The 54,583-nt window shown below is 37.6% G+C and overlaps 3 protein-coding genes across 7 annotated transcripts; 1 reads left to right on the top strand and 2 right to left on the bottom strand.

Moving 5' to 3' along the window:
- Positions 1 to 735: 735 nt before the first annotated feature.
- Positions 736 to 10,857, bottom strand: crispld1b (cysteine-rich secretory protein LCCL domain containing 1b). Its single transcript, XM_056267586.1, has 15 exons — positions 10,661 to 10,857; positions 9,845 to 10,154; positions 7,078 to 7,196; positions 6,830 to 6,962; positions 5,763 to 5,878; positions 5,569 to 5,669; positions 4,020 to 4,181; positions 3,728 to 3,788; positions 3,576 to 3,642; positions 3,281 to 3,411; positions 3,149 to 3,192; positions 2,988 to 3,060; positions 2,797 to 2,866; positions 1,783 to 1,916; positions 736 to 1,432 (listed from the first exon to the last, which is right to left on the bottom strand). Exons 2-15 carry the CDS (start codon positions 10,100 to 10,102, stop codon positions 1,381 to 1,383), a joined length of 1,521 nt encoding a protein of 506 aa, XP_056123561.1. The 5' UTR covers positions 10,103 to 10,154; positions 10,661 to 10,857; the 3' UTR covers positions 736 to 1,380.
- A 2,296-nt stretch (positions 10,858 to 13,153) lies between these two features.
- On the bottom strand, positions 13,154 to 16,650 carry pi15b (peptidase inhibitor 15b). Of its 3 annotated transcripts, none has more exons than XM_056267524.1 (6): positions 16,496 to 16,650; positions 16,035 to 16,330; positions 14,273 to 14,391; positions 13,901 to 14,033; positions 13,706 to 13,821; positions 13,154 to 13,540 (listed from the first exon to the last, which is right to left on the bottom strand). In XM_056267524.1, exons 2-6 carry the CDS (start codon positions 16,299 to 16,301, stop codon positions 13,405 to 13,407), a joined length of 771 nt encoding a protein of 256 aa, XP_056123499.1. In that variant the 5' UTR covers positions 16,302 to 16,330; positions 16,496 to 16,650; the 3' UTR covers positions 13,154 to 13,404. The 3 variants fall into 3 exon arrangements, with proteins under 3 accessions (XP_056123499.1, XP_056123500.1, XP_056123501.1); XM_056267525.1 differs by having other exon boundaries at positions 14,260 to 14,391; positions 16,129 to 16,330; XM_056267526.1 differs by having other exon boundaries at positions 16,035 to 16,255.
- Positions 16,651 to 32,206: 15,556 nt separating this feature from the next.
- jph1b (junctophilin 1b) lies at positions 32,207 to 54,243 on the top strand. Of its 3 annotated transcripts, none has more exons than XM_056267523.1 (6): positions 32,207 to 32,871; positions 35,995 to 36,757; positions 44,863 to 44,981; positions 50,121 to 50,782; positions 51,543 to 51,640; positions 53,398 to 54,243. In XM_056267523.1, exons 1-5 carry the CDS (start codon positions 32,493 to 32,495, stop codon positions 51,621 to 51,623), a joined length of 2,004 nt encoding a protein of 667 aa, XP_056123498.1. In that variant the 5' UTR covers positions 32,207 to 32,492; the 3' UTR covers positions 51,624 to 51,640; positions 53,398 to 54,243. The 3 variants fall into 3 exon arrangements, with proteins under 3 accessions (XP_056123498.1, XP_056123496.1, XP_056123497.1); XM_056267521.1 differs by having other exon boundaries at positions 51,813 to 54,243; XM_056267522.1 differs by having other exon boundaries at positions 51,755 to 54,243.
- Positions 54,244 to 54,583: the final 340 nt, after the last annotated feature.

The raw sequence follows: 54,583 nt of genomic DNA, 5'->3' as shown, positions 1-54,583 counted from the left end.
TGCTGATTTAACAATGCAGTTTAAATTGCTGGGTAAAAGCATTCATTTCCTAAAAGAAAATATTTTTGTGAAATTTTTCCCAAACTTTTCCCAAACTTTACTCATTTCTTCTCGAGTAAAACTTTTTAATAAGGAGAAATTTAATGAGCGCACCTCTATACGAACAAGGCAGGAACATACTTGTGATTTTGTGATAAACTAGGGTTCTAACCCTGGAGGCAATGATCTCGAGAGAGCCTGAGAGGGCAGACAGGAAATGAGAGAGGTCAAGGTGAGTGACAGAGAGCCTGCTACTACCACTCAACCACATCTGTGCCTGACATGGAGGAAATGCACTCCAGGAAGTGAGATTAAAACCATCACACACACCAGCATACACACAATGTCCTTCTTTGTCTGTGGTGCCGGTGCACTGCCAGCAGAAGTTGAGTATTTTCACATGAGGCACGTTGGGTTTTCATTCTTCAAGGTGCAGAGGCTCCGTCTGTGCTTTTCAGAGTCTTGAATTTGAAGTAACCTCACAGCTGTGTTTAGCCAAAAATCACAGAAATTTAAATACATAATACATCAAAACCAAAGATTGTGATGGGACCATTGTGAAATATTTCAATGTACTTTCACTGCAAAAAGATGTACTTTAAAATGTTCACAGTCAAAGTCATAATAGGATATTATAGTTATAGTGGATAACTATAATATTGTGGATTATAGTGGATAATATTTGCAACAGAAGAATTATGAGTCTAAATATCTTTATTTTAGATTGCATGATAATAAATAACACAAAAAGTCTCTCTTCTTTTCCATATTGCTCCTTTTGTGGTACATTTTTTCAAATTCTTCTAAAGCAATAATGATTAATGATTTCCTGGCCTGCCAGGTTGTTACAGTATCAAATTCTGAACATACGCAGCATAATATACTGTATTGAACACCGATTAAAAAAAATGTTTACAAAAATATAAACTGTAATATTATATGGCATTTTCTACACATTTCAGAGATTAACACTGTAGTGTTCGCATGCACAATTGCCTATTTTGTTACTTTAAAGAATGCTTTATATCTTTATGTGCTTAAAATAACAACATATACCTATATAAAAACATACAAGAATGAATGCAATGAATAAAAACTGTATTTACAACTCGTATATACATGACATTTACATGCAGACCAAAATCATGGAGACTCCGTTTTCTCAGGACCAGATGGTGTCAAAGTCAATGTCTTTTTTTTTCTTCCTGTTGAGGATATTTTTCGTGACAGCACTGGCCTTAAATCCAGCCCAGCAAGACCAGCAAACCAAATGCACGGTAATTACCGGCTGTTACATTACCAAGAGCTCTATTTCTTTGCATCCGTCCTTGGAGGATGGTTTCAAATGACCGCAAACACTCTGAATGCTTTGCCTCCTGGGGGATTCTGTAGGCTAAATGGAAGAATAATGCCCAATATAAATCCAGATCCAGCAGGATAGAAAGATATATGGTTTATATGCTAGTATGATTCATGAATCACCCTTCAGATACTTATGATACCCTCAACATGCTGTGTAATGAAGCAAAATAAAACCAGGCTGTGTTGGTGGTCTGGTTTTATTTAGCAGAAATGCAGTTTATAAGAATACCGTTCAGCCACCCACTAAATAAAATGATTACGTTATCCAACCAAGCTCATATAGAGGGATATTAGATAATTAGTCTGAAGACCAGAAGCCAAAAAGGAAAGATCATCTAAACAGCAGTAGTAGCTCAAAAGCGGACTCAACACACTCAGTACCTCTCTGAGGTGATGCCATTCTGGTAGGAGCCCTTGTACTGCCTCCTTTTGTCCACAGGCATTACGTCCAGATAACCTCCGGAATCACTTCGAATCACCCCTGCGTGGATAGCTGCCCTGCATATACTGGAATTCTGCTCAGTGGGACAGAAAAAGGAAATATGGCTCATTTTCTACTGCAGTTGTAACAAAACAGTGACTTAATAGCTGCTATATTGCGACCCAGAGGAACATTTCATTGCTCAGACATTGTTCTTTTATAGCTCAGGAGACTTATGCGAGTAATCAATTATGTTTAAGTATCAACTTTCAAAATTCCTTAATGGAAGTAAAAGTGGACACAAATGAGACTTTTTTTTAACATATAATACTGCTATACAGCTATAACAAATAATGTGGATAGTTTTAGTTAAATTAAGTTTTGGTGTCAGAGCAAATCGGAGCAGTTTGAAATCGTTTTTGATAGTTTACAACTTGTGAGATTACTATGGTTTGTTTCTCAGAAGGAGAATCTGAGAAGCAGAAAATGTTGGTAAAAGTCTGTATTTGTTCTCCATTTCAACATTGCAGGCTAGGAGAAACAACTGAGATATTAAAAAAGATGTATCATATGTTTTTTCAATTATATAATGGTGTTCTAATGTAATTAGAAGATAGCAGTGACTTCTTAATATTTATAACAGGGAAGATAGTTGTAGAAAACACAGAATCAAACATTTTCACATAACAGAATGTTTGTGCTTAAAAACACAATGCCCTATAGCTGTAGGGCAGAGAAATGAAAAAAATAAAAAAATAAAAAAAAATAACACAATGTCCCTAGATGCTTCTTTTAATTTAAGTGTCACAGTTTTTTTTTCATGCGTCATGTGCGAGACACTTCGAAAGATACAAGATATGAGAGCAATAATCAAAGATGTCAATCTAGTGCATGTTTACATAGAAAAACAATGGAAAAGCAGTGCGATGGAATGAAAAAACATGTTCTGTGTGAAAATGGGCATGAAGACTTACATCTGAATAATAGCGAGTTCCGATTACTCGGGCATAGCTGCCATACAAGCAATTACGAGGACAATACAACCTGGAAAAAACGACAAACGTTATTAACGACAAAATGCTTTTTTGACAAAACTTTCCAAATTTACTTCATGGTATCTTGTGTAATCGGGCAATAATATTTGTTATTATAAAGTAAAGTTCACCTGGGACAGTGCTGGACTGGTTTCTTGAAAGGGCAGAATTGTGCCACCGTAGTTTCACAATTAACTGCTTTCACTGGAAGTCACAAAACATTTGTTTTTAAATTTCTTTTCTGAAACTCTAGCAACTTTATCTCATTATGAATGATCATCCGTGCACTGACCTGGGACATTTGTTACGGTGAAGGCATTGGCACTCTGATTTTTCCTGACGAATAACATGGAAATAAAATGTGAGAACAATGTTGAACCTACATTCAGCAGCATGAAACGGGCATGTAGGTTCTATGACTTACGCCAGAGTCTGAACTCCATTTTTGAAGGACTTTGAGAATCGTTGCCTTCTGCCCACCCTTGTGACATCCAGCCAGCCTCCATCATCATCTATTATTCCAGCATGCAAGCCGCTGCCACAGATACTGGATTGCTGGAAAAACAGCAACATTAATAAGAGAGACCCTGAGCTGACCACAATCCATCCGAAATTAGATACAGTATATAAATGTGTAACTGGAAAAATCAACTTGGAAATCTTGACAGTTGATGCCACATTGAGGTAAAAAGTAATACAAAGCAAATGTATTCACCTACCATGTCATAATGACCTGATCCAAATACTTTTCCATAGTTGTACAAACAGCCTGGCGGGCACTCGTACCTGATTAAAGATTGACCAGTCATGAAAATAATTCATAGTAGCATGACCCAACCACACTCTTTAGTAACTGATGTGTGAATTATACCTGTTACAAGTAGTTCCTTTGCACTGATCACGTAATCTAGTATCACATGCTACTTGCTGAGCTGCAGAAAAAATATATACAAACAAAGATGTGTTATGTATTTTATGGTTAACCTTTTAGTAATGTGTTCTCATGTGCTAAATTAGGGGAATACGATTCTCTTTCTTCAATATTAAACTGCTTGTAAACATACCCCAAGAAAACGTACATAGAAACATACATACCTTCTGATGTCACCCAGCAAAGACATTTTGAATATCTTAAGTCAACCAATGAACTTAAATTAGCTTACACATCTGGGAAGTACTGATGACTTCATTCCTTTCAATGTTCTCATTGGGAGACGGAGTCGTGGTCTCATCCCTGTAGTGAGTGTCATGGCTTCGGACTGGCTCTGGTTCGATATAGTTATTTTCCTCTGCCTCAGGGGTGTAATGATAATGACTGCCATCATCTGAAGAGAGCACAATTTAATAACTTTTAAAAAAATTATTTAAGACTTACAGCCTTCACAAATGTTAGCTAAATATTGTTTTCATAACTAGTTTAGGGATGCAAATAGTTTAAAATGTTTTAATCAAATTAACTGATGATGTCTGGCCTAGGAAAATTGACCTATTATTATTGAAGTATTATTAAAAAAATGTGTTAAAGATTTTGTAAGCATATTGCTTAGTTGTGCTTTGTGTCAATTGTTTTATTTGTGATAACACAATGAATCATGGCAAATTGTGCAAACATAATTTTTGGCCAGGTTGTCATACACAGAAATTAGGCACACAGGCAAAAACAAGAGAGAACGGTCAAAATAATGGGCCCTATCTTGCACTCGGCGCAAATGACTTTGTACACTGACGCATGTATCATTCCTATTTTGCACCCGCGCAAAGCGGACTTTTCCCTCCACAGATGCATGTCGGTTAACTTAGAAATACACTTGCGCTCCCCGGGGCGGTTCAGTGCAAAGAGGAGGCGTGTTCCGGCGCAAACTTTCCCTCATGCTATTTTGCTGTTCTATAAAACAATTGCGCCACTGACCAGAAAAAACCTAGTCTAAAGTCAGTGGCGCGTTGCGCGTTGTTCATTATGCTATTTTAAGGGCGCATGCTTGGCCATAATCAATGTAGCGTGTGCACAACGCGCAAACACGTTGATTCTCTCATCTAAGCAGCAGTTTTCATTTTTGCAAATCATACATTATTACGATAGATAGAAGCTACTTCAGACCAACCCCTTTTAGATTTGCACCAGGCGCAAGAGGCATTTATCCCGCCGGGAAAATAGCAACAGCGCCGGGATCCGCCCACAAAGTTACTTGCGCTTTGCGCTTTGACCCTTGCGTTTCAGATCGTTAAAATAGGGCCCAATAGCTGATTATGTTGTAATAAAATGTATGTTTTTTTTTCCTGTGAGCTTTTTGTTTTTCTATGCCTTTTGTTTTGCATAGTAAAATAAAAACTGTAGCTGTAGTTTGACTTTTTTGCCAAATAATTTTATCAGATAAATACCGTAACCAAGTTTAGTGTTTTGTTCTTCCCTCATATTTAAAATATAATTTAAAAAAAAAAAAAATCCTAATTTTTCATTTTAACCCCTCCAGACATCTCTTTTAGCCATTACTGTACGTCATGATAATGAATCAAATTGATTGCAATTAATCACATCAATTTGCTGCCAATATAATTCAAGATAATTAATTGACATTGAATTGAAATTTATTTATCTTTCTTTCTTTTCATTGTTCATGCTAAATTAACACATTACAGTAAGTTACTATATTTAAATACGTGACAAAAAAAGGAACATTAAACATTAATTGAATAATATAGTCAGTTTAGTACCTTTATAGCAGAGGTTGTTTCTGCAACCGCCGCCATAGCTGGGTGGGCAAGCAGAGCAAGGGGTCCCGTGCTTGTATGGTGCATGTCCCCACCAGTTTCCTCTGAGAAAAGGATGGCACAAGGCAAAAGCTAATAATAGTGCCTTATTAGAACTATATCATATTGCAAATGAAAGAAAAGATGAAAATTCATACGGGGGAGAGTAATTGCAGACCAGATACACGGCTTTGGTCCAGATCATCCCCCATACATTCATGTTGTAGCACACATTGATGGCACAGCCAATTTTGCAGCTTGTGGCCCAAACCAGCTGTGAACAAATCATAATATAACATTTACTACAATGCATTGCATATCTCACCTACTTGATTGCTTGTATTGTCACAAAATGTCAACTATATTATCACCCAGCTCTAATCTGCTAAATGCGACTATAAGGCATGAAGATATTAAGATATTATAACATTAACTCTTTCCCCGCCATTGAGGGAATTTTCCGTCATTTATGACACAACGCTTCCCTGCTATTGACTGAAATTTCCGGCAATCCATGTTTTAACTGTTATACGGTACTATCAAAACACAGCGAAAAAGAATCAGAAACAAGCAATAGAAGCATTGCTTACACAGGCCATCAAACATTAAATAGCATATAAACCAAAACTGCCTATGCCTAATGTTACTGAATGAAATGTCGACACAGGACGAGTTATAGACTGTGCAAGCTTTGAGGGTTTGATGGACTCGATGTACTCTATGTTTTAATCATTGTTCTGAATCTGATCTAGATGAAGACAAAAACGTGAATTTCTCAGCTTTCAATTTCTTTTTTTTTTTAAGTTATGTTTTTGGCCTTTTTGTGCCTTTATTGGATAGGACAGTAGAGATTTTGACAGGAAAGCGAGGGGAACGGGATCGGCAAAGGACCCCGAGCTGGGAATCGAATTTGGGACGCGGGAGGCGCAGTTGCACTATATGTCGACGATAACCACAAGGCTATCGGCGCCAATGTTGCTTTTTTTATGAAACCTACCCACATTCAACTGTTGATTAGAAAAAGAATGCATGAAGCTAGGATAAAATGGTAACAATGCTGGCAGAGAAAGAGTTAACATCATGAGTTTCTGTAAAGGTGCTTTGAAACAATGTATATTGTGAAAATACATTTCAAAAGAAAATTGACAAAATGTAAACTGGTAACTATTTTTCCTGCCAGGGTTTTGTGGATATTGTTGATTTGGTAACGTGAATGTGTTTTTACCTGTGTGTAATGCGTGCAGACCGGTCCAGAGCATCTGTAGGGGCAGTGAGGGTTACACTCTTGTGGATAGGGGTAACTGAAATCTCTCACCTCATCATACCAAGCTTGGACATGAAATGTCGGGGGTCTGTCTCTGAAGACAATCATATTTAAAGATAACAGTTAATGCACTGTATAAGATCCGCATGAGATGCAATTGTTATTTGATGTGACCTCAATATTGTTTGTATCAATTTTTAATACATCACCTGCCCCAGTGAGCTCCCAGGTTCTGGCCAATCCGGGTCAGTAAGTGAGACGGTCCATGTTCCCAAAGACAAGTATGTGCCCAGTGCTCAGCACTTCTCTCTAGTTCATTGTCCCACACCTGTAACAGCGTAGAAACACAAGTCATGTTCACAAAGCAACATCAAATAATTATCAGTCCTGTATTTGAGTGCTCAAAACAGTTTGGTTATTTACACGAGGGACGAGCTGTGAAGGTATTTTCGAGTGAATATAACTGTACTGGACAACTGTACAACATACACGCACATCTCATTTGTGTTGTGTGTTTTTTTATGTGTGGTTTTGGTATTTTGCAGAGACCTAATGAGCTACGTGTCACTGTTTTCCACCAGAGCTACTGCCAATCAGTTTTGTGATAACTTAATACATAGGTTATTAGTAGCGACTTTAATACTGTACTGTATGTACTGTACTGGTTGAGTCACACCTGTTGTGAAATGCGGTTGCCAATCCCAAACACTGACTGTGTGAATATAGGTAACACAGCAGCTGAATCTGTCATAATTTTAAGGGCCAAAAAAAGGGCCAAATATTAAAGGGATAGACATGAGGGTGAGTAAAGATAACAGAATTTTTATTTCTGGGTTAACTACCCATTTAAAACACAACAGCACATGTTTTAAAGAGCAAAAGCACCTCAGAAAGATGTTCTGATAACATTTTTGGCATATGGTTGAACCTGCTTCTGCCTATGTACGTCAATGCATGGTTGTTTCTGACCAGTAGATTGATACAAATCTACAAGTGGGGCAGTTGAAGTTAAAAACCATAAAGCATTTCTGTTTCACTAACTTGGGACAAAAGACATTAAACCTACCATTAGGTTTCTTACAGGTTTAAACTGTTTTGTATGAAAGAATAATCACAGTGTACTGTTCTGCACAGGGCTCTGATTATTTCAATACACAGCAGTTTCATTTAGAATTACATATACGTCGTTTGCTGCCCTGCCAGTGCGCTAATCTGTTCCATGTGTGCAGAGCTGGTGCATTCCATTCCAGCAGTCCTCAACAAATACTATTGCTGAACCACCTTGATCATTCTTTTATATTGCACAATAAATAAATAAAATATTTGTCATTTTAATCTAACTTAGATGCTACTTAGATTGCATTCCTGCTGTTTATGATGTTAATGCGAGCTGTATAAAATATGTCTTGTTGTCAACATGCACTTGAAACGTTTACCATAAATGTAAATGTAATATCGGTCTTTAAGGCGCATAAAAGCCTAGCAAGCTTTCAAATATGAGCAGAACCAGCATAGAGATACAAAGCCCGCTGGCATTTTATGTGGCCTTTGAGACCCATCTTGACATTGTTTATTTGTTGTGATGCCTAATTTGCTGTTACAGCGACCATCTGGGTGCATTCCAAGGGAGATATGCATCCTCTGTGACTCCCTCCACTTCCCTTTCAGAGTAATTACCCAGAGGACTGCACAGAATGGAGGTAGCTAATGTCTCCTCCCCTACCTGCGCCCCACACAAAGACGCATTCTGTTCAACTTTGCTGTGGGATACAGGCTGGAGGCATTTGACAGATTTAACTCTGAATTGTTCAGAGTCCCAGAGCGCCACAGATGTTATCAACTCAAAAATAATTGACTAAGAATGTTTTGAAACGGTTCTCTTACAGCTGATCGGAAGTGTCAGTCATATGGAATGATCCATGTGCAGTGCATGGAAATTAATGATATTTTGAACATTAAGTGTTCTATTCTATTCTGTTCTTTGAAGTGCGAGTCAATATTTGCCTCCATTGCTGCCAACTGCAATGCAGTGGGAAGAAGCAGCAGCAGCAAACCATAGAGAGTTCTAAGAAGTATCAGGTCATATTTGGCCAGAAAGCAATTGAGAGGTCTGGCTGAATGCCATATACAGTAGGTGAGCCACAGAACGTGGGAAGGAGAAGCTGCATTTTGGCCTCCCTGATGGACCTGATGAACTGTTTGTTGTAGACCACAAACTTGACTGTAGTTCAGTGTGTTTGAATGCATTTGTTCAAAGTGCGGTTATGGTGGGTTACCCAATACTGGTTGGCAGAGCCATCTGATAAATTTATGAGCCCTTTCATGACCCCACCAATGTATAAATAGCCTTTTAACTCCCAATTCAATGGAAAAGTTTTTTGTCTTTTCAAAGTCTCAAGACAACTTATAGAAGGTTTTCACATTTGCAGTAGCCTAGTTTTGGAAATAGCCTACATTTGATCTTTTATTCCTGTAGTTTGACTTAATGAAGGGATGAACAATATATTAGTACCATATTAGTTATCAGCCGATATGAGAGATTTTCAATTGATATTTGATATTTATCAGCAGATAATGCATATTTAAATGTTAATTTCCCATATTTTTACATTTAGATTACTTTTGCCATCATCTAATGCTCAGTTAAAGTTAATCTGTAAAAACAGTAATAGCTTAATAACACTACAATCTTAAAATATAAATTTTCAACACTATAATGGTATGTCTAAATTCACTTGTACCATTGAAAATAATTTATTTAAACAAGTTTTTAGTGTTTTGTTTTTCGTTTATTTAGACAAAATGATAATGGTAGTAGACAATTTATTTTTATTGACTATTTGGCAGGTACAAAGTCTGACCCTAAATTTCTGGATGTCCTTCTGCAGTAAATATATATTGGATCATGATATATCTGTGTAGGTTAGGAACATGATTCAGCAGGATTGTGACTGAGGGAGACTCATGCGATCTTACCATGTACTCCATGTTTGAGGCAGGGGGGTACACTTGACCCCTAAGCTTATTATGTAGGTCAAGAATGAGTTGCATATCACTTTGTGAAATTGCTCTCCTGCCCCTTGGCTTAGATTGCCACCACGTCTCATCCTTATCCATGTATTTTTCCAGGATGGCTTCTAAGTGGGTGGCATTGGGAATGACCATGGAAACCACTGTTTGGACAATCACAAGCAGCACAAACCCACTAAATAAATCTTCATGTCCACACTTCATGTTTCCTTCACATCTGTCAGCTACAAAATCCAAAGTGGTATCTGTCCTCTGCCTGTGAAATCAAAATGATTGTAATCAGATCTACATTTTAACGCAGATAAATGTATATTTTTGTATACATTTTTGTATTAAATTTATACATAATGTGGTATAACAGAATGACATAATAATTAGATTTGATTATGTGCATTGGTTCGCATGGATGCTCAGCAATAGATCAGTTCATACAAGCCCGACTGAAAAGTGCAGTTTCAGCATTTTCACAACTGAGGTGATTGTTTCTAACTTGTCAAAGACTTGTGTACGCCTTTTGCCACACACATGCAATATTTCATACAGTCGTGTCCTGTATTAAAACCAACCACACAAGTCTTTGAAGTCTGTAGGCCTATTGCATCTTCAGCTATTATGAGTAACTCTAATGCCATCTCTTAAAATAGTAATATTATTATCTTTACTAGAGTTACCCTTACAAAGTTTGTAGTAGCATCAATTCCTTTGACATATTGCAGAAGAAATGTTAAGTGTTCTTTATACTGAAAGTAAGCAGCATTTTACCTTATGCGGTTCCGCGCGTGGACGTTTAGATCCGGTGTTGACCTACTGAAATAATGTTTCTCTGCAGTTTTTGCATTTCAAATACACGAGCCCATCTGTTTTGATCTGCTTGCAAGTTTCTTTATGAATGAGTCATCATGGGTCATTGTGCGGATAAATAATGAACGTTCAAATGTTTAAATTTGTGATGCTGCGTTTTTCATTTATAGTGTAGGTACATTTAAGCCACGCCCACAACCACACCGCCACACCCACAGCACAGAAGCGTTTAGGTATATATACCGGTGCATTTGCCTGTATTTCTAGTAATTTAGTCAGAGTGAACAAATCATTATTTTTATTTGTGTTTTTATGTGTCTTTTAGTGTGTGTTTTTTTTATTACCATAAATGCTTTCAAAAAAATTCAACACTTCCCTTTATCTATCTATCTATCTATCTATCTATCTATCTATCTATCTATCTATCTATCTATCTATCTATCTATCTATCTATCTATCTATCTATCTATCTATCTATCTATCTATCTATCTATCTATCTATCTATCTATCTATCTATCTATCTATCTATCTATCTATCTATCTATCTATCTTTTTGCTGTACAGTGTTGTGTAATAGGCCAAACAAACACTAGATGGCAGCATTGAGTGATTTTTAAAGCCTTCGCTATATGGATAAAATTAACTGTGTGTGAATATTCTCCATGAACATGACATTTGGGCTGGATGATTATATTGATTACATTTAGCCTATACAAAACTGATTTCCACAACTTGAATTTTAATTTGAGAAGCTTTCTAAATTGTCTCATGATAATCTATTTCCCTGTAATCTTAGTACTTTAAAGGGTATTCTTTAAATTTGTGCACATCTAAGAGGTCATGCAATTGGTAAATGATTATTTTTCTTTAGTGTGAAAATAAATAAAATAATGATTATTTCAATTTATATGTTGGGTGAGAGGGTCTTTAGCAGGCAATGTATGCAGTGATTTTGACCTAAATTTTGCTGAGAGAGCTGGATTGTTATGTTATTTGGTGGTAGAAAGGGGGAAGTCTTTCTTTTTTTTTTTTTTTTTTTTTTTTTGTGTGCTCACATCCACAGCCAATATCGATGGTCTGCAAAATTACAAAAACAGGGGTATATTGTTTTTTTCCTAAGCAAACATACTATTGGTTCACCATTTCTCGTATTTCAGCTTTATCAACATACAGAAATGCTGAGAATGTTTTCACCAGATCAGTCTTGCACAGTGATCAGGAATATTTTCAGGTGTCTCAAAACTATTATAATCGAGTCCTGCAGATTTGGAGACAGCTCTGAATTTTTCAACAGAAACAGAACAGAAAGGTATATATTCAGTTACACAAGAGGTTAACAAAAGAAGAAATAATGAAAAACTAAATCTGAAAAGTGGATGAGGAGAATCGCTGAAGAACTGTCCAGGAAAACTGGAACCATTTAGCTTCATAGACACATGTTTACACAATCAATAGTGCAGCAGTCTCTGAAAGACACTGAAACAATGTGAAGTAACGTGCCAGGAAAATCTTAGAAATGTGTTTACAAATGAACCCAATACATCTCTTGAATGTCAGTGTGCATTTGCAAATACAATTTTTTACATGCAATGTCAGTAAACTTAAAAATACCTTTGAATGACACTTTTCACACATACAATGCACCTTAAACAGACACTCACAGGTAGTAAAGAATTCTTTATTAGTATATATTTTCAGCACAAACCTGTAGAAACACTTAAACTACACCAACTGTATATTGGGGTAAATATAAACAATCTCAGTGCAATAGTGCTACTGTATCTTGTGTTTAGGGAGATAAATTAACATAAGAGCATTCAATCTATATCTCTCATTTAAAAAGAAGAAGAACATGAAGAAAACAATACCGCTACTATGTGCTGGAAATGTATAACAAATCTCAGTGAGCCACCAATTGAAAGAACTGTTATGCTGTTCTTTCACTATTAAAATAATGCACTATATATCATTGTATATGAAATTACACAATTCGAAATTTAATAGCTTAGATGCACCTCCTCTCTCCCAGAGAACTAAAAAACTAGGATGTGGAGTTTGGTAGAGGTCACAATCTGAGGTCATCCTAGTGTAACCATGGCAACATCACTGTTCAGCAAACATTACGTAAAGAGAAAAGCAAATCAAATTCAGAGCAGCAATCCTTGACACAGAATAGCACCATTCCATGATCATTTATCATGAATTGCCAATTGATAGTTAAATGTAACACTCACATAACAACATATAATATAACTAAACATGAGAACTTTACACAACCAAATAAAAATGTTGAAAATACATTCAACGTTATCATTACAAAAACCTCAGAGCGGTTTTTGCTACTGAAAATACATGTACAGCTATGAAAACAAAAAATAGCTTGAATGTTTTATGTCTAAGCACCTTGGAAAAACCCTGACGTAACGGATGTAAAAAAAGAAAAGTGGAATATAAACATTGAGTGATCAGTACAGACTTGATCTGTGAACCAGAAGAAACTATAACTACTATTCATGCGCATCAATATGATGGCTGATCCTAAAACAGTCATGTTAAGATTGTATTAACATTAGCACCATTTCTGGAATCGATAGTATCACATACAAAAAAGCAGCTAAATCTGCTGTACAAAATGCATATATATTTAAAAGATATATTACACAGTACATTACTGTAAAATTGCATTAAACATATGACAGAGAGCTTATTTAAACCAGTACATGAAGTTTGAGTTGATGGCAGGAAAGCACATGTTGTTGCTGCATGAACCTCCATAGCTTGGAGGACAGGATGAGCATGGCACACCGACTCTGTAAGGTGCTTCGCCAATCCAGTTGCCCCTGAAAAAAAATAGGATTCTTTTAAAAAATATGCCACAAAGACAATCATGCGTAACACATTAGTCATGCGCTGGCATTATCAGACTAAGAATGGCACACTCTGTGCTCTTGTAGAGTGTATACGGTCTGGCTAGAGTCACATTAAAGGATAAAAACATGACTAACTTAGGGGAATAATTGCAGACCAAGTACGTTGCCTCCCTCCACACAGCGCCCCACACAACCATATTGTAACAGGCTTGGATGGCACATCCGACTCTGTTTGATGACGCCCACACCATCTGTAACATTCAGAGAGCGTCAGACATGCACGTTTTTGCTGTTTGCTTAATCTGAATTATGACTTGCAACCAAACTCACTTGTGTGTAATGTGTGCACATGGGTCCATAACAGCGCATCGGGCAGCGGGGATTGCAGTCATGCGGGTATGGAAATGCATAATCTCTGACCTCATCATACCAAGGTTTAACCAGCTGAAGAATGGAGCGGTAACTGGCAGGAGCACAATTTGGGCGGGTGAGGGGACAGTATTTTACACTGGACTGTATCCAAAACACAATTCTGGACTGGCCTGATGCCTTGGGTCTTGTTCATCATTTGTAATTTGATAATGCTGCCAAAGTGACATTTTTAAGTCTTAAATGAGCACCATTCTTCTTTATTCAAGGAACACTAAAGATATGAGAGGTTTTTCTGTCAATGGCAAACAACTGTTCACCTGCACGACTTACTAGCCAGTTCGGACTGAGAGGTTTTGACCCAGATATCTGAGAAGGTAAGGAGGTCCATGTTCCCAAATACAGGTGGCTGCCCAAGCTTCTGCTGACCTGGCCAGGCCTTCATCCCAAAGCTAAAAAATACATAAAATATAGAGGTAAATGTGTGCAATAAAAAAAAACAAAAAAAAAAACTTTTATTTTACATCTTTTACATTTGAACCCATGGAGGAAAGCATATAAAATCCATGTCAAATATACCTAAGATGAAATTGCCCTACTTTCTGCTACTGTCTGCTCTCTAATTGCTCTTGTGGTACTTTGATGTCATACACTGATCGGTCTGAATGGTCATACCATTTCAAGTCAAACACTACGCGTCCGAAATCACATATTCTCTTGAGTAGGCCTATTTATTTTGAATAAGTAATTATTTCGCGATTACTAAAAGTATGTTCTATAGTGTGTACTATAAATGTAATCTGGACGTAACATTCGACATGTTGTCATTATCACGTGACCTATAGCGTATGATATTTTGGATGCAGCTAGTAGGTGTGTTCGACATCGGCTGCGGCTGGATGTAAGCGATCGGCGAGAGTAGCCGCGTGCAGGCGGGGAGGAGCTGCAAACGGAGACGTGAAGTCGGACACTTTCTGGTTCCCGTAGTGACCGCTCACGTGGTGTTTGTATAGCCTACTTTAGCACAGCTGAAGTGAAATAAATGCAATATTTGCCAAATACACAGATGTTTCAGAGACATTTTCATTCAATACTTTATGTAGCCTACTGCTTCATACAGCGTTTGTTTGAACAAGAATAAAGTTCAACATAAGCCTACAGCTAGGCCTACTATCAATGAAGTGGAATCAACGTTTTTTAATCAGTTTTATTTTGATAAACATAACACAATAAATCGCGACTACATGAAAAGAGTGTTTACTGTTATTAAAAAACTGATTTGTGAGCTTTAGTGGAACTAAAGGTGTGAGAATAAACACGAAACGCACGTGATCGTTGTCATGCGGTGAATCCGGCCAATCGTGGAACAGCTGTGTCGTCATCACAGCTCGTGCAGCCCAGAGCAGCCGCTCTTCAGAAGCTGCGCTGGCTGAGTTCTCCGGCTACTCTCGAATCGCTCTCGCGGTACTTTGATGGCATACGTCACAGTCACGTGGCGTCGGCGCTGTATCAAGTCGGACAACATTTCTAACCGGCATGCACTGCTTCAAGTCTGCCGCCGATCGGTCTGCGCAGAGCTGCATGAAGTCGAACAAGCCTAGTGTGATTTCATGTGAACATAGTCACATGACCAAAGATGTTTAATCCTGTGTGTGTGTGTGTGTGTGTGTGTGTGTGTGTGTGTGTGTGTGTGTGTGTGTGTGTGTAAATGGCATACTTGTTTTACTTTATAATAGGCTACTTGTAATAATTGCAAACAAACTGGGATTAAACTGTTCTGGTCTTGAGACTACACCACCCACGTAAACATGTTTACATTAAATCAAGACAGTGTGCACTATGTTATACTCGCAAATTCTGTGTAAAATAAATCAACGAGTATTTAATACATTTTAAACTTTACCGGTGGGATTAAATTATTTGAGACTATTATAACAAACTATTATTATATTGTATTGTATCCAGCAGGAGGAGCTGTCGAATGAATTACTGTAAATGCAGCACCGCATTTCAATCTAATCAGCTTCATTTTAATGTTGATAATGAGGGATAAAATGCTTCATATTCTTTCTTTGGAAATGAGTGGGATGCTTACCATGTACTCCATGTTTGCTGCAGGTGGGAAAACATTCGCGCGCACCTTGTTGTGATAGTCCAGAATTGCTATCATGTCATCTTGAGAAATGTACCGTTTTCGCCTTGATTTGGGTATGGATGCCAATCCGTCATCACCCATTTCCGATTTATTGATAGTGAGATTGGTTCCGGTGAGCGTTTCAGTCGCATTTCTGATAATCCAAGCGCTCGCATCACTGGCTACGAATACAAGAAACAAATCGGTAAAAAAGTTGATGGTCTTCATCCCTCTTTTGGTGACTAATCAGTGATTATCTGCAAGTAAAATAATACTCATGAACATTTACATGAAATATAACTGATACAAAGAGAGACAAAAAAAAAAAAAAAGATATTTTAATTATATAAAAATATCATAGCCTACATGGTAGGCTAGGCTATATAAAAAGTGTGTGTAAGATTCCTGCATCAACATCGTACCGTGGAATCGTTCGTATCTGAATGAGTGTGCGGAGTAGATCTGCGAGTCTCATATCCTGATGGAGATCTCTCATCCCGTCCACTGCTGCCTCTGGCTTTTATACTGTGCTGCTGGGATTCAGGAGGCAAGCGCAAGGTGCTCTGACTGCGACCGGTCACCTAAACACCATATGAGGCCAGCTCTTATCACTCATTTACTGTTTTAATTGCAGTATAGTGCATACCTGTCAAGTTTTGGATTTGAAAATAAGGGAAATTTTCCGGCGCCCATATGTATGGTATATATAGGGTATATATTAAGAGCATTAATTTAAAGGCTTATTTGCATATTTTCTGTTCATTTAACATTGCTTGTCTTTACATTTTATTTTCATTCCACACATTATTTTCATTTCATATTGTTTTTCTTTTACAGTTTTTCTTTTCATTTTTTTTTTTTCATTTCACATAACTTTTCATTACTCTTTTAGTGAGTTATTGAACAAATTTGTTGCATTTTTTACTTTGTATAACTGTTTTGGAAGGAGTGTATTTGTGGGCTGGGCCAGAGTGGTTAATTTTACATGAGAGTAGAGCAAACAGTTCTGTTGTCTAATGTTCTTTCGGACCATGCTAAACACCCTTTCTCGTGCTGATCGACATACATCATTCCTTCCCCGTGTGAGATGCTAAAGTCGCACTTACAAAACTTATAAAACGCGTGACTGTCCCCCACCCTGCTCCTCTTCAGAAAAGTAAATTTGCTATCCCATTGATCGCGGTATTTAGTACATGAGGGTTTTGGTTTTTTGGCAGGAGTGCCTTGCTCTGTCATAGCGTCCATCATCCGACTCTGTTTTTGTTTGTTTTTTTGTTTCCCCCGCGTTGTCACTCATCTGACCTCACACACTAACCTCGCGACAACTGCCACCTATACCTAGTTATCGCGAGGCAAGTGACAGAGCTCAGATTGGGAATGTTTTGGTTTTTTTTACTCCGCCCGGGGTATTATTATTTTTCAATAACGCAGGTTAAAATACGGGAGATTTACGGGAAATTCCTAATACGGGAGGACGGCGGGAAAGAAGGGTAAAATACGGGACTTTCCCGGCCAAAACGGGATACTTGACAGGTATGGTATAGTGATCTTTTTATTATTATTTATATATAGGCTACAACAATTATGTGCTGGTTGTAGCTACATTATTACACTGCTACTTTAATAAATACATACATAGAAATTATTAATATTTTTCTAATAGAAATACTTTTATTATAGACCGGGGAGAGGCGGGATTCATAGGCGGTTCTACAGTGTTCTACAACGACAATCATTCAGAAACAAGACTAATTCCAGAAATATAACTAGGCTATTCCAGACGCGCTTGTAATAACACTAATTAATCATAGTTTGTTGCACTGAAAATATGCATGTTACTGGATGCATTTTTTGTCTCCTTAAAAAAGACAAATGTCACAAAATCAATGTATAGCATAACCTTTGCAGAGACTAAAATCTTGTTAATAGACACAATTAACCTTTCTCAGTATGGCTAACAGCTCAGAAGATAGTCAATGAGATATGGTTTTTGTATTATACTAGCCTATATTGTATATGATTTTCTTTATTCATTATACAGATACACTTGTTCAGTGTTTGAGTGTTTGAGTCCAAAGAGCCCATTTGCCAGCATTTGTGCTGAGCCAAGTTAAGAGCCCTTTAGAAGCATATCGTTTTCTTTGGCAGGTGGAAGCTGAGTAAGAGCAACGTGACGCACATATGACCCCACTCCCCCGTCAACTCTCCTCCCCTTTTCCACTGAACTGTGAATTTGCAGGTTTTCTTGGAATTGAGTGTTACTGCTTATGCATTATTTGGTCCAGAAGTGAGATGTTTACTATGTCCAAGAAGTAATTAGCCCTAGTTAGAAGTTAAGTTTTTGGGTTTAATTTGAAATTGGGTAATTGGGTTAAATGAAGGCAATGCATTACATTATCTCAGCTCATTGCAACTTTTTCAGCTTCTTCCTCTTACCAGGCCAAATGAGTGGATTATACCATAGATAGAGGACCTTATTGGGTCCCCCTTTTCACAGGACCCTGGTCAATTTTCCTATTTAAAACTCTCAGTGATATCCTTTATAAAATGAACATTATTTTGCCTTCTGTATCACAAAATAGTAATTTGCTATAAATCAGCAAAACAGAAGCAAGTGCAGAGATACTAGAGTGACACTCATAGCTTGACTCATTCTTTCTCAGCTTTGCAGAAAGACTCTACAACAACCAGAATAACAGAATAACCAAAGTATGTCATACTGTATGAGGGGCAAAACATATTTAAAGAATAGAGAAATAATTGTAAACTGCATAATTTGAGATGGGATCTTATCTGGGGTAAAATATAAAACAGCATGCAAGAAACCAGATGAATAAGATGAATATCTAATCCTATGGATTTCTTTTCACCTGTGCATAGTATTGGATTTTAATGGATTAACCATAAGTTCTTCTATATGTTGGCCGTAACCCAGTCGTATGCTAATTAAACCCAAATGTCCCCCTCATTCATAATAATGAATTAATATGTGATAATTTCACAGTGCATATTCACTTCGTGGAGTGGTGGTGTTTAGCTGAAGAGTGGGAGCTGGAAAGAGAAGGACTACTGCCAAGCCATCAGTATCCTTGCTTAGCATTTGTGTGCACCACCCAATGATGTTCTTACTAACTGGCAGCTCATAGTTACAGCATAACGACTTAATTTCCCTCTGCTCCGCTTTGGAGGTAAAAACTGTCCCAGTGAAACTTCCAAATGACAAACCTGTAATCAGAGGTTCACTAAAGCCAATGGCTTCTATATATAACTATTGTTTATTTTTTCTAAAAAGATTATTCGAGCAACCTACTTATATGCCTTGTTGTATTCTGTGAATTCTGCAGTAATAAAAAAAAGTCCCAGAAAAGCTACATATAGCCATGCTTGAAAGACTGCTTTGTGCACATGCATCTTCATTACATGGAGCCATTGTCTATTTCATTCCCACTGCTTACCATTATTTTATAGTCAAAACTCATTCACACACTTAAATCTACCCTATTTAATTAAAAAATCCATGCTGGTCAAAACACAATAAATACATTTAAAGAAACAAATGATCAAGTTCAATATGAAGGTGTGAGCATGAGGAAATCTTAGGTCATTAGGTTGAATGGTTCATCACGATTCATTCAGTCTTTAAATCTAGAACTGAAAGTAGAAACACATTTGTAGCAACAACTTATAATGATAAAAAGAGACATACTATTGAATTATTCATAAGGGACCTATGAAAATCTCAAACAGGAACATTGTGTTCATTCACCTATTCACCATGCTGAATCGCTGGTATCTGCTCATTTCCATCACTGAACAGCTCATTTACTGACAGTTTATTGTTTGGTCACTTTTTTGTTGTAACAAGTTGTCCTCAACAATATTTCAGTAAAGAACATCTATTGTGAATGTATGCAAACAATTGCATTTGCAAACATGCACTATCATTAAAACGTTTGGGGATGGTATATGTGTGATCTGTAATGGTCGGTAAGAAAATCTCCTGTTCACCAAGGCTGCATTTATTTGAGCAAAAATATGATATAGTAAAAACAGTAATTTTGTGAAATATTATTACAATTTAAAAATAACTGTTTTCTATTTGAATATATATTAAAATGTAATATATTTCTGTCATGGCAAAGCTGAATTTTCAGCATCATTACTCCAGTGTCACATGATCCTTCAGAAATCATTCTAATGTAATATGCTGAGTTGCTGCTCAAGAAACATTTCTTATTATTAAACATTTCTTACGAATATTTTTGTGGAAACCAAGATAAAACATTTTCAGGATTCTTTAACGAACTGAAAATTTGAACAGAAATTTGGCGCCCTCACACACATCTGAGAGGCATTTGTTAGACAGAGGCATGTGGTATAACTCAGCAACAGGTAATTTGAATGGTTCTCAGAGACAAATTTACAACTTCATTTGTTATGAAGAAATATGTCTCACTGCAACAGGGCGATATGTTCCTTGACAAAATAAAGAGATCATCCAAAATACATCTATATCTTAAGCGAGTATACAGTTAGGGTGGGTGTTTATAATGTTACAATGATTTGTGACATAATGGAGTTGTGCAACATTTCTGTAGATGATGTGCCAAAACATTGTCTAATTCAGGAGTCCACCAATTGTTGTTTGATTCTAAACCAATTTTTGTTGTTACCACAAAAATACTACATTAGGTCATCTTTAACATGCTAAAGTTCAGCTAAACATTCCCTCTCACATTAAAACGTATTAAGTAAAATTTAAATTAAATCCAGTTTTTGACTAAATACAGTACTATACGCATGCTATAGGGCAGGCCTAAAATGCAACTCTATTTTATGCAATATGTAAAAGGGTTCTTCGACTAAAAAGGGTTGAAGACTGTCTGTCCAGGAGATAAAAAGGGTTGACGACTGTCTGTCCAGGAGAGCTATCATTGTAAGTAAAATGTAAAATGCTTTGGGGAAAAAAAAAACTTTCTCACATGCACTCAAAGAGTGTGTCAGCCATGGCAAACATTCTTGTGTGTCTGATTAATCAAATACATCTATTCTCTGAAAAATCTTCTGTTGCAGAATGTCAAAACATCTCTGACATCATTTTTTGTTCTTCATTGTTTACTTGCTAACAATTGTGTTTAGAATAATATGTCGTACAAATTATGTCGTAACTCGGAGTCAGCGGTGGTCCAGCAGTAGTGGCAAAGGGGAATGGTGGCAAACGGTGGGTTGCATATGCAACCAGGACGTTCCCTTTCAGTCGAGAACGTCAGACGAAGGCCTAGGAAGGCCCGAAGGCAGCCCAAAGGCGGCACGAAGCAGGGTCTGAGAGTGGTGCACAACACTTACCTGTCTCCACGAGACGGCCAGGGATGCGTGAGAAGGCGGATGACCGGGTCCTCGAACCGCACCCAGCTGCCGTGCTGGCGAACAAGAGGGGGCTGAGCCAGCGGTGGAACAGACACACACACCAACGAAGACTCCACCCGGCCCTCACCCAGGAGGGAGTGGATCGGTGACCAACTCCAAGAGCATCCTCCTCCATCCCTGAGCGGCCCACTCAGGAATGCTTTCGCTGTCTCTTGCCACCTGGCTAGGCAGCGCCTGGAGCGGGCTGGGCGTCCCTACTGCGGCCGGCTCCATGCTGAGGCCTGGCTAGAGGCTGATGCGGAGGCCCAGGGGGAGCGGCGACAGGGGAACGCCCTCGGTGACGAGCAGGCGGAGGAACTGCCACCGGCGGCGGGGTGGAGGCAGCAGCGGGCCGCCGGGGCAGGATGTGCCAGATGGCCTCCGTCTGCACTTGGGCGGCAGAGAACTGTTGGGCGCAGTTCTCCGCCATTTCGCCGACCAGCCCAACCTGGGAAACTGGGGAGACCAGGAACCGAACCTTGTCCGCATCCTCCATATCAACCAGGCTGAGCCAACGATGGCACTCCTGAACCACTAAGGTGGACATCACCAGACCGATCACGCACGCCACGACACTCGTGCCACGGAGGGCGAGGTCGGATGCAGTGTGGTGCACACCTATGAGCGCACGGCCTGGGCTACCCTCGTGCGTGTCCATGAGTGCCCTGGCCTGATAGAGCTCTGCCCGTCGGAATGGACAAGAACTCACAGGCCTTAGGGGGGAGACGAGGATCCCCCCAAAGGGCAGCGGCCGCCGGACACAGGTGCACCTGTGTTGCGACAGACTGCTCCACTGGAGGGATAGCCTCGCAAACCTTCACTGCTCCTCCATCAAGGGTAGTGAGGGGGAAAAAGCTATTCAGGCAGTTTCTGGCAGAGAAAGGTGCCGTCCACAACCTGGTAGCTCTCCATGCACTTCAGGAAAGAAAGGCACTGGGGCAGCGAGCTAAGAACCAGCGCGGCCCGCCCCGAGACACCAATCCTCCAATCGAGACTGAGCGGGACACAGTGGAGGATTCCACTCGAGCCCTTTCTATCGTGAGTCACTTAATAGAATTCCCTGGAACACAAGGAGAACAAACTTCTAATGCACTCAATTAACCCTTTGATGCACAACATGGGTCTAAATAGACCCGACTGAGTTTTCATTTTCTATATCTTTGCAAGAAATTAATTTCATCATTCAGTATTCCAGGTATTCCTCAATTAACTTGTTTTAGATCATTACAAATCCTTATTTAAATTTTTCCTTTCTTACTTTTCGAATAAAAATCGTTTTTGTTTCACTACCCTTCTAATGCGCAACATGGGTCTAAAAAGACCCGTATTCATGTTTCTTTGCTGAATATTTGAAATAAATATATTTTATCATTTATTAATCCAGGTATTCATTAAATATCTTGTTTTTGATTTCCACAAATCATTATTTTTATTTTCCCTTTCTTACTTTATAAACAAACACGGTTTTTGTATTTCTACATCAATTTTACACACATGGGTCAAAAATGACCCATATAGGAACCTTTGATATTTATAAATAGTATAAATATATTTACTGCAGAAAACTATTCACCTGCCACACATTTCAAAATTCAACACGGCTGCTTTTGTATATTTCATGCATGTAAGTTTTATTTAATACATTTTTTGTCACAGAAAATATTTGATATTTTGTGAAAGACATCTAGATATAGCCTAAAATTTGAACGTTTAGGCTAAGGTTACCTTGACCTTGAAATCCATTACTAGTGCAAAAGAGAAACATGTCCAATACTATTAGCTAGCTTGCGGTCGACATATTTTATTTTATCTAATGTTAGCTAGGTCAACAAAATAAAAGTTGCGATAGAAAGTTATATATACAAGTATTATATTGGTGCTGTTGGGCAGAAACCTTACCTGGGCAGTACCTCCATATTAATTTTTATTTGTGGTCATAAATCAATGCTATCGGTCACATAAGCTGTCATGTGGTGGCGTTCTGGTGCACTATGGCTGATGTTGCATCATCCGGGTGGATGCTGCACATTGGTGGCGGGGAGATCCCCCCTACAGTTGCACTACACTACAGTTCAATTTCAGTGTTATCGGTTATATGTGTGTTATGCGTGACAAAGTGGCCAATAAACATATTTTAAGTGTTACAGTAAATGTGTTGATCTAAACAACTGTGACAATGGTTATTTTAACAAAAAGTTTTCTTTATTCTTTTGTTTTATCACGTTTGCATAGATGGGTCATTTTAGACCCATGTGTGTAAACTTGATGTATTTACACAAAACCTAGGAAATATTAAAATATGAATTTGTGATAATTGAAAACAAGATATTTTGAATATTCATAAATCATGAAATTTATAGATCATGAAATAGAAAATGCTCAAATAAAGTGATTTCAAAAGGTGAAACAAAAAAATGCCGAGCCATGCATGAAATAACATAGGAAATGAATACGGGTCTTTTTAGACCCATGTTGTGCATTAGAGGGGGTATCCATAGCTTGCGCATCAAAGGGTTAAACTGCAGTGCTGTTTATAGGAAGATGATCACATCATCATCTAGATACACTTTTTGGGGGGCAATTTATTAACATGTGAGGTTTATGAGCACTGTAATGAAAACAATTTCAAATGAAGCACATTAATATCTATAACTGGAGTCTCATAAAGCATAATGGAAGATCACCAAACAGCCTCTAGAGTCTCTGTGCCGAAATTCATTAACACTATTATATTTTTCTTTAAAAGAGTCATATGGTTCAGTGACGTTGTCTCAAACTAATGCTGTGATTAACTATCTGTTTGTTTCTCTAGTCCATATGTAATCCTTGACTTAATTTCTTACATGCTGATATCAATAATGGACCCCTGTATTGGTTGTCAGTTTGTGACCCCCATGATGCAGTGCAATGTTTTTCTCATCAGGATTTTAATGGCAAATTATTTATAAGATGGCCAAACCTCCCACCAGAGATGAACCACACAACCTCCAAAAATCATCCACATGTGGGAATCTATAATTAAATGAAGAAAACTAAACATGATGTGGTTTTTAAGCAATAAATGGTTATTTTGAGGCTTGGCAATCTTGTGTCTTTGGCAAGACCAAGATAATGGACGTCTAACCATGTGGAGAAGGATTTCACACATTAGATTTATTACAGGAAATTCTCTGTAAACCCAGTGGCCCCAAGTGTAATCAATTTTTAGGCTAAAACGCAGATATTGGTCAAATGAACAAACAGCATCTGTTCTACTTACTTATGGAATATTTACGTTTGTAAAACTGATGCCATGGAAAATTGCTGCACATTATATTTCTGTACAAACGAGCAAAGCTGCAAATCCCCTTGACCGACTTGAACCGAAATCTGCTATGGAAAGACTTTTGTCCTCACGCGAAACTCCTGGTCCAGCTCCACCTCTCTGGATGTCTAATGGGGTGGAGTTGTGGGTAGGGTTAGGACAGGGTTAGGATATATTCTAGCTCCACCCATTAGGCCCAAATTCCATTCGCTCCTCCTCGCTAGACATCTAGCGAAGAGGAGCTAGAAATCCCGGGATTTTGCCAGCGAAAATTCACCAACAATGATGATGAACGGTATGTGCTCCTAACTTTTTATTATATCGTTTATAGCCTAGGCCTAACAGTTAATTCCAGTCTTCAAATCTAAATGGTCAAGTGACTCGCTGTTTGTAGCCTGTCACTCACTCACTTGAGTCAGTCTGAGCCCTATGGTCTGCATTATGATGGGGGATTTTTCAGTGATACTGCAGGTTAGTAGCGACAAGTGACAGTCATTGAATCATTCATTCAAACGATTCCCTCAAAATACAGATTAATTTAGGAATGAGCAATGAGTGAGTAAGTTATTCAATTATCAACCAATTTATTATAAAACACTGGTTCATTCAAGGCAGAACACTCATTCAAAAGAAGTAGGCGAATACCTACTCAGAGAATGTGCAATTTCGGACACAGCCGCTGTCTTTATGAATGAGCAATTGAGTCATTTACTACTCAACCAATTCTTTCAAAACAGATTAATTCAGAAATAAACAAGTGGCTTTATAAGTAAGTCATTGGGTCATTTGTTGTGACTGAATGACATAGTTACATTCTTGTGATAGGCCTGTTGCTTTACTATGTCAGAAGTTAAATAATTGAATCACAGTGTGTGTGTAAAACGCCAATCTTTTCGAGAGGCTGCTCGCTGCAGAACAAATGGGTGGGGCTAGACATCCAGCGAGGAGGAGCCAATGTAATTTGGGCCTAATGGGTGGAGCTAGAATACACCCTAACCCAGGTGTGCCCAATCCTGCTTCTGCCGATCGACTGTCCTGCACAGTTCATCTCCAACCCTAATCAAACACACCTGAAGCAACCAATTAGGTCTTTAGGATCACTTGAAAATTAAAGGCAGGTCTGTTTGATTAGGGTTGGAGATTAACTGTGCAGGACAGTCGATCGGCAGGAGCAGGATTGGGCACCCCTGCCCTAATCCTATCCTAACTCTGTCCCTCCAGCCCATTAGACGTCCAGAGAGGAGGAGCTGGACGTCATTTGACTCTGCAGCGAGGACCACTTGATTTCTTTAAGGAAAATACTGAAGGACTACAACCAGCATATCAAAGAGAACAAGAAAGGCAAGATCACCAAAAACCCTGTAAACTAAAAGTCTTGAAATGAAATTAGGTTAATGACATGTACATGAAAAAGACATGCAGGACCAGCTGCCTCGGTCTAGCACTGAATGTCTTTGAATGACCTTTGGGACGATCCCGTCCTAAACCTATTGTTAAAAGCAAAGTGAGATTGAATAACAAACTGTATTTTGTGGTGCTCTGGCCAGAACATTAAACAGTGGAAACCATAGCAGCAAGCACTTTAAATAAAAGTGAATTATAGTGTGCAGCGTGGACTAATGCACAAACTAATGTTGAATGTTGTAAAATGTCATGTTGCATCAAAGGGAATTTTAATGTGGTCTAGACCAAATGGAACAGGAGTTGTATTTTTTTTTACAGTGATTAAAGTGATGGTGCACTGGGCTGGTCAGTTGTCTGGTTTAGACAGGACGTGGCAATGGCCCACATTTTCAGTGGGGAGGAACATGTGGACACTTGTTTTAAATCTTGCATTCATTAACACCATATTTGAACCAAAATTATAGTGTAGAATTGTTTCCATATCTTTAGTGTTGCTCCAAAAGAAAACTTAAATGCATTGTAAATTGCTTTGGATTAATGCCAAATGCATTAATATAAATGCAAATGTCTGATTCTATCTCCAGAGCCTTTGGAAACATCATAACAAATGAGTTGCACTGTAGGTATGAATTTCAATGAGATCATGGTAACTGTATGTGTCTATGAGTGTGCTTGTGTAACAATTCTTTCTGCATTCCAACATCTTTTTTCTTCCTCAATTCACATGTATGCCAGAAAAGAAAAGGGCTCTCAGTACCATATATAGAATTACACTACAAAAATAGAACTAACAGGCGGCATTTAAAAACATTCGAACTATTAATGCAGAAGATTATTGCATGGCGATATCATCATCCACCATTACAACTTTTTATAGGAATGACACAATATGATGACATGCAAAACCTATAAAATTAAACTATGACTAAAATGTATATTATAAATGAGCAATACATTTCATTCTTATGCGTCATCAATGAAAAGAACGGTAACAGTCAACCCTTACTGTTAAAAATGGTATGTTTTAACAATAACAGCTGACATAATGGCAAGAGTATGTTACTGGTTGAAATCATTAAAAAGGAGATGATGTCATGGAACCATGTTTTTCAAGCTGATACAAGAGGTCCGATAAGGAATAGCATATCAAATGTCCCCCTCCACCTGAATGATGCAATCCATCAGCACAACAGCAATTTATGACAACACTTCACAGACAGATTTTGTTTTATCTTTGTGTTGTGTATAATTATGGCAACATTGTGCAGTTCTGTTATAATTTTTCTCCACATGATGAATAAGTGTAAAACTTGACTTAACTGTATAGAAAAACAGCTCGGAGAGATAAAGACCAAAGACACATAAGCAGATTAACCATATGGGCCATTTGGGGAAGTAGCTACGTGCCCAGGGGCACCACGCAAATATTTTTTTCTCTTTTAAAACAAGCGATTCATTCTCAAACAAACGTATCTCTAGCCTAGGCCTATGGACCCTTTCATCAGAACGTTCTTAATTCCCTGAATGTTTTGTTGAAAGTTTATTATTTTCATTATTTTGGACGTACGATCTACCGCCAGATCCACATTACTGCATGAGCACGCGCGTTTCATTTCAACGCCCATATTACACTAGCGTGTCCACTGGCACGGAGCGAGCGAGTGTTTTCAATTAATTCCAATGGAAGTTGAGCTGTATTTTGGTTGGAAATTAAAGTTGGGTTGACATCAGAACCCAACGTCGGACTGACGTCAGAACCCAACGCCATTTTGACGTCAACATCCGACGTCATACAGACAGATTTTGATTGGAAATGAAAGTTGTAATAATACTAATAGTAATAATAAGGCAGGGGCACCAAAGAGTCTTAATATGCCACTACATACATAAAGTATTTTATGTGCCCCATTGTATCTGTATATATTCATACAGTAAATGTGTGTCCACAGAATACAACAAATCTCACTTTCACACATGGCATAGTCTAAGCCAACTGTGCTGTATCAATTACATTGTTTTAGCAGGGAAAGAAAACCACTTGTTCACTGTTTTTCTGAGATATTTGAGGACCCAATCTTTGACGAGGGGTTACTGTGGAAAGTCCACTGGAATATGGCATGCAAAATTCTCTTAGTATGTCATGATAAGACTTTTTCATACTTCTTAACACACAGTAGAATTTAAATATATTTTATATGTGTTATCTTCAGCAATATTTCTTTAGGCACATAGGAGCGCAGGCACTTTGTGGAACAAAGCGCCTACAAAGACAGAGTGAACTGATGGCTTTATCTATAGAAATAGTCTGGCTTTGCAATGCACTCTGGGACCTAATGGCAGCCTTGGTTTTGTCTTTGTTCCATCTAAGTGCTTAGCAAGTGTTATTGTTGGCTTGCTGTTCCATTTCCCTCGCATTTGAGGCCTGAACTCTCTGCAGTGGCCCCAAACAAATACAGAGGGCCCAGCCTTTGTGAGAACCACCATGAACTACTGCCTCGAGAGGCACGGAACAGGTTTTAAATGACCAGCTGGTGTGCCCAAAGTGCTTTATTTTGTTAGGTGGCCATGTATATAAGAAAAATATTGTATTGGATAACCATGATGCAACCAAATTAGCTCCTGGTGCGAACAGTCATGTAGGCCAATTTTTCAAGTGATTATAAATTGTCATGTTTGTTTTATGACGCAGGGAAGAATCATTCACCTCTTCTGCTGTAACCAACACACAAAAACTTCCCGTTAGAACAACACAGAGATATGACTATTGCATAAAACAATGCTCTTATCATAAAACAGAGTTTATTTTTTCTTGTTGTTAATTGAACTCTCTCTTGCTTAAAGCATCAGCTTTAGGTATAAGAATCTGTGCTGTTGTTTTGCGGAGTGGTTCTTCGGTCTCTGCTTGTTTATTTAAACACAGCTGCTGTGTGGGGGAAAGGACACTGACATCATAACCACGCTTGCCCAAATGAAACCAGCAAGAGGCCTACTTCACTTCATATCATTCTTTTAAATGATTGAAACAGTCATTCGGACATGGCAATAAACTGAATGTGTATTTAGAACCAATGGCTGCGTTCAAAATGAGGCGAATAAGAGAGGAAATCTGTATTAATATGTTTTCATACTTCATAAAATAGATGTACAGTAACAAGTGAAGTTTTCAGTGAATTCCACATGCAATGGGAAATGTACCAAGCACACAGGGACACCTTGTGGTGTATTATGGGAAAATGTCCTGAAGCAAGATTTTACTTTTCTTTTTGGCCATAAAGCAATTATTTTTAATAATTAAATAACTTAAGCAAAGCAACTCACATTACTCACATTTTAACATTAATACATCTTCACATATGATATAACTATATTATATAATAGTTAGGTTCTTTTTTTGATAGGTTATATTTTATATTATGGATGGATGTCATATTTGTCACACAACTGAATCTTGATTGAATTCCTAAGATTAAATAATTTGGACATACTGTACTGCATACATAGGCATTGAGAGCTTGGAAACATGAAGGAGATACCAGGGGTCGCTATCATAGGTCGCTATTTGCATTCTTTGTTGCTCAAATACATTGTGAGACTAATTTCATAGCCTCATTCACAACACCTGTTTCTAAGAATTCAAAATGTCAGCGATAGGAGGCATCAGAAAATACAATAGCATTCTACTGGGTAAAATCTGATTCAAGTTCAATTAAATGAAAATTAATATATTAATTATTTTCTGACCTATATATATGACAAGTATCGCCCAAATCGTGTAACTTTAGTTACAAGACCATAAAGAGACATCAGAAAATTTATTCATTGCTATTTACCATGCTATAGGACACAAATAATAGATTTTTTTTCTATTATTGTAAAAAAAAAATTAAAAACATGAATTTTATTTTTGATTTTAATGTTTGTATCCCCCAGGATACGTCGCCAATTTGGTGGTATAAATTAATTGAAAAAAGAACGCTTGTTTTGCAATGCGTGCTACAATTTTTTTGCCAAATTTTTAAAACATGTATTCTCTCATAACTTAAAGTAAACATTATTTGTAAAAAAAAAAATTGTTAAACAATAAGTATAATGCCTATTTAGGAATATATTAGCCGACTGTATATTTTTTATTATCTTTTTTCACACAATCTACTTCATGCATTCTGTCCTCTGATTGATAGTTCATACTTTTTTTAATGTAATATTTATAACTTTTTTATAATGTAAGAAGAACATGCAACCTGGGTTTACTTGATTATATATTTTTTAACATTAAAAAATATTTTTACAATTTTTCATGTTAATGTAAATGTCAAATATGACACAATAGGCTTTTGGGGAACATTTATTTGTCCATCTCTTAGTTATCATTGATTTGCAATTAATTGTATATATGAACCATGAAAGCCTAATGTATGAAATATGATACTCAACAAAAAAACACATGTGCATGTATACAAGTTTGCATGTGTTTTTTGTTGAGTATCATATTTCATACACACAGACACACAGACTGACACACACACAACCACACACACACACACACACACACACACACACACACATACACAAGTGTGTGCATGACATATGAAACTCAACCAAAAAATACATGCAAACTTGTATATGCATTTGTTTATATATATATATATATGTGTGTGTGTGTGTGTGTGTGTGTGTGTGTGTGTGTGTGTGTGTGTGTGTGTGTGTGTGTGTGTGTGTGTGTGTGTGTGTGTGTGTGTGTGTGTGTGTGTGAAATATATCAACTTTTATCTGAAGGTGAGTAGATTTCCCACTACAAGTGACCATGTTGTTTTTAAATGCTGCCCATAAGCTAAACAAAGAATGTATGAATGAAGACACCAGATCTAAATATTCACAACAAACACCCTTCAACATGAAACCAAGAAATGACACCTTCACTTTCACTGCCTCTCCCCACATCCTCTCAAATGTTTGTATCCCCTAGGATACAAAATCCTTTTTAGGGCTAAGTATAACTTGCCACAGGGTAGGCTGTGTACTTCTGCATTTATTGTTTTAGTGTTGTTGTAAAACACTGTCCACATGGATTAGTGTTTCTATTCTGAGGACTGATGACGTTCTTTGTCACCTTTTGCATGGCACAAGCTAATTTATCTTTCAGCAAGTGTCTGACATCATCTGAGCATTCATTTTAAACAGAAATTGCAATCTGCAGGGCGACATACTGCAGAAATGTGTTCAGAAATGTGTCACACATGGATTAAGGTTGGCGGTTCTGTAGCCTATGACTTTGATGCCACAGAGAAATTATACATTTTCAGGATCTATTTTTGGCTAGAAGAGTGTAGTTGCCAATCACTTCCACCACTAAAGCTGCCATAAATCCACCCAGGACAAGCATGGGCCACAACTGATCATAACAGAGGCCGGCTATTTTGTTGTGACAACATTACCAATGTTTTCTTTAGTAGTTACAATAAGGTAAGCTGCATAATTATAGACTTAATTGTGGACTAAACTGGATTGACTGTTGGTGGGAGAACTTAGAAACAATAAAAGTCTATGCCAGATCCATAAATCTGAAGGTCCTCTTGCAGGCCATTTTGTCACAACAAAATGTATTATGAAATTTTCTCAATATAATCTGTCAACAATCTATCTATCTACAATTACAGTATTCAGTATCCAAATCGTAAAAATTACAAAAATACGGTGTATAGAAAATAATAAATGTAAAAAAATAAACATTTTATAAAACATATAAATAAATAAATGCGAAATAAAATAAAAGGGACGAGCTGAATAAATATGGACAGGGAAATAATGTAGATATTTACTAAATATGGTTAAACATTCGATTCTAAATCTGTCTGTCTCTCTATCTGGTCCTATTTCTGATCAAAAACTAAAACTTACAGACAGTTAACCCAACCATAATGTTAATGTAAAACAATGTGAATGTGGTAGGCTACAACGTGAGGGCGGGCTTGTAGTACTGACGTCATCAGCTGGGTGTCTCTCGCCCGACTTTGGGCTCCTGTCTCCTCGCTCTCTCCCTCCCTGTGAAGCGAACAGGGGGGAGAGGATCATTAAAAAAAGCCAGGAACGGCGACAGTGACAGCGCCTCCGGCTCCGGCGCCTGTGCGCGATCCTCCAACACTCGCACCAATGCGCGCGCTCACCCATCTCCACCAGACACCGCCGCATCACACCATTGAGCCCGCAGTCTGATATTTACCCCCCATTTTATTGTTGTTGAGCATCCGACATACGACCAACCAACCATCGAGACGCAAACACTTCCATTTCAACCCTTCATCTGAATGACGGGCGGACGGTTCGACTTCGACGATGGCGGCACTTTCTGCGGTGGATGGGATGACGGAAAAGCCCACGGACATGGCATCTGCACCGGCCCCAAGGGCCAGGGCGAATACTCCGGGTCCTGGTCCAACGGGTTTGAGGTAGTCGGGGTGTACACCTGGCCCAGTGGGAATACATACAAGGGCTACTGGGCTCAGGGGAAGCGGCACGGGCTCGGCGTGGAGTCCAAGGGGAGGTGGCTGTACCGCGGGGAGTGGAGTCACGGATTTAAGGGTCGGTATGGGGTTCGCCAGAGTCTCAATACACCTGCCAGGTATGAAGGCACATGGAGTAATGGACTGCAAGATGGTTATGGGGTCGAGACATACGGGGACGGGGGTGAGTTCAGCTAAACATCACTTGACCTATTTAATGTTCTTTAAAGTCTTGCGTATATGTGATTATGCTGCTGCTGCCAAGTGAAATCAGGTCTCTGTTTTGTAATATAGGCTATCATTATAAAACTAAGGCCTCTTATGTATAATATAAGGATTCTTTTTTTCTTCTTCTTGTTTTGTGAAAGATCAAAGCAAGATTGTACCTTGAGTTATTTCCACTGCCTGACTGTTAGATTTTGCCCATAAATCATGGTCTACAGATTTATGAAGCAGTTTGCCCATGCTGTTAAGTTGATGAATGGCGTATTACTGGACTGGTCAGCAGAAGTTGCTCACAGAGGTCATGGCTAATAATAGTTCCATCTGCAACATGTCAAATGAAAGTTCTCCAGACTAGTAGACCAGCAGACAAACTCTTGTCTCAACTTATTCCTTTTGCAAAACATATTGTAACATGAAAATTCTGTGCCGTCATTTCAGTCGCTGGAAGTTAAATATAGGAAAATGGGCATTTATTTAAAAATGAAGTTAAAAGTGTGGAATTGTCCACCTGTTAATTTAATTCACTTGTTAGTACACATATTTACTGTCACATTACAAGTGGCATTTTGGTGGCTGTATATTTTACAGTTCATAAGCATAGGCTACTGTATATATTGTTAACTAATATCATGTTAATCTACAAATGTACTTGAATGTGCTTTGTATCATAAAATAAACAGACAAATAAGTGGTGAAATAGAAGGCCACACGATGAACTGAAATTAATTCAATAATGGTATAAAGCAACATATAAAATGTAAAACATAATTTTAGCATTAATTTGTGGTAAATATATGTGTATTACCTTGTAAAATATAATATTTCTTTTTACAGTGGATGATTAACTTTTTATTCTCAGAATTTCACTCTATAATTATTAATTATTGTCCTTTTAAATCTAATATATATATATATATATATATATATATATATATATATATATTTACAGTTAACATGTTATAATTATAACATTACTTACAGTGTATGTTACCTGAATAAAATTAATACCTGATATTGCAACATCTTTAAAATAGCTAAAAGTATATAGTCAAAATTGATTTGCTTACGGTAAGAAATTGGTTTATTGAATATAACTAAGTTACAAAGTGCATAAACAACATTATTATTCAAATAACTTAAATAACATTGCACAGTACATTATTAAGTCTTTAAAGAAGAAATTTTAATCCAAGGTAATTTGACATTTAGACAAGACTTTGGCAAGAACCATGAAGTTTTCTTGAAATGTGGTGGCATCAGAGAGTTAGGGCTACTGTCGAATTTATTAGGCAGGGTCACACATTACCACTTATTCATAACTCACTTTCATCTTCTGCAAAAAGCCCTGAAAGAACTGATAGCTCAGCTATAGGCTGCTGAGACAGAGTGCTGCTGTGCACAGTATATATACCATAAGTCACTTCCATTCTGCCATTTTACCTGTTATTTGAATATTAGCTTCTCAGCATTGCTTCTGTAAGGCAATGACATACGCAGAATGGAAAAAAGAAGTGTGATGTCCGCATACTAAAAGTAACAGCTCCAAACAACTTTTTATTGAAAGCGCGACATTTCGACTATCGGGTCTTCATCAGACACAATGACATCCTTCTTTTTTTTTCATTATTGTTATTTTGTTGTCCTGCACCTGAGCCCAGTTAGGGTGCGTGGGCTGTGCACACCTTTGTGTTTTTGATTCTTCAAAGACATACGCAGAATCATAAGGAATGAATGGATAAAAAAGAGTTCTGGTTGGCTGGAGCCACAAACTTCACAACAGCTCAGATTACTCCCATGTTTTAAAATAGTGCTGGCTGTTGAAGCTGTTAGGTCTGACAGGCCGGCATATGAGATATAGGAGGGAGAGCTGTTCACTTCGTCAATTCACCGTCATAACGTGGATAAGATTACACCTGTATATTACTTGCCTGACGATAATTTATTCAGTTATAATCTGATGGTTTTTTATTTATGCATTTTAGCACTTTGCATGTTTGCTGAAGATAAAAAACAACAACAACAACTCATTCCTAGACATGGTGGCAATAGAGAAAAATGCCTAATGTTTATATTGAACAGTGAGTACATGTATGAACTGTTCAAAAGTTTGGGGTCAGTAAGGTTTTTATCCAGCAAGGGCACATTAAAATGATCAAAAGTTACAGTTGAGATATTTTTAATACTACAAAAGATTTATATTTCAAATAATTGCTGTTCTTATGAACTTTCTCTTCACCAAAGAATCCTTAAAAAATTTAAATATTAAGCAGCACAACTGTTTTCAACATTAATAATAATATTTTTTTTCTTAGTACTAGTAAATTAGCATATAAGACTGATTTCTGAAAGATCATGTCACACTGAAGAGTAATGATGCTGAAAATGTAGCTTTGCCATCACAGGAATAAAGTACCTATTAAAATATATAGAAAACAGATATTTTAAACTGTAATAATATTTGTAATAAAATATATTACTGTTTTACTGTATTTTTGATCAAATAAATGCAGCCTTGGTGAGCATAAGAGCCTTCTTTCAAAAACATTAAAAAGTCTTACCGACCCCAAACTTTTAAACATTAGTGTGTTTTGAAAGATTCTATTCATGGTTTCTTATGGTAAATTGTTCTTAAAATAATTTATCAGTAATGTACGCTTCCCCCCGGCTAGCTGTCTTTATTCTCGAATTCAGTCCTTTTATAGATTCTTTTAAAAGATTTTAGGAAATAATAAAAGAAGGTCTATGATTATTAGTGCTTGCAGTTTAGAACTCCTTAAAATAGGAAATGGAAATACCATTCACTAATACTGTTTTCAGTATTCATGGAATGCAAATAAATAAATGAATAAATTATTTATTTAAAAAAACATCTTTTGTTAATTATTGTAATGTATCTAATTCATTATTTAATCTAATTAGCTTGGGATTATTGTGATGCCTTAATAAAAAAAAATCTAAACATTCCTTAAAAACATCAAAGCACCTCGACATGTTAGTTTCTCTAGTGTTTTCTTTTGTATGTAATCCCTGTATTATGTGTTATGCAATATCTAGTCTAAAGTCTCTCTAATCCCTTTGCCAGGTACATACCAGGGCCAGTGGATGGGTGGCATGCGACACGGCTATGGCGTACGTCAGAGCGTGCCTTACGGCATGGCCACTGTCATCCGCTCCCCGCTGCGCACCTCACTGGCCTCCCTCCGCAGCGAGCAGAGTAACGGCTCTGTCCTGAACGACCACATGTCCGACAGCCCTGCTGGCACCCGCGGGGGCTTTGTCCTGAACTTCCACAGCGACAGCGAAGTGGGCTCCGGCAAAAAAAAGGGCCTCTTCAGAAGGGGTTCGCTGTTCGGGAGCCTCAAGCAGCTTAGAAAGTCCGACTCCCGCTCCTCCATATCCAGCAAGCGCAGTTCGGCGCGAAGTGACGCCACCATGAGCCGCATAAGCTCTAGCGACGCAAACTCCACCATTAGTTTTGGTGATGGAGAAGTGGCAGACGAGTACATGCCAACTGAGGACAACGTCGATGCCACCACAACCGAGTCGTACATGGGCGAGTGGAAGAATGACAAGCGGAATGGTTTCGGTGTCAGCGAACGCTCCAATGGGATGAAATACGAAGGGGAGTGGATAAACAACAAGCGGCATGGCTATGGGTGCACAATTTTCCCTGATGGGACGAAAGAAGAGGGGAAGTACAAAAATAACGTTTTGGTGCGTGGTATCAAGAAGCAGCTTATTCCCCTCAAAAACACCAAGACAAAGCAGAAAGTGGACCGTGCCGTTGAGGGAGCCATAAGAGCGTCTGCCATTTCCCGAACAAAAGTAGAAATCGCCACCTCAAGGTTAATACTTCCTCCAGATTAATCCTACACCACACTTTCAATTGCATCTATTTACGAAAACATCTCTTTTTTTCCCGTTATCTTGCACATAAGACATACGTTTCTACATCTAACTAACGGGATTGCTCACAATAATTACATTCCTCCAACCAACATAGCACATGCATGCTCTATCCCAAACTGTAAAGGAGCTAAAGTCTGCTCATTCGCCCTCATGTGAATGAGCGAAACGCAGCAGGGAAGTGACCAGGCAAACAGGCAGGCAGCTATTGTGCAGAAGAGCCCCAATGAATAGTCTGTTTGCATGAGTGCCATCACATGCCCCCCGGCCATAGCTCTCATGCTGATCACATAATCAATGCAGAGCCAACAGGATGTACTGAATGAAATCGCAGAGGAATCAGGGGTGCCAGTCGTAACATTTATAATCATTTAAAAAATGTTTAGAGGAGTAATTGCATGGTACTGCTCATTACGCCGATTAAGCATATACGTTCCTAAGAGAAGTTAAGCACAGATATATCCTGCTCGGAGGAGATACTTATGTAACTTCATGGTGTGGTGGGATGTGTAAATCAAATTGCAAATGCATTTTCAAAGGCAATGCTGCTTCATACCTCTGGGATTGAATTACCGTCAGTTCTTTTTATATGTATCATACATAACACTTAATTATCAATTAAGTCACACATGGAATGATTAAGGAATATCCATTATCGTTTTCTAAATGGCATTTTCCCACCTAAGAAAAGTAAAATTTTTCTCTTGTAATTCATTGACAAAGCTTGCTAAATGCACACATCGATTTTTGCAAGTTGAAGCAGGTTGTGAAGATCAGAGTGTGTTAAACAGGAACTCAATAATGTTGTGTGAGCTGAGTGGTACCTCTGATTTATGCTAGGACATGTGAACCTTTGTGCTAATGCTGGCATGGTGTTGATTCTGAAGTTTAAGAACAATTTTTCACTTGCGAGAAATCTCCTTTTAATTTGAGATACATTTAGTTATTCATTTTTGTTCCTTTCCTCAGACATTTGTTTCTCTCTCATGAAATGCACCAGAAAGACAACGACGTTATGCTTAAAGTGATAAATGATGTTTCACTAAACAAAGTTCGGCAGGAGCACGTTCAAATAATCAATCCAATTAACTTGTCATCAACAATCATCACGAGTATGATGAGTACCATCAGCATGAGAGGAAGCATATCCATAGGCCAGTTTTTCAGCATCCCTCCACCATCCCGACACCTCACTACACAGGCAGGAATATGGGGGGAGTACTCTGGGTTTGGGCCAAATACCGAACCCGGAGCCCTCTCCTCGGACAGCACGCCAAATATGCATACCATTTATTCTATCTGACTTATTTGTAAGTGTGAACTCAAAACCAAAAATGGACCTTCTGTCATTATTTCACCCTCATGTTGTTCCAAACGTGTACTGTTTGAAATCAGTGAAACACAATATGTGAATCTTTTAAGAATATCCTGGGCTCTCTTTTTAATAATTATGGGTGAATTAGGACTGGGGCTGTCAAGCTCTAAAATGGCAATAAAAGCACCATAAATAAAGTGATCAATATGACTTATACGCTGGAAAACATTACGCTCACCCCAGCTTTCCTCGCTGTGTTCAAAAGAGTTCAGTAGTGATGTCAGATTTGTGAATGAATTATTCTTTTGAGTCTGAGCTTTTCTGTGAATCAGTTGATTTAATGAATCAGACCGATCTGGTTCTCGATTTCAGCTCACTTTCATTGATCTGGTCTTAGTGGTTAACAACTCACAGACAATTATCAGTGCATAACCTAAATTTGAGAGTCTGTTCATCAGAGACATTTTGTCAAACTCAAAATGAACCACTTTTGTCAAACCACTCCAGTCCTAATTCTTTGTAATTTCAAGAGCGACCAGTGCATTATTTCTCCTTTTTTGATTCACGAAGGAAAGAAAGCAATGACAGAATATTATTTTGTGTACTTCTTTAACAGTATTTAGTGTTACTTTATTGTATTTTTCATTGTTTTCTAGCTTGAACGTTCTGCTTAGCTCTATTAATGCAGTTATTTACTTCTTTCTGTTATCACAAAAACCATGTCCATGTCCTGTTCGTTCATTACCATGGGCTTCTTTCTTATAGCTGAAAGAGTATGAATTTGAATGAAATCTGCTGTACTGAGGCTTGCACAGTCCCATGAAGCTAATGAAATAATAATATGTCCCAGAGCTGCTGGATGAATAAAATATCTCAGTGCCTTTGATGACTGTTAGGGAGAGAAGTGATAAGCACTGTGAGGGGTTCAGGGAATGGTCGGAGAGCCTGAGGCTTCAGATTGCCTTGAAGGAGTCTAGAAAAAGACAGAGAGAGCGAGAGAGGGTTCTCCGGCCTGTGCTCTCTCACACATGTGTACACAGTGTCAGCACTGAGCCTGACTAAATAAGGCAAGGCAGGAGTTGGCTTCTCAATCGCTGACAAGAATATAGTCTTGCAGCCGTCACTGACACAGTAGCCAGTCTGCGTCCTGTTATCATCTGTTAGAGCACTCAGGTTTAGAGCCGTGTGTGTGTGCGCGTTTATCCTGTCATCACAGACTTTCTTTTTAACCTGGCAATCATAATTTATTCCAAAATATAATAGTTATTATTGTATACTGTATGTTATTTAGTTTCATTTTATTCAGAACTTTTTGTTAATGACAGTGGTGAGGAGACTGTGGAAACTATGATATTTTGGTGGAAACTATTAATTATTTAATTTTTTAGGTGATTATGTAAAAAAAAAAAGATTTTATGAAAGATTTATGTATCCTGCAAATTTGTAGATTTGGTCAAGGCTTTAACAGGCGGGATTACTTTAACAGATTAACCATCTTTCTTAATCTTCTGTTTGTCCTCCACAACAGTTTATGTAGATAAATGTTTTCTTCTATGGTAATCTGCTTTATATGCTCCGTTTTGTACTGGTTTGTTGACTGCGAAATACATTTTATGTTGTAAAGTTTCCATAGGCACACTTACGCTTGTTTGATGTATGTCCAAGGCAAACATTTTGCATTTTTAAAAGGATTTTTAAAAATGTTTTTGAAGAATTATCCTATGCTCACCAAGGCCACATTTATTTAAACAAAAATACAGTAAAAAGAGTAAAATTATATAATACAATATAATAATATATGACATCACTTTTGACCACTACAAATTATAGATATATATATATCCCCATCTGGGATATGTATAATAATATAATTCTTCTTCAGTTAACACATTCAGTTCATTATATATAATGAACTGAATGTGTTACCTGAAGAAGAATTATGAGATTAATCACGATAAAACATTTTTAGTGATTTGCAGCCCTCTAATGTGAAAATTACTTATCAATGTAGTCTGGCACATCAATGGGAATATCATATAAACTAGCACTATAAGAATATGTTCAGAAATGTACGTTTGCAAAGGCTAACTGGACAGATCAGAATCGAGACACGTGTTGCTGTGAGCTCAAGCTGGGAGGATGTGCTCCTTTTCACATCTTTATCTGAGCGCTTGTGTGTGATAGAGTGGGCGAATGTGAGGAGACACTGCCAAATTAAAACCCTCAGAATTTCTGCAAGTGCTCCATCTGTCGCCTAGGAGATGTTCTCTGGCTCAGACTCCAAAGAATATTACATTAGGTCTATTAACGCCTAGAGAAGATACTGCTTATTACTTGGCTGACTAATAGAATGTAGATGCTCTCTTAATATTATATTAATATTATACATGTCTTGTGTGTTTAAAGGAGCCATGCTTGTTTATTTGAAATAGTTTGGAATTCTAATCAGTAGTAAGTAGTCCTATTTAAAGGGACAGTTCACTCAAAAATGAAAATTCTGTCATTTTTCACTCACCCTAATGTAATTTCAAACCCCTATGCTGTCATTCATTTTGGTGTATTCTCAAGTCATACAATAGCATTATATGGAGCCCCTAAGACATAGTGATGGAAAAATATATGAGAGGGAAAAAAATGTAAATGCCTTTCCGTTCTCGTTTAGCTTTCCCCAGAGAAACGTTACGTTCGCTTGCAAAAAGTTTGCGTTCCCCCAAGAACTTTGCGTTTTTAGGAGAACTCGGTGGAACGCAAACATTTTGTAGAGAACGCAAAAACATTGACTTATTATTTTTCCTCCCATCTCATACTTTTTTGCACCCACATGTCATTTTAGGGGCTCCGTAGCATTGTTATACCAAAAATTAAGTACATTTTCACTGATAATCTTTACCACTAAATGTCATTGATGTCTTTCCAAATGCATAAATGTAAATATTGCAACATAAGTAAATAATGACTTTTGAAGGTTTCATATTTGGGTAAACTATTCCTTTTACATGTTTCATTTCACAATATACACTACTGTATAGAGTCTGTAAGATTTTGTTTTTGAAAGAAGTCTCTTGTGCTCACCAAAGATGCATTTATTTGATAAAAAAAACAGTAATATTTTGCAATATTACAATTTAAAATAACTGTTTTCTATTTTAATATATTTTAAAATTGTATTTATTCTTGTGATGGCAAAGCTGAATTTTCAGCATCGGTTCAGTCTTCAGGGTCACATGATCCTTCAGAAAACCATTCTAATATGATGATTTAATGCTCGAGAAACATTTATTATTATTATCAACGTTCAAAGCGGTTTTGTGGCTTAAAGTTTTTGTGGAAACCGTAATCCCGTAATTTTCCTCAGTATTTTTGAATAATAGAAAGTTGAATAGAACAGCATTTATTTGAAATAGTTTGTTTTTCCCTTTACTGTCACTTTTGATCAATTTAATGCATCCCTGATTAAAATTGTAAATTTCTTTTAAAAAACTGCGCCCCTTTGAATGTTGTGTTCAGCAATGCTGTTCAAGCTAAGGCTGTCTCTCAAGGCCCCGTGAGCTATTTGGATCCCCTCAGGAGCTGATCTGTGCTGGGATGGTTTGGGCAGAACCATAATAAAGCATTAATCTCGCTCTCACAGAGTATTAGAACTGCTTTTGCTCTATACAAGCGTCAGACCCTCAGTATATTTGTTTTAGCACTACCACACCATGACATGACTCTCTAAATCAAGCTTACATTATATCTTCCTCCTATTTAATGTTTCATTTATCACCATTATTGCAATTCTCAGCAGAGGACCAGTGTTACATGTTTCAATTATACTGTAGCATGTATATACAGTGCAGACCTTATTACTCCAGCTTTGTTTTTTTTAGAAGGAAAAGAGAAGGCTGGCTAGTTTAATTCATTCCGCCAGAGCTTTAGATTCAATTTAATTTACTCGCACAGCTCTTCTTAGAATGTGTCCTGAAAGCTCCTCACCACAGTTAAAGATATGATCCCTTAAAAGCAAGCTTAGCATAACAGTTGCAATGTGGACTTCAAAAGATACTTTGTCTGGAATGTTTCATGACAACTCAAGTAACACTTTATGACTTCATTCATATTAAGACTACATGGCCTGGTAAAATATTGGTGCAAAGAAAAAAACAAGAATGGTTAATGCAATCTTTAAAGGGGTCATATAATGGTACATGCACTTTTACAAGTTGATTGTACTGAAATGTGTGTTGGCAGTGCCTGTACATAACCATCATAAAATGATAAAAATCCATCCAGTGTTTTTGTTTTAATCTCCTTTTCCCCTGTCTCAAATCAAGCCGTTCGACCGTGTGACGTCACACGGTCGGAAGCCCCTCCCACGATTGTTGATTGACAGCAGCGTTTCAACACAGACCCGCCCTCGCTCGTGAGCGAGCTGTCAATCATAGTCCGCGCGGACCGCCGCGCTCATTGTTGATATGCTGGAGCACTGTCTATGAGCAGAATGGCGTCTAAGCGATTGTGGTGTTCTGTTCTTGGGTGTAATAACGAACACAGCAGTCATTTTAATGTTCCTAAATCCGAACCGCTGAAGACGCAGTGGCTGAGTTTGTTTTCGAAGGTAATATTCCCCACGAGCAACGTCAATGCTTTCATGTTTGCGCGAATCATTTCTCACCAGACTGCTTTATAAACGAGGGTCAGTATAGCTGGTTTTGCTAAGAAGCTGCTCATGAAAAAAGGATCGGTACCAGCTATTCGTGTTCCTGCTAAACCTCTAGAACAACTGAAGTGAGTGTAACGTTTTATTAAACTTTATATTAATATTTATATTAATCTTTGCAAATCGCTAGCTGCACGCTTCACAATGAATGCGTCTAAGGTTTACACTTAGGGTACATTACGGCATGTTTTCTATGTATGATGTTCTCAATATAATTCATAATCCCACGTTTATACTGAACAACGCGTTATGGTTATTGTGTTATTGTGTTACAAACGGTGTACACAGAACAGAGAGGCGGGGTGAGCAAAGCTCATTATCATTTAAAGTCATATGCACTGAAACAGCGTGCTGAAAACAGAGCTGTTTTTGACCAGGTAAAATAAGTGTTTTCTTACAATACTAATGAGAATTATTAATTAAAGTATATTACAAACTTTTAATTTAGACCCTAAAGAATCATACTAGCTTGTACAAAAATGGCATTATATGACCCCTTTAACAATGAGAGAGAAGATGGTATTAATATTCATATTTTACTCTGTATATGCGATAGGAATTTTTGAGTAGGACACTGCCAGAAGAACAGGCCAGTTTGACTGATATGACTAACCCTACAAAATGTGTTCACTCTAGATGAAATGAACTAAACCAACTAAAAATAGGTTTAATGTCATGAGGCCTTTCAGTGCTCATGGCACTGCATATCTGTATATGAAGGTATTATACTGTAACATAAATCTGTATACAAAACTGTCTTCACTGACTCACTCAGGCATACATCCTCTTAACAAGTGTTAATCCGATGGGTTATTTAAGGCATTTTTGGGTTGATACAAAATACTAAGTTATATTTAAATGTTTTGTGGATTAAATAGTTTGCTGTATATTAAATATTGACAATATATTTACAATGGCTTTGGAGTCACCATAAAACTTTGTGCATATTACATTGATTTAATGCTCTTATAGTGTCCTAAAAAGTTTTTTTTTCTCGACAAGTATTATGTTCTAGACCATTAAGACAGAGACGGTTTGATCATTTATTTGATTTGAGCTTAAGTAGCAAAACCAGTGTTTAAAGTTGTTTGAGAGTGTTTGATTCGTTAAATTGACACTCTTGATTTGAAGATTTGTTTGGATCATTACTCAGAAATGCTCCTTGCATTAAAAATTTCATAGCAAATACCTATATATATAAACATTATCACAAGACTGATTAAGATACTCTACGGTTCAAAAGTTTGGGATCAGTAAGATTTGTAATGTAATCTTCTGTGATGGCAAAGCTGAATTTTCAGCATCATTTCAGTCTTCAGTGTCACATCATCCGTTAGAAATTATTCTATGCTGATTTAGTGCTCAATAAACATTTCTTATTATCAGTGTTGAAAACAGTTGTGCTGCTTAATATTTTTGTGGAAACTAATAACTTTTTTCAGGATTCTTTGATGAATAGAAAGTTCAATAGTTCGCATTTATTTGGAATATTAATCTTTTGTATCACATTATGTCTTTACTGACACTTTTGATCAATTTAATGATCCTTGCAGAATACATTTTTTTTTTTTTTTTATAAATCTTATTGATCCCAAACTTGTAAACGGTAATGTATGTTGAACACTGTTTAATGGTGTTTATCAAATATGATCAAAAGACTGAAATAGCTTAAGATGTTTTAAAATAAATATTTATATATTGCTCAGCCCTAGATATTTGTATATTGACAGAGGACGGTTTACTCTTTCCAAAGTTTAATGCCAACAATTAGCTCAATTTGTAGCATCCTTCACTTTTTATGAATAGGAAAATGAAAGCAGTACACACACAGTATCGTAACTTGTTTCTTAGCTTGTTAATGAATGCATCTTTGTGTGCTTGTTGTGAGCAGCTCTGTGGACTCTGGCCATGCAGCCACTGCAGTGGTGGTGACTGACAGTGCCAGGGGCAGTGTTAAAATGATGCACTCTTCTCCCATATCTTATCTTCCAAGTTGTCTGACTCCAGCTCTGTGTCTTTGCTTTACCCAGAACCGCACACGCCAGGGCCAAAGCAGAGGCAGCTGACCAGGGCGGTCTGTCTGCCAGCCAGGACTCTGATATCGCCAGAGCAGTGGCCAGAGAACTGTCCCCCAACTTCCATCAACCAGGTATCCCACCATCCATGCACACATTCGCTTTCTCTCATGCATACTCACGTTTTATATGCCCTTTCACCCCTCCCTAATTACTCCCTTTGTGTCCTTGTCTTTGTGTCTGGGTCAAGTGTCTCTTTTTTGCCTCCCTGTCAAGCAAAGAAAAAGAGAGCAGATGCAATTGCAAATGAGTTGTGAGGGGGAGGAATATAATTTGCATAAATGATCTACTGCTTCTCTGAGCCCAGCTCCAACTGCTTTTAATGCCTGCAAATTATTTAAGAAAACCTTAGGGTCAAGAGGTGTATGCGTGACATTGGGTCTCATTCATGAAACACGAGCAGAACGAATTTTTGTGTAAATTGTGTGTAAAGTGGTTCTGGCGTAAATTTTCGGATTCATTAAAATGTTCGTATTTTCCAAATGCTAGTTGGTACACAAGAAATCTACACCTGCTCCCAGCCACGCGTAAATAGTGCGCTTAACACCCGAACGTTTTGCTCATTAATAAGGCTGCATTTTAATTCACCTTAATCGGGTACATATTTGCACAGCATTTTGAAAAAATATTATATATAGTAATTACATACGGTTTTTCTTATTATGAGAGCCAGTAATAGCATCTGCGATGGTGGTCCTTCTCCAGTTTGAATACTATTTTTCCGAAGTGAACTAATTCGTTTTTTGCTCTCAAGCTTAATGTCGAACCATTTTCTTCTCACTTCTGGGAATGTTCGATTAACAGATGAAACTCCATTAACTGCATCTGTAATATGCTGCCAAGCTTCCTTTTTTTTTAGGACCCGATACGCCACTATGTACGCTTGAAAATAAAATGTGGCGTTTTGAATGAACTTCTGATAATAAAACTTCAATTTCTGCATCTGAGATTTTTTTTTTTTTCATTCGCATTCATGTCATAATATGATGCCCATATATAGCTGTCAGTCGGATTTAATGGGCGGGATTTATGGTAATTGAGAATGAACGTGCACGCGCATCGCATTTACGACTGATTGGAATTCATTAACACACACACACATTTCACTATCACATCTGACGTTTACGAAGTATTTGTGAATCAGGAGAAGAGTTTTCTGGAAGGTCTCTTTACGCGCAAATCACTCGCATATTTACTCGTATATTTACGAATGTTTCATGAATGAGACCCATTGTCTGTATATTTTATTATATAACATTTCATTTTATTCTTCTAACCACTGGGTACGAAGTGGTGGACAAAGTACACATCAAGTGCCTGAGTAAAAGTACAGATACCCTAATAAAATATTACTCCAGTAAAAGTATGAGTACACACTTTCAATTTCACTTGAGTAAAATGTACTTAAGAATTAAAAGTAAAAAGTACTGATCCATGAACCATGTTTATTATTTATTCTAGCCAGCACTAGTCAGAATAGTCATTAGTCAACAAAGATTAGTGCAGACTATAAAATATGTATTAATTTGCCCAAACCACTTACAAAATACAAACACACTAGCAAAACATCAAACTTCAGTATACTAAAATAAGTTACTGATAATTCGAGTATGCAAGCAAGTGAAATAATATACCATAGAGTAATTTAAAAATGAGGAAAAACTAAATTGTGTAGCTAAACATGTGGCTACAAATACAATACAACAGACGACACACAGGGCAAACTATATTAACATTTAAAGATGAAAACTATTGCAAACATACTAGTTTATATCATTTGAAACTTGTACAGCAGCGGGGAAGATGCTTGGACATACATTTTCGTTATTTGCCTTAAAATCATCATACAAAGACGGTGACATGTCCACATTGAGGATTTCAATGGGCTTCAAAAGCTTTTTTTCTAGATTTAGTTCACAGACAGTCATGACCTTAATATGATTTCATTTATTGTAACTAATTTACAGTATCTCACAAAAGTGAGTACACCCCTCACATTTCAGCAACCAATTCAGTATATCTTCTCAAGGGACAATACTATAGAAATGAAACTTGGATATATTTTAGAGTAGTCAATGTGCTGCTTGTATAGCAGAATATATATACTGTCCTCTGAAAATAACTCAACGTTTAAACTCTTTGTCAAAATAGCTGGCAACAAAAGTGAGTACACCCTAAGTGACCATGTCAAAACGGTGTCCAAAGCACCAGTGTTATCTAGCACTGCCTTAATCCTCCTAGGCATGGGATTCACCAGAGCTGCACAGGTTGTTGCTGGGATCCTCTTCCACTCCTCCATAATGACATCATGGAGCTGCTGGACACATGGCGCTTCTCCACCTTCCGCTGGAGGATCACCACAGGTGCTCAATGGGGTTTAGGTCTGGAGAAATACTTGGCCACCTCATCACCTTCACCTTCAGCTTCCTCAGCAAGACAGTTGTCATCTTGGCGGTGTGTTTGGGGTCGTTATCATGCCGTTCGGCCCAGTTTCTGAAGGGAGGGCATCATGTTCTGCTTCAGAATGTCGCAGTACATGTTGGAATCCATGTTTCCCTCAATGAAGCGCAGCTCTCCAGTACCAGCAGCACTCATGCAGCCCCAGACCATGATGCTACCACCACCATGCTTGACTGTAGGCAAGACACAATGTTCTTGGTACTCCTTACCAGGGCTTGTACTGTAACTCAGTTTCAGGGTGTTACCAATCTTCTTATAGCCTAGGTCAACTCAAATCCTTAGAGATTTCTTTGCCATGGGGTGCCATGTTGAACATCCAGTGGTCAGTATGAGAGAATTGTACTCAAAGCACAAATTTTAACTGCTCTAATACAAGATACACAAATTTGAATGGTCCTGTCAAGCAGACAAAAACATGAAAATGATGAATAGGACATGTGGCTTTGCATGATTAAACGACATACAGCTATTATCACTTTTGTTGCCAGCTATTTTGACAATAATGGCTGTATGTTGAGTTATTTTCAGAGGACAGTAAATATATTCTGCTACACAAGCAGCACATTGACTATTCTAAAATATATCCAAGTTTCCTTTCTATAGTATTATCCCTTGAGAAGATATAGTAAAATGTTTGCTGAAATGTGAGGGGTGTACTCACTTTCGTGAGGTACTGTAAATTTGGCATTATAACTTACTTTTCACGCCATCAGTCTCATGCATATTCAAGCTCTGAAGATATCCCGATGCTTGGCTCATTTTGACTGGATCATTAAATCAGTGAGTTGTTGATTAAAGAACAACTGCAAGCAGATCAGTCCGGTTCACAAAGGAATTGTTCTGTGTGATTTGTGAACCAATTCATCAGGTTCATTGGAAAGAAACAGCTTGGTTATGAATCGGGCATCGCTTTCATGTCTCAGAGGGGGTGGCGATTTTTTTCAGTTCGAAATGAGGAATATGCTTTTATGAAAAATAGTAAAAAGCACAATAATATGCTTTAGTGTGAAGTAAAAGTTTTCTGGAAAAGTAGAGATACTAGAAAAATATACTTAAGTACATTAACAAAGTAAAAATGCTTTTTTACTCTCCAGTGTCCACCACTGTGACTGTACGTTAGCATTTGACAAATGTAACATGGCCCATACATGTATGATTCTTCATATCAATAATATCACATCAATCTCAGTTCAGTGAGGCCAGAGTTTCTTCAACCACTTTCTGCTCATATAAAGCCTTTTTAAAGCCAAAAAGCCTTTGGCATTTGTCCATACATGACCAAATGGTTTCGGGATAATTCCCAAACACTCCAAGTGGACTCCTTAAATCCCCACCCCCCAACTCAATTGCAGGTCTGCATGGCTGGCCAGTGACATCTTTCTTATGAAGTTAAATGTATTTTACATATTGTGGATCACTACGGTTTGTTCAAAACTATTCTTGCTTCCTGAAATACTTTGCATCTCTACTTCCAGGATTCAAAATAGTGGCTGTCAAACATGGAATGCTATGCAAAAATTGATTTAAAAAAACAAATTAGCCATTGCAGTCAAACATGTTTATTACACCAGTCAGTTATTTGCACAATAGCCAGTTTTGACAGAACAATCACAGTAGGATTAAATCTACTGTTTAGGGGGGAAAATTCTCTATGAAGAGTTTTCCCCCATCACCATGTCCGTCATTTTCAGTCTAAGTTCCAACTCATGAATTAAAATGGAGACGATTCTTCGAACTTGCTTTGCCTGCACATGTTTTGGGTAAATATTGTCCAGGTCTAGTCAGGCTCATTCATTTTTCTTCAATATAATCTTGCTGCAGAAATCATGTCTTAAAACAATTGGGATAAAAATGACAAATATTTATATTAGTAAGACACACTCATTTTAGATTGCAATACATGTTTTATTTCACATTAGGCTGCTGCAAGTACATTTGAAAGTCACATTATGATTAACAATCTTACAGACTTTATAAAAATCACCTTAATTCAATGCAGTGAGGCTGATAAATTCTCAAGTGACCTGCAGGCTCTCCCAGAAATATATATATAAAAAAAAAAATTTTGCCTCATCATAGCATAAACATAATGTTCTCAGGGGAACAACAAGACTTTTCAAGATAGTCTTGAAATGTACTTACAGTTTGTTTGTTTTTTGAGAGTGCTTGTTGTCAAGGCTCTCCGCAGATGAGCTGTTCCACACTTCAGCTTTGTAAAAAGGCTGATAAACAGTGTGATTTATTCGCAGTCTTAGCCTGGCCTTGGACACGATCCAGTGCAAGTTCTAGAAAGCCCATCTGTGTCAGCTGTGAGGCCACTCTGGCCATACCCGTGGTCTAGAGAATCTGGAGAATGACTGGAAGCTCAGACTTGAATCATAAAAGCAAGTGGCATAGTTCTTAATGCCCATCCCTGCATAAACACTAACAGACTGAGACTTTGAAAATGTGAAATTGCATCTGTGCTGGCAGTTTATTCTGAGATTGATATTCACAAGCAGCACTCTTGAGTATTGAGCATTTGAGCCGCATTTAGATCCATCAAGGTCTTTTTGTCAGACAGTAATAATTTGATCTTATTACATTTGGGTTTTATTAAGATTCAGATGTTGAGTCTATATAAAGTGTAATAAAAATAAAACCAAATATTAAATTTATATAAAATACACATTAAATAAAAAAAAATATTGATATCTAAAATATAATAAAATAAAGTATAAAACTAATTCTGACTTTCTTTATACCTTTTTAAGGCCCTGACTATATCAAGCAGAGGTTCTCCAGTGAGCCCATTGAGATTAAAGAAGTACCAGAAGAAAAGAAAGAGAAATCGCCTTCAGGAAGTCCGCACTTTTATCGCAAAGGCACAACCCCAAACCAGTCCCCTTCCCAAAGCCCCGGTCCTACACCACCTCCCTCACCCCCCCTCAGCAAGAAAAAGCCCTTCTTTAACAGAAGTGCCCCTAAAGCCATCAAAGAAAACAAGCCCCCTGCTGCCGAAAACCTGGCAGCGGGCGCCACCAAGGCTACTTCCAGGATATCAGAAAAACAGGAAGTAAAACAGGAGGTAGTACCTGTAGCCAAACCCTCCAAGCCGCCGACGCCGGTCGCCAATGCCTCCAGCCCTGGGAACGGTGAGCTGCACTCCCAGTATCATGGATACTTTGTGAAGGCTGAGGTGATGATGCCACCTGATGATCTGGAGGATGAAGAACACCAAGCAATGCCGACTGCTCTTGCCAGGATGCCCCCACCTGCAAAGCAGTACCGTGCACCGACACCCAAACCAGTAATGGCCAAAGAGAGCAAACCCGAGCCCAAACTGAAGAAACAAGAATCATTGAAGCCAAAGAGCCTAGCAGAAACTAAGAAAGCCAGCATGGAAATTACTACTGACATTGTTGAGGAGGAATCAGTAAGTAGCTGCAATATGCATGACATTTATTGCTAAAATGACTATTCTTGACTGCATACTGAATAACATAACTGTGCTCTTTGCACAGTATATTGAAAATGTTATTTTTCACAGATGCATGATATCTATATAATCAATATTAAAATTCTATATTATTTATTTTTAAAAATCCTTTTATGATATAAGTGAATTTAAGCATCACGACATTATAACGTACAGTATGTAAATGGATATTTATTTTTGAGATTTCCTAAAGATTATATTTAGCTGTGTTATTAATGTTTTAAAGATTAGTGTTTAAAATTATTTTAAATTAGTTACATGACGGAAAAGGAATAGTAAAATATAATACTGCAATATACAATATTGGCTAATACCAATACATTTGAAAATATCTAATATCGGCCAATAAATCAATTTGGTACATCACTACTAATATGCACCCTTTAGGGGTAAATAAAGTACAAAAGTGTACCTTTTGAAAGGGTAGCTCCCCAGTGACAGCTTTTGTACCTGTTTTTTTTTTTTTTCTGAGATTGTATGTAAATTATTTTAGTTGTTAGTATTTATTTGACATTTATTTAAACACAATATTATAGAATTTAAATATTGGCCATTTATCGACCATAACATGAAAATGATTAACGGCTTTTCGGTATTGGCCAGGATATTTTCAGTTGCTATTTGAGAGCAGGTGGCGTTTTGAGTTTATCTACATTTGATTGCTAATCTACAGCTTTGTCTCTTGTTGGTTATTCAGGGTCCCAACTCAATATTGGTCATTCTAGTGATGCTGATAAATATTGGACTGGCAATTATTTTTGTCCATTTTCTCACTTGACGGAACATTAAACTCAGGTAAGACTCTCGCACTCAAATGGAGGATTTTGCAGGTTGCCATAGAACCTGATCTTTGCCCCATGTCAGTCACCAACTAATGTAGTCTACCTTACTCTTGCCATGTAATTGCAGCTGTGCCTGAATGTTATTCAACATAATTACTTACCCTCTAACTGTTTCGACCCTTCAGTGAGCTCATGAAAACTAGCGGCATAGGCCCCTAATTCTCCGCAGTTGCGTCAATGGCCTTTAAAACAAAATGACGCCAGTCAGACTCAGACACAGGCAAAGGACTGGACGACTGGAATTAGAGCAAATCATGGGAGAAAGACGAAACCCGGACCATTCGGCCTGAGCCAACCCAGTTCCTCTGGCGATGATTTGTTACTCGCTTGGGCTCTGAAAGCTGAAGCAAGCAGTCGTTGGGAAAGAAAAAGAATCTGCTGATCCAAGCCGTACCCAGTCAAGTGCATGTCCACCCCCGCTGCTATGGGGAGGGGTGGAATGGGGGGACTTAACTGGATATGTTCGGAGATGCACTTTTAGTTGACAGAAGCAAACAGCTGCCTTACTATTTTACCAACTGACGTTTTAAAGGGGAGATGTGCAGTGGGTTGCCAGTGTGTTTGGGCAGCAGGAGTGTGTACCAGTGTCCGCTTTCCACTTGGTTCAAAACACCATGCACATTTTGAAAGGGTCACTTGCCAGTCTTATTCCATTACCCATCTCTACAGCCTTGTCTAACATCTGCTCCTGTTTTAGGAGATTCATCCATGACATGCCTGTGCATGGTACTGGTTTAACGACTTTGTCTTGACGTTTTTCTTTCTGTTGTGTTCTTTTTTCTGCACCTGTAGCTAAAGATGATGAAAATATCTATTCTCATTCTCAGAAATCAAACTTGAAAATAACAGCACGTTACAGTTGTAACTTTAAGATGACCTACTGAGACAACAAAATCAAATATTATTTATTGAAATATTGGCTTTTGAAAAATGCAAGTACAGTGCGTGGTTTGATTTAAAAAAAATATTTATTTGAAGTATTATTGTAAAATTGTGTGTATTTTTCAAAAAAAAAAAAAAAAAAAAAAGGTATGTTTGTAGTATGTTTGACATTGTACTTACTGTAGGGTATAATGCATGGCTTTTATTTTTTGATAAATGACTAAATGTTACATTTTGCACCTTTAATCTTCATGGCCTGATATACTGTGCCCTCTAACCCCCCACCCTCCCCTAAACTCCCTCGCTCTACCCCTTAACTTGACATGTGCAGAGCGGTACCTGCCTCAATATTATGCCTGCAAAATTGTGTTGAATACATTCAGGTCGACCCACTGGTTATAAATGCGAATGTAGAGATGGCTGCCTTTAAAGAATTTATAACAGTGTTATAGTTTACCTCAGACAATATGTGATTTTTGAAATGTTGTCTTAATTAGAAATTTTGTGGAAATCTGCAGTTATTCTCCATTATTTTAGTCTGGTGGTGCATGAAGATGTGGTTGCAATTAATGTGCACATGGTGCATTTGCACCAGTATTTAAATGACAAATGTATACATATAAATAGATATATTTTATATACAAAGTCAGAATATATTTAGTCAACAGTTGGACAGTTAATGGCCTTGACTAAAATTACAGCACAGCATATTTTGCTGATTGATTCGAACATCCTGCATGCACGTCGTATTTGGGTGCCACGGATGTGGGGCTGTATGTGTCGTGTGAAGAATGAATTTCAGCAGTAACAGGCTGACTATTTTTACAGAGGTTTTGTCAGACTGCGAGAGTATGTGAGAGGGAAGGAGGAGGGAAGAGAAGAGCATCAGAATGGATGATGGCTTGTCATTTGACAAGAGAGATTAATCTTCAAATGTAGAACAGACTTATTTTTAAAGAATTATTTATTTTTTCCTTTTGTGGCAGGAGGAAACACCATTGATTTACACTCATCGGCTATGTACATGGCTATTTTTAATTTGTTTTGTTTTGTATTTCTGTTTATATTCCATCCTGACCTGATGCATATTAGATGTAATTAAAAGTTCCCCATGGAATTTGGCATTTGTTAAACAAATAAAGATTTTTGTCATTTTGTTTTTAAGCATCTCTTTACCAAGCAAAGTTACAATTTCTGTATTTAAAAAAACAAAAAAAAACAAAAAAACAGCAAGATTTTAAGATGTTTTGGTGTAAAACAGCATTTAACTCTTTCGTGCTGTCACGATTGAAGATCCAGCGTAGCTCTTACTGGGTCAAATTTACCATACAAAACTTCACAGTGGAAGAATCTAGACTGCACTGAAGTTTTAGGCTAAAAAGTTGCAGTAAATCTGTGTTAAAGAATAAACCGGATTAAACAAATGACCTGCAACAGCACGGAAGGGTTAAATACGGCATTTGAAATGGCTTTAATATGTCAATGTAAGATCTTCACATTTTCAAACTCATTTGAATGTATTGTTTTCATTTTAAAGGTTGATGAAAGTTTTGATATGAACTGTCCCACGCATCTTAATGACACTGAAACGTATATATAAATAAATTGTTTTTTGTTTTTTTTTGGAAAGTATTGATATAAATTATAATTAAAAAGGTGACTTTGCAAAGTCTTGACGCATGTCCTGACATTATTTTATCCCATTTCATTGACCAGCACCCAGTCCAAATCATATAATAACCTATTATAAGTCAAAGAAGAGTTTTAAATGACTATACAGATTAAAACAGAAAATTATTAGACAGAGTACAGCTCAGACAGGGGGCTCCCATTACTGCCTCTCTAGCGCAGGTATGCTTTATTTTAAAGCGGTCCTTCCCCCTTGAGTGTGAAAATTGTTCCTTGTCTAGAGGATTGCTTTGGTGATCCTAAGACCAAAATAGTGCGAAGCAGCTGCTGTTGGCTGGTAGAGAGTCGTATTTGAGCACCATGAGAGTTGCGCCAGCCTATGTCG

The sequence above is a fragment of the Rhinichthys klamathensis genome, unplaced genomic scaffold (genome assembly GCF_029890125.1).
Source record: "Rhinichthys klamathensis goyatoka isolate OS25496 unplaced genomic scaffold, OSU_Roscu_1.1 h1tg000261l_1, whole genome shotgun sequence".
In the NCBI taxonomy this organism is placed as follows: domain Eukaryota; kingdom Metazoa; phylum Chordata; class Actinopteri; order Cypriniformes; family Leuciscidae; genus Rhinichthys; species Rhinichthys klamathensis.
The sequence above is the reverse complement of the archived record's forward strand: the minus strand, read 5'-3'. Positions and strand labels throughout refer to the sequence as shown.

Coding starts and splice junctions, on each gene's coding strand:
- crispld1b (XM_056267586.1), bottom strand. CDS start 10,102: ATGAAGTGTGGACATGAAGATTTATTTAGTGGGTTTGTGCTGCTTGTG. Junction 6,963..7,077: donor CTGGGAGCTCACTGGGGCAG/GTGATGTATTAA, acceptor GATTGTCTTCAG/AGACAGACCCCCGACATTTC. Junction 3,061..3,148: donor CACCGTAACAAATGTCCCAG/GTCAGTGCACGG, acceptor TGTGACTTCCAG/TGAAAGCAGTTAATTGTGAA.
- pi15b (XM_056267524.1), bottom strand. CDS start 16,301: ATGAAGACCATCAACTTTTTTACCGATTTGTTTCTTGTATTCGTAGCC. Junction 13,822..13,900: donor TGTGCACACATTACACACAA/GTGAGTTTGGTT, acceptor TGAATGTTACAG/ATGGTGTGGGCGTCATCAAA. Junction 13,541..13,705: donor GTCTGCAATTATTCCCCTAA/GTTAGTCATGTT, acceptor ATTTTTTTTCAG/GGGCAACTGGATTGGCGAAG.
- jph1b (XM_056267523.1), top strand. CDS start 32,493: ATGACGGGCGGACGGTTCGACTTCGACGATGGCGGCACTTTCTGCGGT. Junction 36,758..44,862: donor GTAGAAATCGCCACCTCAAG/GTTAATACTTCC, acceptor TGCTTTACCCAG/AACCGCACACGCCAGGGCCA. Junction 44,982..50,120: donor CCCCAACTTCCATCAACCAG/GTATCCCACCAT, acceptor TACCTTTTTAAG/GCCCTGACTATATCAAGCAG.